Source organism: Mya arenaria, chromosome 5 (genome assembly GCF_026914265.1).
Source record: "Mya arenaria isolate MELC-2E11 chromosome 5, ASM2691426v1".
In the NCBI taxonomy this organism is placed as follows: Eukaryota; Metazoa; Mollusca; class Bivalvia; order Myida; family Myidae; genus Mya; species Mya arenaria.
Window position 1 is genome coordinate 30,043,209 of NC_069126.1, and position 72,089 is coordinate 30,115,297.

Sequence of the window (72,089 nt, forward strand, 5' to 3'; positions counted from 1 at the left end):
CCATTGCAACGCCTTTACAATCACAATTTCTTTTTATTTGCCCATTAATTCATGGAGGCAAATGTGTTTTGGAACAGTAGTGATACATTTTGTCCCTATATTCTGAAGCCATTATCATGCAATAATGTTCCCCTCGCGAGCGTTATTAATGAGTACACAGGACCGCAACAAATAAACCCCATACCAGTCAACAGCGCAAACAGGCCAACGTGATCTTCCGTAGTTTCATAAGAAGGACATTAAATTTCAAGCATTAACGGTCTTTGGCCTTGCTTTTAAAGTTCAAAAATCAAACTGCCTTTTCTTCGACGTTCAACTGATCTAGCAATTATGTGAAAATTCTCCATGAAATCATAATGTTGGCCCATGAACTTGTAAATATTTAAAGAGATCACCATATTCTCCATGTACCCCTCGCATTTATCATTTTAATGTTCTCCACGGCTCGTCTTGCGCTAAAATTAATGTCTTCCATCAAAACACATTGTAGGGCGCGTTTAATCGCCAACTTGAAACATATTGTATATGGAGTGTCTTTAATGGGGGTTCTCTGCCCATACGGCAAGCCCCCATTTTGGGCTTGGGTGGCTAATGTGTTTTGCGGGCCTCCTCTGATGGTGGTTACGACCTCCGTCGTCAAGTAAAGCCGGAAAACATTTGTTGATTTCTCTTTAATCCGTAAAAGGGCGCACTTACGGTGAATAAGATCCAGAGTCCGTTGACGATTACTTAAGCAACTTGTTTACTAGTGAAGATTGCCTTACCACAAAACACAAGTTCATTTAAATATATGTTCATATGTATTCAGATTGCGAGTTTTCACACTGTTAAAATTATTTGTTTCAGAATATTGGCTGATTTGGGCATCAATTTCTTTAATTAAGTCAAATTAGATCATTCAAAATAGGCCAGAACTTAAAAGTTTTGTATACTTGCAGAAAATTTCATTTTTCTTAAAGCGTTTGTAACGCGTTTAGCAACAAAACATCAAATTTCGAAGGAAGATATGATAAACAGCGATAATTTGTCTGAAGTCTAAAAACCACTGATTTCCAGACATTAACGCAAAAATTGGCTCATTATTAAGATAATTTTGTTGTTGTTTGTATAAATCTGGAACAGGTGTGTAATTAAAAAGGTTGGAGTAAAGGTCAGGGAAAGTGAACATTTTTTAATGTATTCAAATACATTATCATTACATTATATAAGTATGTTTACCATTATATAACGATTATATTTTTGCCATCCCTGACCGATACAGTCACTGATGAGTAATGATAACTGAGAAAACAGAAGATGTACATATTGTATTGACAGTACGATAATGATAACGCGACACTACTAAGATTTAACGCGACAGTACGATAATGATAACGCGACACTACGATAATTTAACGCGACACTACGATAATGATAACGCGACACTACGATGATTTAACGCGACACTACGATAATGATAACGCGACACTACGATGATTTAACGCGACACTACGATAATGATAACGCGACACTACGATGATTTAACGCGACACTACGATAACGATAACGTTTAAGTAACGACAGCACGATACTACGATAACGAAACCGCGATTTCACGATATAAAGATGGTAAAAAGCGACAGTACGATGTCAGTACATTATCGTCATCGTATGGTCGTATTATGGCGTTTTCGTTATCGTACTAGCACTGTTGCGTTATCGTCGTCGTGCTGACGCGTTTTCTATATCGTAGTTCCATAATTTTGCGTTTTCATCATCGTACTATCGCGTTTCGTGTTTTAGATCAACACATTCACTGGCAATGATCCTAAGGGAGTTTCGTGCTGTTGTGGGCTGTATGGCGTGATTTCGACAGAAATTATTCAATGTTGTTTTCGCAATCCTGAAAGTTAAAACACGAATGCAAACTTAAATTGAATACTTTTGGAGGAGCTTATCCGAACAACACTGAAACTATTGTCCATCCTTCGCTGTGTTTCCCATATCTTCCGGCCAATACCGTGTTTTATAATTGACCCATTAAAACCTCTATGAGTTCCACGAAGAAACCTACAAGCTTATCAATGGAGAATATGCATACGTAAAACAAAGCGACCAAAGTATATCAATTCATCTATATTCATTTTAGCAGCATCGTTCATTTCTATTTAATTAAACAATATCGTTCATATCTATTCATTTAAATATCATCGTACATTAATATACCTTTAAACAGCATCGTACATTTCTATTCATTTAAACAGCAACGTTCATTTCTATTCATTTAAACAGCATCGTTCATTTCTATTCATTTAACAGCATTGTTCATTTCTATTCATTTAAACAGCAAAGTGCAATTTTATATCACCTAATATATTCATGCATCTCCCGCCAGACTGAAGTCATCTGATCTATGTCTTAATAATGTGCTCTTCTCTTTAGCATTGTAATACGAGATTACCTTAATTGTATATATCGGAAATGTGAAGCATGATAATAAATTATATAACTTTACATTATAATTAGTTTTATTTTAAGTATTGCGTCTTTTTGACACCGGTTTCTACAGGTTTTCCGTTATTAATCAGTTTGGCATTTCATCGACTTTCGGGGCGTCGCTTGACCTCGGGCCATATCTCTGAGGTTCTCGATCTGCCAAGATTATCATCATCGTTTTTGCATTGATCGCTTATGTTGGTGATGATGTAACAGGTGTTCGCTTGATATATCCTGATGATGATTGTTGTTGTTGTTGTTGTTGATGCTACTGCTACTGTTGTTGTTGTTGTTGTTGTTGTTGTTATTGTTATTGTTGTCGTTGTTGAAACAGAGGTCAGCATCGTGATCTTGTCAACAGTTATAAAAGTACTTACATCGAGGGATAAAATCGAAAATAGTTTATGTGACATTAAATAAAGAAATGTAAAGAAAATGTACATTTTTACCCTGCTGGTCCCGTTATGCGAACAAACTTGTTTGTTTCCACTGACCCGACAGACTCTTCCCCCCCCCAATCCTACACTTTTTTGCCTTATTTTATTTATTTATTTATTTATTTATTTATTTATTTATTTATTTATTTATTTATTTATTTATTTATTTATTTATTTATTTATTTATTTATTTATTTATTTATTTATTTATTTATTTATTTTATTTATTTATTTATTTATTTATTTATTTATTTATTTATCTATTTTTATTTATTTATTTATCTATTTTTATTTATTTATTTTTTATATATTTTTTTCGGGGGGGGGGGGGGGGAAGGGAATATTAGTGGAAAGGAAATATAGAACTGTTTTTGGCGTTTTTTTGTAGTTAAATAATCAGAAAACTTAATTGCATTACAATCTTTGTTACATATATGAATCATTTTTACATTACTTATATATTGCTTATATACTGTAAGTTACATGTCAGATATAACATGAGCCATGATTTGAAATACAATTTATCTTATCTGATCTTATCTTATCTTATCTTATCTTATGTCACTATCTTTGTGTTGCTTGATGTGTCTTACATTACTGGAAAGTAACTATGTTACACCTGTTGATCGCCCTCAGGTTAAATGTACTTTTCATTTTTAAAGTTCGAATGTTTAATCTTACATAAGCCTGCATATTTTTATATATGTACCTTAACGCTTTTCAGGCATCTACAGTTTTTACTTAAATATATGGTTAATTTATTATTTGATTTATTACACTTATAATCGTACACAAGTGTATGTATTTAAGAGAAATGAATCATGATCAAATTAATCACGAGCTTGAGAACAAGAATGTGTTAAATAAATTCTGCATACGGTGCAATGATTGTTCAATAATATCGAATGTCTGACGTCGTTCGATTAACATTTGTTAATGAATATATTTTGATGCATTCATGCTAAGTCTGTTGTGTTTTGTTTGTGCTTAGTTTGCTATGTTTTTGTTTGTGCTTAGTATGATGTGTTTTGTTTGTGCTTAGTATGATGTGTTTTGTTTGTGCTTAGTCTGTTGTGTTTTGTTTGTGCTTAGTCTGTTGTGTTTTGTTTGTGCTGTTTGTGCTTAGTATGATGTGTTTTGTTTGTGCTGGCTGTGCTTAGTATGATGTGTTTTGTTTGTGCTTAGTTTGCTATGTTTTGTTTGTGCTTAGTATGATGTGTTTTGTTTGTGCTTAGTGTGATGTGTTTTGTTTGTGCTTAGTATGATGTGTTTTGTTTGTGCTTTGTCCGTTGTGTTTTGGTTGTGCTTAGTATGATGTGTTTTGTTTGTGCTTTGTTTGTTGTGTTTTGTTTGTGCTTAGTATGATGTGTTTTGTTTGTGCTTAGTATGATGTGTTTTGTTTGTGCTTTGTCTGTTGTGTTTTGTTTGTGCTTAGTATGATGTATTTTGTTTGTGCTTTGTCTGTTGTGTTTTGTTTGTGCTTAGTATGATGTGTTTTGTTTGTGCTTAGTATGATGGTTATTTTCTGTGTGCTTTGTCTGTTGTGTTTTGGCTGTGCTTAGTTTGCTATGTTTGTTTGTGCTTTTTTTGTTGTGTTTTGTTTGTGCTTAGAATTATGTGTTTTGTTTGTGCTTTGTCTGCTGTGTTTTATGTTAGCTGTTTGTGCTTTTTATGTTGTGCGTTGCTTGTGCTTTTTCTGTTGTATTTTGTTTGTTCTGAGTAGGCTACATCTTGTTTGCGGTGAGTATATTGTGTTTTGTGTTCTTAGTCTGTTGCGTTTAGTTGGTGCTTAGTAAATTGTGCTTGTTTGTGCTCAATATGTAGTATTTTATGCTTAGTCGGTAGTGTTTTGTTTGTGCTTTGTCTGTTTTGTTTTGTACATTGTTTGTATTCCGATGAATGTTTGTTTAGCTTTGACATTGACCCTTCGAACAGGGTCATCGTAAATTGTTTGTCTACTGGGGTTTTCCTTTTAGTTTACATAGTACCATTTTAATGCTCAAAATTAATCTCAACGAATATCATCTTAATTTTCTTTACTGGTGAATTATGTTATTAACATGGCCAGGAAATTGCCAGATAATATTCAAAATTCATCGAAGCATAAGTTTTTTTTCCTTACTGATAAATAATATAACTAACATTGCCAAGAAATTGACAGATAATATTCAAAAATAATCTAAACAAATGTCATCTAAACTTTCCTTGCAAATGAATCATGTAGTTTACAAGGACAAGAAATTGCCAGATAATATTAAATGTTCATCGAAGCAAATGCCATCGAAACTCTCTTTACCGCTAAATAATGTAAATAACATGGCCAAGAAATTGCCAGATAATATTCAAAATTCATCGAAGCAAATGTTATCTTAACTTTCTTCACCGATGAATTCTGTAATAAAATGGCCAAGAAATTGCCGGATTATATTCAGAATTCGTCGTAGCAAATGTCATCTAAACTTTCTTCACTGGTGAATTAAGTAATAAACATTGCCGAAAAATTGCCAGCTGATATTCAAAATTCATCGAAGCAAATGTCATCTTAACTTTCTTCACTGGTGAATTAAGTAATTAACATTGCCGAAAAATTGCACGATGATATTCAAAATTCATCGAAGCAAATGTCATCTAAACTTTCTTCACTGGTGAATTAAGTAATTAACATTGCCGAAAAATTGCCAGATGATATTCAAAATTCATCGAAGCAAATGTTATCTAAACTTTCTTCACCGATGAATTGTGTTATAAAATGGCCAAGAAATTGCCAGATAATATTAAGAATACATCTAAGCGTATGTCATCTAAACTTTCTTCTCCAATTAATCCTAAAATTAACATGGCCAAGAAATTGCCAGATAATATTCAAATGTCTTCAAAACTTTCCTTTTTGACCGCACCAAATACGATCCATTGAACTCCTACGATAGAATGAAACACTACAGGTGCATTCAACTTAATTAAGAAATACAAAGAAAGATGTTTAACTATCAGACGGATTTATTTCCTGGATCTCGGAGCCTTATTTAAATGTCTGTCTTTGAAGCTAAGTCTTCTTGCTTGGATTGTGTAATAGAGACATGATTTAGTAGAATACACGTCCACCATAATGATAGGCCATACCCAAAGTGGTCCCGCGAAACATGTAATTTTCTAACAATCTTAATTGTCCGTTTGTCTTATTTATTGCGACTGAATTAAAACTCTGGAATTGATTTGTACTGGTTCATTCTCCGAGGAGATTTGAAGTTCACGTCTATATTAACAAATAGCACTTTCGCAGCACTAAAAACTGACAAAAGGGTAGCATAACAAACATCGTTGATTGCCATGCCAACAGTGTAATTGACAATGTATTTCAAGTTGAATGGTAGAATTCGCGTTTTTAAACAATTCAGAGTTTCTATTATACCATACCAAAAGTATCATTTAAGACGGTTCCTATTTTCAATCCTAATTATCCGATAACTTGTTTTCGAAACCACAGTGTATGCATTTGGAATGAATTCCTGCTTTGGTGTCATCTTACCTTTAAAAACTTTAGTTATATTTGACCTGATTTTTTTTCTTTTGTTTTCCCCAGATTTATCAAATGGGTCACTCCTTTCAATGATGTTGCATATAATAACTATGAATTACTGCAGTTCAAAAATGTAAGAAAACATCGAAAGACCGAAATAACTAAATAGTCACTAATTTTAAATGTCATATGACACCAAAGCAGGAGTTTATTTCCATCAAACTACTGTGTTTTCGAAAACAAGATATTAGTATCTAAAAGAAAAATATGTTAGCACCATTTACGTATAGTGCAATGTATGTCTTAGATTATTTTTGTATAATTATACCGCGGAAATTACAAGGACAAGCCAAGAAGCATACGATTTCACCAAGACACTGGTAAAAGATAGAAGCGGCAAGACAAAACAAACATCTAACAAGATACATAATGTTACTTTGTACAATGTAATCAAATCTGTTTTCCATATTACGATCATGCTGCATATTTTTATTTCCTTAAACTATAGTTTCAACTGGAAACAACATACTTCATTCTTTGTACTGGTATTCTTGGCATTTGATACCAGAAAATGATACATTCTTTGTGGTTTCCATGATTAATAGACTTAAATACAAGTTTTTATTTGAACACATATTGAGAATGGTCCGGAGTGGACAAAGTAGACTTTGGTGTCTATATTTCATATATGAAATCACTTATTTAGTATTCGTTTTTTCCGGGGCTCGTTTTTTTTAGGATTGCTGGAAAGCTTTAGGTACCAAGAGTTGACGCTAAACATAAAAACGATTTGGTGTCGCCTAATTGTACATTCCTTTAGAAACAGGCTTGTCCTTGGAAATATAATTGTCTTCCCTTTTAAAGAAATCAAGAAACTAACTAGATGTTTTCATTGAGTTTAAGAGAAACAGGCGACAATCCCAGCATTTATCGGTTAAGTTATTTTGATACGTGTGTGGTTTGTTTGTTGTGTTGTTCAGGTGACACTCTTACTCAAAATCAATACAAACACATGTATAACAAACATAACTTTTGACTGATAAATCTTTCACTACTTACTAAATAATGCATTTATGGAATATCTTAACTACTGATAACAAGATTGTAACCGTGATTTGAATAGCAGAAAGCGCAAAAAAATATTAAATGATTGGTGAATGCTAAAAGATTTACTGCAGTCTTCTATATAGTATCATAAGGTAGAGATAGCGTGTTTTATGCTCATTTCTTTTAAATTAAACCCGGTATCCTTCATAAGAACCATTGTTTTTGACATTTATTCATCATTTTTGAAATATTAAAACAATATTATTAATTGTGGTAAATCTTATTTTGGAGTAAGAGTGCATCTTTAAGAGTGTATGTCGTGTCTCTAGTTCATTGTCGTTTAAGACCTTGCCTTGTACCACTCAACAGGGTTTATTTTTAGAATTTGATTACTGTGCTTGTCCCTGTAGTTTTCAGTGTGTATTAAAAGATGCACTCTTGCCCCCAAATAAGAATTACCACAATTAATACAATAGTTTTAATATACATATATATAGTTCTTATGAAGGGTACCGAGGTTTATTTGAAAGAAATGTGCAGAAAACACGATATTTCTACCTTATGAGATGATAGATCGCACTATATCTTTTAGCACTCACCAATCATTTAATAGTTTTGCGCTATTAAATACACGCTTACAATCTTGTTATCAGTAGTTAATATTTTCCATAAATGCATTATTTAGTAAGTAGTTAAAGGCTTATCAGTAAAACTATATGTTTGTTATACATTTGCTTGTATTGATTATGAATAAGGGTGTCACTTTAAATAGATACTCTTGTACACACATTCAAACAATCTTATGTTTCAGTTTTAGATGTTTTTATTTTTATAGTAATTTTGTAAATATCATATTGAAGTATCTTTCTAGGTTTTTACCATATACCCTAAACATAACAATTTGGAATATTTTGTGCATTTTTAGAAATACGTCCTAATCTTTCATGTTGTAAAATTTAACATCTTCCTTCTATTTTTCTCCGTGTAATTAAAGACCGAAATAAACACAAACAGTAAATAAATGCGCCCACTTTCCCTTAAGACACTGTATTTGGAAGAAAATTGTATTAATATTGGCTCTTATATTTCTTAAAAAATAATGGCTGTGAACTTGGTGCTTTATGTGCAAATATGTGCAAATATGTATATGTATTATAAATAGTGAGATATGACAAAAAAATAAACAATAAATCTACATTCTGCAGACATACACCAGCATATTTGTAGACATTTTGTCATATTTGTTAAAAAAAAACCCACTTCATTCCGTGTGGTTTAACGCAATAAAATATGAAATACCGGAGCTCATTTTCCAACACGAAGCATTTTGTTTCCTTAAGATGCACGCTATAATTTGTTTTAAAAGTTTCATATAGGAGACATTGAAACAATTATACTTTGATTTTAATTGTACATGTCCTGTGTGTACATTTCTTAAAGGTAATCCATTCATTATTAATAAAAAATAAATTCAGCTTGTCAAGTTTTATTTTCAAGTCACAAAATATCAAATTTGAATATTTTCATATTTTATACCTAGAGCCTTTTTATATATATATAAACATTTTATTAGTTAAGAAACAAATTAATTCAATTGCTATTTAATCATTGTATAATTTTATTATCTCCCTTTAATATATCCTATTATAATAGTAGCGTCATTATGGTGTTGTTCAAAAATGTCATTCATGCAAAAATAATAAAATTGGTGATGAATATAAATTAAACATGAAAATAATATCGATGCTTATATCTTAAATGCACTAACACATCTTTGCATCCTTATGATGGATGGCTTATCCTAAGGTACACAAATTCCAGATGCCCTAGTTGTTCATTATTTTCACATAAACCCACTCTTTGTGTAACACAATTTTAGCACACTTATTCACAACAATGGCTAACAACAATAAATGACAACATGCAATGCCACAAAAGTAAATTGTGGAAGGGGTTTATGGTTTTTCATGTGGATTTAATATTATGCTAAGTGACACACACTTTGTTTGAAATTGACATTAATACGGTGTAAGAAAATGTTGGCCTTTAGACACTAGAAAAAAACGAACCTCCGGGAAATCATTTTAAATTCAAAAATGTTTAATGAAGCACACTAAATTACATAAACATACTTCAATAGCCGGCCTGCGCCAGTAATCAGTGTGTGTATACCACGTGATACATTGCGTCATAAATGCTCCCCCGGAAGACAATATTTTGCTTCGAATGAAGACTTTAAACAAAGGTAAGTTAACAAGTTCTTCACCGTTTTAGATGAAACCTAGTGCAGTCTACGCCGCTTACAGAACCCCGCCTTCGGTCTTTTACATGAGTTTGGTTGAGAGTTTAGTTTCTTAAAACACTTCGAATAATCTTTTTCACAAAACCGCCATCTAATGGAGCACTGTCGAAACATTTTTTTTGGAAAAGGTTTGTCGAAATGTTTGAGAAAAACTAATCATCTTAGCAAACTTCTGTAATAAAACAAAGACGGGGCTCTTTAAGCAGCATAGACATATATTTGTTTCATTTGAAATGATGAAGAAAAATATTAGTTATCTGTGTTTAAGTATTCATTCAAAGAATAATATTGCCTTCCAACGTAGCATTTATGACGAAATTTACCACGTGAAGGTATATATACACACACTTATAATGGATGACACGTGATAAATACTGTATAAACTTCTGTAACTTCTTAATCATCAATAGCATCATCATCATCATCATCATAAACTCATTCGTCTGAATTGTCATTGTTGTCTTATGTGCTTCTCAATGTGTGACTGACGTTTTATATTTGTGCCATAAGAAACTGTTGTACCGTTATTGAGGACCTATACACCGATACCATCAGCCTAAAAGTGTTTCATTGTTCATTGTTTCGTTTTAGTAATACTCTTCCATACAACTAGTTTTTACATAATTGGACTGCATTCTTTTTTATTCATTTAGCCTGTAAATTCAATGCTCCCGAAATGACGTCACTCATATTAATTCCATTTTCAACCTTTGCATTTGAAAAACGTCACTTCCTGTAACAGATGCGGGTTGGTTCACTAGATGACGATGAATATCACCTTCTATTATTTGTCACGTGAAAGTCTCTCTAGATCTACCAATAATAACCTGAGCCTATCCCATGCATTGCAGCATACCATAACACAGTACATGAATAGCTGTTGTGCTTGCACCAGATGCATGATAAGCTTTCTAGGCGAACGGTTTTACCCTCATATGACAAACAGGGGACAAGACATTTATCACCTACATGTACATTAATTACCGACTCAAAGTTTCATTCAGCTCCCATTTGAGTGACACGGCGCTTGTAAGAAGGGGATTTAATCCGATTCTAAATCTTGAAAGATCTTTCTTCATTTGTTTTTATCAAATTACCAGTATTTGTTCTTGGTCAATAAAGAGTGTACTGTTACCTTATCCGGATTTCTTATTTGCAATGTTGCATCACTCCAACAAGTGTTGCTGGACTGATATGAGTCAGATCTCAGGTTGAGGAATCACGTGACTTCAACGGGGTTCTCACATTGTTCACCACGGGTCAAAACCGATGTAATCAAACAAGTAAGTGACCTTGGCTCCGCTAGATACATGCTCAAGTTAATTGTCATTTTCACTCGTTTTTTTGTTGTTTTTTTTAATCCATGTCACTTGTGTGTCAATGTTGACTGCCTTACACGGTCAACGTTCAAATGTGTACAATCAAACCAAACGACGTGTTAGAAGCTCGACCGTTTCTCATCGTAAAACAGACATACTTATGAATTATTACAAATACACAAACAACCCAATTTAGTCTTTTACATTTTATTTCTACAAAAGAAAAGTCAGCAACCAAGGTAACATTATTTTTTTCATATTTCTCGTTTCTGACAATAGCACAATATCAAGGGTTGACCCAAAAGTAGTGACAACATTAACTAAATTTCTTATTCTGAAATTAACTTTCGGATCACCCCTCATAAAACAAAGTAACGAACACAAATCTTAATACATAAAAGTCAATACAATTTACAACCGACATATGATACAACATTTATAAATGTTTCAATCTCCATAATTCTCTATATTTCTACTTGCAAGATGTGGTAGTGTGTTTAAGACACATCTTACGACGCTCTCAATGAATAGCAGGAGTAAGATGCATCAGGATTATTCTGCAAATGGCATGCTTATTGTATTATTGGTGGAGAAAGGATGGCATTTATAAACAGAATTCCCACTATATCGACCAGATTCCCAAAGATTTTTCAGGTATATTTTTTTCTAAAAAGTTAAACAAATGACATGCCATTTCTTGACCACATACAAAACAACAATAGCCACACCCAAAGGAGAACTCCTAATCTGCAACTAATCGTAATATATGTCAATGTTGAGAAGTAATCGGTTGCTGAAAAAGACCATAAAATATTTTGAGTTAAACAAATGTTTGACTTATATAGTAAAACGGAAACACGGCTATTGCTTGTGGAAAAAAATACAGGTGGCAGTTGTACACAATAATTGCAAATTGTTTATGATAAAAAAAAAAATTAATATTTTAAATGGACGAGTAGTAGAAGTTTTATCTGTGATTGCCAATATAATTAATGGGTCCTGTAAGTAAACCAATTCGAGCTCAGTTAGTAAAATAAGTAGAACCGGAAGTGATGTAATTGTAAGTGTACATAAATGATGACGTCATTTGTAAACTCAAACGTTATTATTGCAGTAGATGAACAGTATGTGTAAGCTCCAGACAAAAAAGATGATGGCCGTTCTTTTTCCTAGAAATTTGAAAATATTTCGACGTACATATCTTTAGTGTGACGTATACTTGTTATGTCATAATACCCCAATAAAAAAGCGATTAACTCACAATACAGAATTTCTTCAGATAAATGTAATAACTCTTATCTTAATTGACTGAACCATTAAAAAGAATGAAACATATATTTCATATCAAAAACAGGAATAAACTTTAACACGTGTGTTCTTGAAAATGCAAAGAATAATAACAAATTTACGCCCGTGTCATGTGAAATTTAAAATGCTCACATGAGTAGAGATTAAATGTAATAAAATAATAATAACTTATTCTATTTTTATTGAAAACATTTCATATTTTATTAGGCTACATACATGTACCCAGAAGCTGAACAGTTCTCGTTCGGGTATAAAAAGCACGTGCATACAAATTTCACACGTGCATGTAAGTATAATATAATTTATATCTCAGATATACAACAAAATCTCATACTTAAATAGATAACAGAAACTATTTTGAACACAAAATTATTTATAACCAATAGATCATAAGTTTGACTAGAAAAGCCTCTTATGTCCGCACGTCTGTGAAGTATTTCAGGTCAAATTACAAAATATATATATGAACGATTTGTTTATATATCCATAGTTATTAATTTATTTATACATGTACTCTAGCATGACAATACTTTTCCACACCAGAATAGTTTAAGGAATTGTTCATTAGTTAAGCTATGATTTTTTTAATGCCAAAGGAAAATCGGGATATTACATATTCTTTAATCAATTCGATAGCCATCTATAGATGAATGCGCTTGATTACAGCAAGTTTGCTATCCCTTTTCTATATGATTGTTTTCACATTCATAGTAAAGTACAATGGTTTTACACTTATACTTATCTGTAGCCAGTGCTTTCATAAACATACACTGGGCCCAAAATAGAAGACATAAGTCTAAGCATATTGCTCAGTATTTTTTTGCTGACTTCACCCTGTGGTCGAAGATAAATTCTTTATATAAGAAAGAAAATATATCAATATTGACCGAAGAAATATTTCACAGACGGACAGGCATTTTTGGGCCCTCTGTCCTGGCTTTACCCTGGGCTCGGAGCGGCCTATCGGGGTGGGGCGGAGCTTACATGGCAACTGATCGGGTAAAACCTAGCATCATCCTTTCTAAACTAAATATAAACTGGTTTAAACAACTTGACCAGGCTTTTAATATTGATAAAAGACGTTATCGGAATACAAAATAAAAAAATAAAAAAACGACAACAGAATGCTACGACTGTTGAATTTTATCATAGTTGTATAACACATGTCAATGTATAATTGTGAATCATACAATATACACAAACAAAGTAAGTTCAGTGTTCATTTTCCTTTTGCTGATAGTAAGTAAGTTATACCCATATAGTCGACATAAAATTAATTTACATTTTTTGTGCAAAAGTGTGTACATTAGCAAATAGTACCCTGTAAACAATTGTCAACGAAAACCCTCAAAGGATGATATTTTTCAACAACGTTGTTTTTAGCAAATGAACATTTTTCACTATCATTACAATTTTATTTTTGTACCCTGTCCTACCAGCTAGTATCTACCCTTTTACAACCAAGCCTTTCGCCCTGCCCCATAATTCCCTCTAATTTCTCGTCTAACCAGGTAACTAACCCTACTACTTAACTACTTCTCGTTATAAAACTGACCAGGTATACATGCACCACCTCCTTTGTGGTATATTATCATGTTTAGTGTATTTTGTTGTCAATTGTACATAACTATTGCAATCATAATCGTCCCTGATTTTTGTAATCAATCATCCATTACTGTGCATCTTCAAACACAGAATGCCATCTCAGAAAAGAATTACTCAGTTAAATCACATACTTTACATGTGTCAATATTATGCACACTAATATGCAAAAGAGGGTCACTTTATCGGTAGACCACTTCTGAACGTCTTCTTGCATGTTCGTATTGGATTGAAACCCCAAACTTCACAAACATAACTCCCGTTGTTTTTTCAACCAATCAACGCCGCGGCCCTGTTTGTATTTCCCCATTCTGTTTAGAACAGCTACAGAACATCACATATCCCTCTACGAAGAATCGTCACTATCTATACTTTTATCGTCATCGTCACCTTTCACATCTGAACTTTTACTCGCACTGTCACCACTTTTAGGTTTAACACAAGCGTCATTTAAGTCCTTTATCGACTGGCGTTCCTTTTTCATTTTCATTCTGCGATTTTGAAACCAGATTTTAATCTGTCTCTCTGTTAGACAAAGTGAGTGGGCCACTTCGATTCGTCGCTTCCTTGTGAGGTAATGATTAAACTGGAACTCCTTTTCGAGTTCCAAAGTCTGGTATCGACTGTAAGTTTGTCGCCCCCTTCTTCGCTGTGCCGAATTTGGACCTGGAATGAGAGAAGAAATAATTTTCATACCTTGAGTGAAACATTAAACAATCAGCATGATGGTATGCCAACAAGTAAAAAGAGTATTCAATACTCCGGAGAGTTTTGTTAAGTTCTAAAGATGGTTGCATGACATTTGAAAAGAACAAACTGACATGCAGTTCAGGCACAATAAGAAACTTAGCAAAGTGTGTCTCGTTGAACTGTAAATGTGTTCATTAATCATGTTTGTTTGATATTTGTGTGCCAAGTTCACAAAACATTTAAGCAACCGTTTTATAGTTCAAGGTGCTCATAAATTTATATTTGAATTCGAATTCAAACTATCTTTTCCAGTGTCTGTGGCTCGATATCCCAATGACCTGCCAATATACTTCGAGTTTCGCAAATATCGAGCCAAGCGGGAATTTTTACATAGGTTACAAAAAATCGGTCCTTTACATCAAGTTCGAGCCAAAGAGGAAATCGAGCCAAGCGATATCGAGCCAACGGGTTTCGACTGTATCTTGTTCAGTGCCTGTGGCCTTAGCATTGTGCCTTAAAACAAGCTCGTTGTTAATTGTTTCGCTCCTGTGGTTGTCCTTGTAGATTACATTGTTTTATTGAACACATATGTGTGAAAGAAACGTACTTAATTGTTACTTAAAAATATTTTCATTATTTATGAATGCATATTAGGTTTAATGTTGATCATGCTAAACATGTTTGCCATTTTACAAGTTGCAATTTATAGTAAAACAACAATGGTTGTGCATCAAAAGCATGAAAATAAGCAAAAACTTATTCTACATATTGCATGTATTTAAATACAATTTTTGATAATGGAAGGGATTTTAAATCATCTTTAACAAAAAATAAGAATTTTTCACAAAATTGAAATTGTTCAATTCGTTTTTTATGAATACTGGCCCCAATTAAGTTGACTTCTTTTATTCGGAGAGATAACCACCCATGTTTGTAAAAATCCTTCCTTTGATCTTAATTATGGGTATAATTTGTACACAAATTCCATTTTAATACACATATGCAGCTCACAATGAAATAAAATAATTACCATATCATGAAAATATCATAGCAATTATATTGTATATAATTATAAACCACACCGGGGCCTCCAATTTCTAGTTTGTACCTTATCAGATAAACGCGGTATGGAATAGCTTTGATTATTGTGCTGATTCTTCAAGCATATTGACAGAGGATCACCGAATAATAGCGTATCAATCCAACACACGCGAACTTAAACCCAAGATCAATGAAAGAACAAACAATACAAATTTAAAGTTAAAAGGTAACATATTTAAACAAACGGCTATGACTCCTACCAAATTGGAAAGATTAAAAACAGAGATCAATAACGTGTTAGCATGATTTATGGTCTACTCTGTTTTGACGGTTCAGGGTTTTGTAATAAATTTTGTACAATTTTTGCACGGAGAGGGTCAAGTTCATAGGGCTGATAAATGAAGGTGACGATCTTTTGATAAATTTGGGTTAACCTGCATGTTATAACTTCCGACAGATATTAATAAGCATAGGTTTAAATTTCAAACACGATAAAAGCAGAAATGAACAAGCAATTTATTATTCAAATGTTTGCAAGTAAGCTTAAGACAACATAATTATTTCGTTTTCTTCGATTCTGTATTATTAGAACACGATGATATAATGGATATTAAAATGTTCATAAGCTAAAAAACAACCTTGTTATAAAGCAAATTGTATTATTCGATCTCACAGATCTATTGCACATTCAAAGATTTTAAAAGAGAACTTTTTGTACCAAAGATATGCTTATGTCCTATTATTTTAACGCTCAATTTAAGCTTAAGCGCAAAATATCGCTAATTTTATGAGTCTGTCCATATAAAATGCACTTTCATGACAATAAAATACACATTCTATTACATCGATGAATTGGTTTCTTATATTGATATGACCGATTATAAACATCTAACTGGTAATCTTCTTTCGAGTATCGATAAAAATAACCATTTTTCCAATTAAATGAAACGAATATCCTTTAAGTCTTGAATAACCGAAAATGTTTGTTTGAATAAATATAAGATAACGGAATGCATTTCATTCGATTTCATTTAAATCGATATCCCGTTACAGTTGTTCAAACTTATAATGATAATCAGAGTCTGCTATTTGTAATAAAAGGAACCGTATGATCACAAGATGGTTGACAAACTTTTTTCCAAAATAATATTATGCTTTAATGTCCACTTTTTTCAAGCAATGTATGATGAGTCTGATAAGATACACAGTAAAAACAACCCCGAACAAGTCTAATATTAGTTGTGCAATATACAAGATAACAAAATCTACTTCTTTTCTAATGCATACACAAGGAAGATTGATACAAAAATATTTTAGTTTTAGTTTTAATGCATTATGATTTTTAACCCATTTGACATTAATGATTTAATAAAAAAAAATATATGATCTAGGTACAAATGAAACATTATAAGCCTTTATAAATGTAATGTTTTAATTAATAGCTATGTGGCCACAAATTCACCACTTAAAGAGCGCCAAAATATTGCTAATATATTTTTATCTGTTCCTAAACTACATGCATTTTTTATCATAAACGCCAAAACATCGCTTATATATTTTTTTATCTGTATCTAAATAACATGCATTTTTTGTTTTGATCATTAAACCGAAATGAGTTTAACACGATTTTGCATTAAAATGAATATTTTTGCATCAACCTACATTGTGCACATTTAAGGGTCCAGTGGCCATAACTTAAAGGTATTCTTGTTGCATGACTTTAAAATTTACTTACTATCATGATAAGAGTAAAAGAAAGTGGTAATAAATATAAAAACTCTATTTCACTCTGATGCATAAATAGCTATAAAAGTAAAAGTTACACTGTAAGGTCTCTTTTGGTACATGGCTTTAAAATTTACTCACTTTCATGAAGGGGTAATAGAGGGTGGTAATAAAAAATATCACACTTTGATGCATAAATAGCTATAGGTCAAAGGTACACTATAAGGTCTCTTTTGATACATGACTTTGAAATGTATTCACTATCATGAAAAGGGTAATAGAGAGTGGTAATGTTTCATAAGTCTATTGTGTTCAAAGTAAACTTTTCAGCTTAAGTCAAGTGTGTTATGGCTGCCGTAAGTTGTTAACATAAGACCCAGTGATCTTGGTTATATGATCAACCCTTTGGACAGATCATGTTTGGACATATGATCCGGGTTTAAAACCTGCTTGAAATAATTGACCACATGTCCATGGGAAGTCGACCATATTGGGAAGGCCAGAGAACACCGGGCCTTTTCATCGCTTCAGTGCTCAAGGTAAGTTAATACATTACATAGGGGTCTCTATGTCATGCCTTCCATGCCATTAGTATTTAGGTAAAACCAGTTGTGATGCTCGGAGGACCAAGTACAAATAAATGCCTGATTTTGTAATATTGAGTTAAGATAGTTTTGCATTCAGTGAGGATAAGTCACATGCATGAAACCATTCCGAAGACACCTTGGTGGCCGTTCATAACATTGACCACAATGAAATGCAGTGACGGGGATTTGACATTTTTGGACACCGTGTCATATTAAGCACGCAATGTCCAGAGAAAGAATGGAAATACGAATTTGTACTATGGCCTGTGTCATGAAATCTTTTACGAGGATTCAAAATAAATGTTCTAACGAGAGAGTTGAAATCGAGAATGTTCTAAATAAGAATCAAACAGAAAGCAGACATATAAAGCTTTTACGAGAAAAACAAAATGAATGTTTTAACGAGAGAGTTAAAATCGAGCATGTTCTAAGTAAGAATAAAAATGGAAGCAGACTGATAAATAGATATTTGCAGAAGCACCTCGCCTAAACTGTTCAAGCAACATGTTATTTGACCTACATATCAATAACACGTGCTTGTTTTGCTCATTGCACCAGCTCAGTTATGATATTGATTCAATGAATAATTGACTAGAATAAGTTCAAGAATGAAAAAACCCTGACGTTTTCACGCCGAATTTACTCTGTCGTAGTTGCATGTGGATGACAATCTATGCATTGTCAATGCATGATAAGAAATAGCTATCTTGTCAACGTCATCACTACAAACTGATAAAAGCTCTCCATCAATATTTTATACCTCGAACTCTTTAGCTTGAATTTAATGTACATTTCCAAACCAATGTTCGAATACAAAAGCTGCCGTGTAAGCTACATTGGCCATGTCAACCCTAGTTTGTATGAGGTTATTTTTCCTTCATTTCATTCTAGTGAAAAACAGTGAAGCGTAAGAAACCCGTTTCTACCTAATTGCTTCCTTACATTACTTAGAATTCCCCGAAGCCTTTTCTTTTCTGTCACTGTTTTGAGTTCCATTTATTGTTTTGAATTTGCTTTGAAGATTTCCCCCTGAATCATTCATACTTTTCCAGCATATAGGAAACCATATTGATTTCATATCACGTGATTTATTTCATATGTCAATGTAATTGACGCGTTGTAAATTATTTACGAGCTTGTGTGATTAAGGTTTATTCCGAGATGGTTCATTCACGAATTGTATTGGACGCACGTAATCGTAAACTAACTGGAAATGTTACACTAAAGTTAACTAGGAATGCTAGTATTATTTTATTATGTTAACTTAAGAAATGCTATTATTTTTTATGTATGTCAACTTAAGAAATGTTAGTATTGTTGTATTTATGTTAACTGAAGAAATGCTAGTATTTTTGTATTTATGTTAACTTAAGAAATGTTAGTTTTGTTTAATGTATGTTAACTTCAGAAATGCTAGAAGTGTTTTATTTATGTTAACTTAAGAAATGCTAGAATTGTTTTATTTATGTTAACTAACGAAATGCTAGTATCGTTTTATGTTAACTAAATGCCAAGTATTGTTTAACTTATGTTAACTAACGAAATGCTAGTATCGTTTTATGTTAACTAAATGCCAAGTATTGTTTAACTTATGTTAACTAACGAAATGCTAGTATCGTTTTATGTTAACTAAATGCCAATTCTTGCGACCGTACAAAATGAAAACCTTCCTTCAACATGGCTTCCAAATAATAGTATTTCTCAAGTATCCGATGGATTGCAAGTAAAATTTATATTAAATGGGGAAAATGTAACCTACAAGGGACAGTTCAGTAGCAATTCATGACAAATTGAACATTATGGACAAGGAACAAAGCCATGTTATTACTAAAGAGCATAAGAGTGTCTTATTCATCGTCGTTGTGTTTGTTGTTTTCTAATTCAAACCGTAGAATTCCATCTTCAAATTTTACTATATATATACTTGGGGTGGTCTAGAAAAAAACGTTTAGTACATTTTTAAGTAATGAACATAACACCAATAACACCGTCCACCTGTCTGCAAACACATTTGTCACTTAATGTACATAGCTCCATATGCTCAATCACGGGACCTTTTACATGAATAATAATTAAGACATTTAAGTAACGAAATAACGATTATGGGCGACATTTTCAAGTTGGCCTGTTCTGTTGCTTTTGTAATTCACCGCCGCTGTACTCCACTTCTCTACACGACTTTTGCCTTAGGTAAACATTAGCGTGTAATGAATGGGTTATATCAACGGCGTGTGAATGTTTATCACTTGTGGAACACCTGTGCGTGTAGTCGGATGAAATAGACACAGGAAATAAGCACATTGGTGTCAAATTTAGATGCATTCTCTCTGATGTCATATCAAGTAGTGTATTACAGTGAGGAACGCTGTAATTATGTGTAAGATAAGATAGCACACATTATAATGATGAGGAATGTGTTTGTGTATATTTAGAAACGTCAAAAACTAATTGCCTACTAGGGTAGGCCTTAAGACCAGACAAAAAAATGGCCTTTTTTTTAATGTGATATTTTTATCATGGTTTCTTTCAGAGAATTATTTCCATAATGATCACGTGACGCAAAAATAAGTTTATCTGGTGGTAAATATGCATTTAGAATCATAAAAATGTTCCAGTTTTGACAAACTGCAGACATGCGCATGTAGATAATCTTGTTTGTTTTCTGCATCGAATTCAATGCGAATAAAAGCTAGTTACATCTCGGTAGGAGAACAATAAATCTGATTACATGTTTTTAACGAAAATATTTGTTTTACTCTCTCTGTTTTTACTAAAATGAAACCGAGGTGCATGAAGGACAGAAAGCGGTTTTATTGCAGACTGAAATTTTCCAACAGTGACATGATATCAAATGTAGGATATTTTCTAAACTTGCTTCTTTTGCAGATTAAACTATGTTTGAGTGAGAATAAAAACAGAAAAAATCATTGTAATTCATCATTTTACTACAGTTCTGTCTAAAATCATGTCCTGGCTGAGTTCGTTCATTCGTTTGTTATGCAAAAACCCAAAAAGCAAATTTATTGTACAACATTTTGCCCAACAGATCAACAAGCAGACTTTGACGTAGTGTTGTGTGCAAAGATGTATATTTTCAGTCAATATAATTGTCATGTGGACAAGCGGATGTGACAACGTCGTGTTTCCAGGGCCGATCGGCCATCAGGCGCCCCGAAACGACCGTCTGTCACGCGAGCCATGGCCGCTGACGGAACAGACACTTGATGATCAGGGGGCCTCAAAGCGCTTTGTGACATATATCCTTTTTATAACTTTAGCGTCGGTACTGTTGGCCGCTGACGGAACCCTTGGTGATATGAGGTGTTGCCGTGGGCAATGGTCTGCTGGATATAGTTTCAGTTATTAGTGATCTTGTTTCTGTTATGATGCCCACACAAATGTCAAGGAAACGTACATTGTTTTTTCCCTATATAGTTAAGCATTCAGTGTTTTTCCGGCCTTTTTTGAGGGCCGAAATTAAGCATAATTTTCCTCTTGAAAATGTATATATTATTTCCCTACCCGGGTAAAATCATCCCCCTTAAAAGGAAAAGAAAAGCATTGACCTCGAAACATAGCAAATGTAGCAATATTCAACCAGTCATGGATATGTCGATAGGTTTGTTGAATGAAAGGTTTGGAAACAAGTTGAACATAATATGAACCTTGTTACTATTTTCCCCTTTTTGCCAAAACAACGCCATTTTTCCCTACCACAGGGCCCCGCCACCATCCAAAAACGCCTGCATTACACTGAAATGTCCTTGTCGGTACGTTCAAACTCCTTGCATTTAGTTAAAAGTCAAAATACCCTGTAATTTTAATTCTAATGTTTTATCGCATATTCATAATAAATATCATATTCAGAAATTTCATTTACCATCAACTTTTGATTTCTTTATTTTTGGCCAATCAATAAACACTAAGGATCACGTTAAACGGACTATAAATGCCCCCAACCATCTATCTCGAGTTTCTCTTGTGTGGCTTCGTGCCTTGGATAATTCACCGAAAATGGTCCCTTTGTGTATAATAGCATTTATCAGTTTGGCAAATCCCTGTATGCTTAAGTTCAACTCCTCGGGATGGAAGGTTAATTGTAACTAAATTATATTCTGCGGTATTTGTGGTCAATATTATCCTAAACATTAACATTGGTGATCTCGAGGTCTCGACTATTAGGTGGTCTCTTCGTGGCGGTGTCTTTGGACAGAACAGACAAGAACAGACCATTAGGGCGAAGGAGAACATTGATTTAATCGACCATTCTATATGTTTCCGTTGTCTACTGGTAGGTCTTGTTTATTCTTTATGAGTGTACTGTCTTTTTCTTCTTTAGTTATATTTTACTGTATGTTAATGCTGGTCTAATTCTTAGTCAACTTTTTGCTTTTTTCCCTTCTCATGTCTATTTGTAATCAGTTATTTTCCGTATTGTTTTGCATGGCTATTGCTTGGTCTTTATTCTTTCTCGTGTCAATTTCTTAGTCAGGTTTTGTCTTTATTTTTTCTCATGTCTACTTATTATACAATTGTTTTCTATATTCGTTTTCATGTCTATTTCTAAGTTTACTACTTATGCTTAAAGATTTCTTCATTTTATCTGCTTACGTGTCAATGTTTATTTTGAAGTCATGTTTACTATAGATGTATGCACCTGTCTTAGTCAACCTCTTTATCTTAGTAAATCTATTAGTCTTAGTCAATCTATTAGTCTTAGTCTATTTTAAGTCTTAGTCAAACTCTTAGTCTAAGTCAAGACAATATATTAGCCTTAGTCAATCTCTTAATCGTGTTCATTCTAGGTCTCAGTCAATTTCTGAGTCTTGTCCAATCTCTTAGTCTTGTTCAGTCTAAGTCTCATTCATCATCTTAGCTTTAGTATATTTCTTAGTCTTAGTCAATAGAGCAAAGGCAATAACAGGGACAAGTCCAGCACTAAATGTTACTGCGCTATTGTTCAATGGCATATGGATCAGTGGGCAACGCACATCAGAGGACCAGCCAGAGACAACCATTCAACAAATACAGTCCACATAAAGGTTGTTCTTTTTTCCAACGTGTGTATATCTATGTCTGAGTCAAAAGAGTATGATTCATGTTGTCTGCGTCTTGTCTAGAGGGCAGATATATACGTTGATATTATATGACTTAAAAACACTGAATGTTTTATAAAACTATTCATATGCAAAACACATATGTTCATAGATGCCTTTTTCTTTTTGTGTTTTAACGATGAGTTGTTTATTTCTTAAGTTTAATAAACATTCTGTACTGTTCTATATCATTTATATTTTACACTTTTCCCTTTCTTAGTCATATTTATTTTTAATCCTTTTCCATCTTCACTATGTTTAGACAACATCGAACAATCCCAACATTTTGCCATATTATCATTATTTTTTGCGAATAGTTCATTTCATGAGTTTTCCAAAAAAATAAATATTAAGAGAGATATATTGATCGTCGGCGGCTTCTGGATCCGAACAATATCCGCTTTGCGTGTTGGGATATACTACTAATTTTCAGCAGCTCATACGAACTGACGTTAGCCGGCTCAAGTTTTGCTGGCGAATTTATGTTTCTGCGATTTGGTCGATGAAAATTGCATTGATCTAGGGATTCCAGTTTCTGTAAGCCATGAACACAAAATATAGGAGATCATTTTGTTGGCGATCATAAAATGACCATAAAACTCATTTGTCTGGGCAAAGTGTTAAGCCACGCATAGTACCAGAATATATTAACCAATCACTTTTGCAAAGCATACTTAATTGGTCATCATGTATAAATGGAGATATATGTTTATATACAAAGAACAAAAATCATGATTCTTCGGGTGTTCCTCATTTTGTCTGTGGCCATTGTAAAAGTCTGCAGTTGTACTATGACCAACTCCAGTTGTTGTTGTTGTTGCTTTATTCATTGGTTTGTCCCTGCAGGTACATTCGATTCACATTACAGGGTGATGAATCATGTGACTTAAAGGGGTTCTCACATGGTTAAACACGGGTCACAACACACGTTTAAGTGACGTTTATTTCTAAAATACTTTTTTGACGCAAAATATATGGAAAATGTTCTTACCCTGTATAAACTATGATGTTTTCTGCTTATACACGTGTTGAATATTTAAGATATGTTCCGTCAGGTTGAAATTTTGGCCAAGGATATCATCATGGAAATACAAGCAAATCTAACATATTTCTCACGTGTAGAAGCAGAAAATAACATAGTATTTTATAGTCTAAGAAATATATTCATATCTTTTCTGTCAAAAAAAGGTATTCAGAAATAAACGTCACTTGTTTGCATCGGTTGTGACCTGTGGTGACCCATGTGAGAACCCCTTTATGTCACGTGATTCCTCACACTGATTAGCTATGAAATAATGTTTGCTTCCAATTCCAATGCAAAGATATATATGGTAGGTTAATCATGATGTTTTTGTTTCGTCTATACTTAAGCTGTGTCAATTATATAATATAATATATTTAAGTTTAGAAGCGTGATGTGTTTATTTATAATTGTATGCATTTCCACGATGTAAACTTGTATAAGTCGAATAAACTGTCTGTTCTGTTATGTTCTGTTCTTAATATAATTAATGTAGGTCAGGAAACAGAAACCGGAAACGAATACTTTTTAGTTCGGACTTTCTGCGTTGAATATTCTACATAAAATCGTCGCTATTTTGTCAGAGTACATTTTTACGTCGTTCCCCCGCATGTAACTACCCAAACAATATCGCAAAAGGATGATGAAATGACATAAAGAATGTTTTTGTCCGTTGGCAAAAATAAAGTTTGGTGCAAAACAAGTAGGTAAGGTCATGCAACCGAAACCGGAAACCAGGGGTAGATCCAGAACTTGACGTACGAAGTGTCTAACTTGGGGACGAAACCTTTTACTTGCATACCGTAGAACCGTATTTTATTACTTTTTTCATTCTTTATTGGAATAAATAGGAACATTTGACGCCCCCCCCCCCCCCGATCCGCTAGTGGACACAAACATTTGTTCGGTCTTTCTGTGTTGAATGGACAATGCTTTCTGTTTATGCACCAGTCAATTGTAACCACGGCCCCCCCGGTCCGGGGAATAGCGGAGACTTTGACTTTATGTCCACCCTGCGGGGACGAACAGATGGTAAAATCCCCGCCAAATGCCCCCGCACCCAAGGGACCCTAGGTAAGGCCCATCCCCCGCCATATTTAAAGCGAAGACAAAACCACCACATTCACCCGGCACTGCGGGGTCACCTGAAAGGTAAAAACACGGCCCATTTCCCCGGCTATCCCCGGTATACCCCCGGACCTGGGGGGGGGGGGTCACAATTGACTGGTGCATTACAAGTGACAATGATATTAGTGCAGGTTTGAATTACAGAAAGGTTGCCACCAAACTTATTATAAGTCACTATGGTTACGGTAGATGGGCTCTTTCTAAAATCAGGTATATTAAGAAATATACACTTCTCATGAAACAATTTCCGATTTATTGTATAGCAATTTTAATGCACATAACTATTGTAACAGATTTGTCCCAATTATGTATATATCTCAGCCCATACATGTATACTGTTTTGTTTGCATAATATATTTATTATAATGGGAAAATAAACAAAATAATTAAACAGTCATATATAAATCTATTAACGAATAATATTATATCAAGAAAATACATGCAGCCTTATACACCGCGAGTTATTTTAAGAAGAAGGTTACGCACTAAGATCAAATACCTACTCATGTGTAAACTGAATGTAAACAATGATGACATTCGGTCTGAAATTCAATAAAACACACGAATAAACATCTATCTCAATTGTTTGTTTATTTACTATATGATTTTGCATGCCCCACGCAAAATGATTAAAATACTATACTTCTTAATGACTCGATGGTTTACAAAAGGGCGACTTGAAACCTTTGCTAAGTAGCAACTCGCACGCAATATGGTTTAAGACTTTTGTGTATGGCAAATGACATTACACACGTAATAATGTCGCGACCTCGTCGTGTTTTCACATAGAAAGGTTATACCCCCAGATCATAATCGCTCTGTATTCAATAGTGGGTTTATGCACCCTGCGCACACTTAAATATACTCAATTTCAAAGGTGAAAAGCAATACCCATTAAAAACAACTTTGTTTTCACTTTTAAGATCGGATCAGACCCCGATGAAATTATCTGTTTAATCTTTTCTTTCAGAAATGTTGATTTATGGCCAGTTAAATTTAATATTATCAATAAAACATTATTCATAACTCGCTGTAAAACTTCAGGAATTATCAAGGTATGATAGCCGAGCAAATGTTCTTTAATAATGTTATTGTATTATCTGACAATTATTGAACAAAACCCTTCAAGGGTTACGCACCAAATGACATGATGCTACAATTATCTTGACTGTCCATATTTTGTGTGAGCATGTTTTTGAGCTAGTTTTAAAATCAATGATTTTCGATTTTTTATATGTTGATCTTTATGTTAAGATTGTTTTGAAAGCGACTTTAAACTATAATATAGAAATAAGATCATTAAATCTTGCAGAGCATACGAATGGAATGTATATTATATGAAGAAACAAAAATACTGAATTGAGTTGAATCTAAATGTTTTCAAACTTTTATATCAGAACTGTACATTATACACAATAGCATACTAAATATCATACATAATTATATTCTTAATATCAAACTCAATACTATTCTAAATATCATACTAAATACTATTCTAAATATCATACACAATGCAATGGCCCGATATTATTTCAGATATCACAAGAGAATCTTTAAGGTGTTCTTTAGTCATAATCTCTGCTGGATTGTGTATTCAGCTTACATATATCTGTCAATTTGTTTAATTTGGCAAGACTCACAGCTGGACTATTGAATATACCAAACTCATTTTTCATCCGAGTAGCTTATCTTGAATATTTGCTGTCAATTAAATGAACATTTGGTGTCATAACTTTAATATGTCAATAAACTGTTTACCGTAAAGTGTTGAAAATCAACACTGATTTTTTTTTAAATACGGGGTACATTTTCATGATTTATGTTGTTTTTTGTCTGACATATTCTAGCTGTTGCATGAATAAAGCTTGGACATCACGTTTAAAACATTTCGTTATTTACGACACATCTGAAACTCTCTCATACGCGTACCCTTGTCCGAGCTGTGTCAAAAACGCACATAAAACATTTTTATGGCCCTTACAATGCTTGAGGCCCCTACGATACAAATATAGGTTGCATAATACGGAATAATTAGATCGAAAGCCCCTGTTATTAGTTGACAATTAAGGTGAATCTATTCAAGAAATCCGCTCATTAGATTGTATTTTCCCATCATTAATTTGTGAGATTTTATGTTGTATTTACCACATAAATGGAGAGAATCCCCCGCGTAAATGATTAAGACATTATTTTCTCATTGTTAGAAAATGAAGTTTATTGTAGATATGGTTTCATTTTACTAGAACTCGTTAAGGTGTCTAATACACAAGTATTTCACGTTATGTTACGGTATCGGATATGCAAATGTTTAAATTCTTGATGTCTGGTCATCCCATATTATCATGGTATTTTTCGAAAGGGGTCTGTCTGTAGAAATTAAAAAGTAAAAGTTTTACCGAAAATCTTGATTCAAACGCGTTTTACGTCTTTCCAAAATTGCAGAAAGGTCTGTTTTCGTTTGATTTCTGGTGAATACAGAGAAAATGTACAAACTGTAATATATTTATGTGTTTATATTATTGTAATAACGATTAACTGTATATGTTCCAAGTCAACAATACATGCTATGTTCTGTTCTGTTCTTTATGATGTACTTTCGGTTAAAATTTTGAAGTGTAAGTAATCAGACATTAACTACTTATAAAATAATAACCAAAATTATATGGGGGTCACCAGTCATCTAATTTTAACATTAAAGGTCTTTATAGAGCTATGAGACCCCACCTTATTTAGGGGTCGGGTTCCTTTAATGAACTTTCACGATATATAGTTTAATCATGTACATAACATGTATGTGCTCCACTGTTTTTAATATAGCTGTATTATTGCTAGAAAATGCTTCATTTATTCGAATTTAATATAATTCTAAAACGAATTAATCACAATGCTAAAGAACAGTTATAAAACCCTTATAAAAGCGACGTTTGTGCACTTTGAATTTCATGGCATATTTGCGGTATTAAACTATATGGAATTAATTATTAATAACAATAACAACACACGATCATTAGAGATCATTGCCGCTTTGTCTATAAAAGGCATTTATTTTAATACCTCCTTTCTGTTTCAAACATTTATAGGATATTTAATACTTTAATGTTTAAAAAAAAAATACTAATATTCTATAAATGTGTGTCATAGAGTCGGTCGGTGGCCTATCTGAAAGAATGTACTGTTCACTGATTAGCCTATATCTTTTTATATTAAAGGTGCTTAAAAGATAAAAGTAGAGCAAATTTATGTTTTTTGTTTGATGCTTGTACCGATGATTTTATTCGGGAAACAAAGGCGGACTTTACATAAAATATACAATTTGTTAAAATTGATAATGAATATTCATTGATTTTTTGTTCAAATTGGTGTTGAAAAAAACACATTTGAAAATTACGGTATCTTATACTGAAATACGCATTCTTGTATGTGTTATTAGAATTGAATTCTATAAATCCACTGGTATTGCTTTATTTTTAAAAAGCATGTATGAAAGGTATAAGTATTACCGATTTTGTTTTTGCGATGTTTGTACAAATGCCCCAGCGGCTAAGCATTTTTAAGACTGTTAGTTTGTTTTCTTATTTGTTAATTTAATAAAAATAGGACTTTTCATTACGTTGGATTCAAATTATGTATATTTTAATAAGTATAAAGTTAATTCAACACAACTTCATTCGCTTTACACTGATTCAAATTGTACGTATAACGATTTTTATAACGTCAATAAAAATATATATTTTGTTTCTTTTGAGAGTCAAAAAACATCATGGGTGTCTTCAGACAATTATATTATTTTACTGTTTGTTTTATTTTAAGTTTGTATAAAATTAAAAACCAACCGTTTCTCAAGTCGTATATTGATGAAAAAAGGAATAAAATAATATTTTTCAGGAATTAATACATTTTACAGCACTTAAAACAGTAAACGCATACGCTCCTTTAAGTGTGTTTTTGTATGAGACGCTAGAGATTTTATTAGAAATCTTGCGAAACGAATAATTAGTTAAAAAAACAAAAATACACATAAATATATAAATATCTAGGGCATTCATATCTTATATTTAATGCAACAAACAGTTTGTGATACTACAGCAACAATATTAGTAAAATTAGTGATGTAAAAACAATTTTACGAGTTAAAAACACGCGGTATGCTTGATTAAAAACGAGATAGTTAAAGGAATACTCTATGGTGCATTTAATCGATTATCTCAGTCGAATGAAAGCGTACTTGAATAACACACATTAAACCGAGAGTCCTGAAAATAACTGCATGTACATTCTGAAGTTATTTGTCACATTTACTTTCGGTAAAACAGGTTATTTTATCGAAGATATTTTATCCTAACTACTGCTACGACTACAACTTCTACTACTACTACTACTACTACTACTACTACTACTACTACTACTACTACTACTACTACTACTACTACTTCTACTACTACTACTACTACTACTACTACTACTAATGCTACTACTACTACTACTACTACTACTACTACTACTACTACTACTACTACTACTACTACTACTACTACTACTACTACTTCTACTACTACTAAAATGATTATATAATTATCATGATTATAGTATTAATTTCATCCCCACTACTACTATTATTATTATTATTATTATTATTATTATTATTATTATTATTATTATTATTATAAAAAAAATACTTATAATAATACAAATCAAATGGAATAATTATTTAGGCGATTGAAATATCTTAAATGCCCTGAACCTTTTTGAAAATAAAAAATCTTTCTGATGTACATTGTGTTTGTTAAAAACGAATATCCTCTGAAAACATCAGCCAAAAAGTAGTCCAAATTTATCAAATATCATGTCTGTGTGATTTCTGTGCTTACAGCCAAATCTTTGAAATGGATATTTCTCATCGCATGACTAACTACAAAAAATGTCAAACACAAAAAAAGTTAAACAATTATTTTTGTGTTGATTTTGAAAAATGTGACAAATAAATGCGCTGTTTAAAGCTAAACAAATATAACAGACCATTTTATTTTATTTTAAACTGACCCCATTTTAATTGATAACTTATTGAGACATATTCAATTTATTAATCGGTACCTAAACATTATTTTAAAACTAACATTTCAATGATTCTTTGGCTAAAAATGTTTCACTTCGTATGAATTTTGTTTCATTAAATTCATTGTTTGTACTGAATTTTGTCTTTTGCTCAGTTAGCTAACTTTATTATTATAATTATTATTATTATTATTATTATCATTATTATTATTATTATTATTATTATTATTATTATTATTATTATTATTATTATATTAAGTATTATTTTTATTATTAGTAGTATTTTTATTATTTCTATTTTTATTATTAATATTAATATTATTATTACATCTTTTTATTCACCAGTAAAACAATTCTCTCATATTCTGAATATTCATAAACGGATTTATTTTCCTATTCCATGAACGCTTAAACAAAAATAATTTAAAACATGCAAAAGCGCCGAATATTTTTTTTCGGAAATAATAAAAGTCCATGTTAAAATTGATCACACCCCGGTTTACCCATCAATACGTCTTTGTCAAAAGTCAAAAGTACCTTTTTATTCCCAATTTAATGGACTACTGTCATTTTTTTCCTCAATCAAAGTTTATATATTAATCCTTCAAATTTGTAATTAAAATGTCTCCGTAATTTTACATGTCATCGACATGTTAAAATTTAATGTCGACAGGCCATAAATTTGAAACTGAAAACTGACCACCGTAATATATGTCTATCAACTATGCATTTTTTTGCCTTTGGGATTTCGAAAAATAAAACAACACAAGAAATACGCTATGATAAACTAAAGCAATCGACCGGCATATTATAAACATACTGAACACATTTTTATGCCCTTAGAATTTGAAAAAAAAATCATTAAAATATAATAAAATTGTTAACGAAATTGACCGCTATTAATATAAATGCAATTTTCATTCACACTGTATATGAAACAAATCACAAAAAAATATACTTAAAGATAAAGCAATATTTACAGAAACGCAGCACAAATTTATATCCAATGTGTTAGAAAATAGTTCTTGTGTCAAAACACCAAAATAGTTTTACATGAAATTCCCGCACATCTGAATTTCTGAAAGAAACTAAACATGATGTCTGAATCGGCTAAACACAAAACAGTCCCTGTGTTTTCTCCAACCATTAATGCTATTTTTATTGTTTATTGCTTATTTATGAGCGAGTACTAAATTAGCGATTATTCCCTCAAAATGGGTACACATAAAATCCACAAATTTCACATAAAACATGCGGATTAAATAGAGGGCCGGGTTTTACACTCGGGTCCAGTTACCCGTGCTCAATTCCACCCGTATTGTTCAAAAATATGGTCGGCACGAGACCTTTAATAATGTCGGGAAATTAGTAATCTTGAAGTCTTAATAAAACTAATAAAACCCGTATAAAAGAGATAGAGATTTTATTATTAGCTTCAACATTTTCACCCTGTTTCCGATAGTTATGGAATTCCCTGGTATTTGGACGTGTTTCATTTATATTTCTACACACATAAATGCTATAAACTGGAATACTGGTTATTTTATTATTTTTTTATTCACGGGAAACGCATAATTCTATCTACCGGACTGATAGAAAACTATTTTTTTCAGTCTCATACAAGAATATTTATTTTTTTATTTTGTGGCATCCTTGATTCATATCTATTTTGAAGTAAACATTAATTTTTATGGTGTTACTCAATATCTTTGAAAACAACGTAATCTTGTAAATAGAAGGTATTGAAGATTTAATGTATAATTTATGTAAATGATCGCACAATTTATCTATATACGTGGCGAAATGTTTGTTACCGAATCCATAAGATTTATCACTTATTCATGTATATTCACACCTGTTAAAAATGTTAAGACCGACATTTAACTGAGTATTTGAAACCTTCCCTTGAGGTAAATTAATTTAATGTTTTTATTTTTGCAGATGTTAGCGAAACCACTTAACTAACAAAAAGTCAAAATGGCCGCCTTTATGATTATAATGTACATTATATTGAAAGCCCCGCTGGTTGTTGGCAAATTTAAAGTGATTCTGATCTAAATGCGTGAATTCCTTATAGATTTACCGCACACATTATTCTAGCCACACAATATGTATGCCATTTCAGCCATCTGCAATTTCTAAGCTCTTAACATTAATAACAAAAGCTTAAAATTACATTTGTTACTATAATTCTTTGAAAGTTCAAATTTTGCCCACACACAGACTCAATAACAGGCAGTTGGACGGACAGACGGACGCAAAGATCACCTACCTACGATTCCCATCCACGGGTAGTATGGTGTCGAGGATTCCGCCGGACTCTGCGGTTCTTTCAAATCTTTCGAAAGCACGGAACAGTTTCCGTTTTGTGCGTCCAAACTTGACGAGTACGGACTGCCGCTATTGTGCGTGGAATCTGGCGAATTTGAAGTTCCGTTCCACGACCCCTCGGCCGTCGAACAGTTCGGAAAGTTCCGGTGCGGCGCCTGTCCGTGATCTTCCCCCGGCGGGTAGCTGGGGACGCGGCCGCCGAGGCCGCCGTGGAGCGCCCCGTGGGTTCCGTGTTCCCTCGCGTAAACGGAGCTCGAGTCATGGTTCTGGTGTGCGGGATAATTGTTCGCAAGACGCTGATGTTCACTATTATACGTACTATTATGATATCCCATTTGTTCCGCGAATCTGGATGCAAATAGTCCGTAATTTCCACCTCCGTATCCTACATTAGCACCAACATGGTGATTTTCACTAGAATACTGAGCAAAAAGCGATGCTGGGTAGTACGAGTTCATTTTTCTGTTATAAATTTACTATATGTTTTAATATCTGGCTACATGACCTATTCCGATGGTAGTAAAACCCGTGATTTGTGGTTCTCCTGCCTTTGCTGGATTGTATAAATCATTTGCATACAAGTCAGTAGCGAAACGCGCCGTCCAATCAGCGCGGAGTATCGACTTCGCTTGTTTCACTACGCGCGAATCAAATCGTATCGCACAAGTAGTTTTCTTCGTTGGAGGAAAATAATTCAGCGGACGTAGATTTTTATAGCGCAGAGCGTAAATTTATATAGAAATGAAAACTGTTTTATACTTGTAGCTGTAAATTTACGCATTTATTTGCAGTGAAGATTGGTTTTATTTCCTCTTGATCAAGAAAATTGTCTTTATAACTGATTAATCAATTTCATTGTAACTAAAAGAACGGGAAACCTCTCTCAACATTCCGGTGCTTGCTGCCGATGTAAACTTTGAATTCGATGTTAATTTTCTCATAAAGCTAAGCACCGACTGTCTGGTTTCTTTTAGGAATAGCACCTTATGTTGCAAAGGAATGTAAATTGTTTAATAAGTCATTACAATAAAATAAACTTTTAAAATAAGTAAGGGAGAGTTTAAACATTTTTATTAGTTATGGCTCTTTGTCTTTGAGAGGATATATTATATATAAATACATTAAGAAAACTGAAATTATCTATTGCATAATCATTGAGTTTATATACTCATCATAAATTACCTAAAATAATTTATTTTATTTTTATAATGATAAAACCTATTCTTCATTTTTTAGCACTGATCAATTGAGTATAATAACAGTAAAAATAAAAGTCAAATAATTATTATCTAAAGTGTAATTCAGACGGGCGATTCGATTGATTATTAAAATAGAGTGTATGACATTTTATTGAAATAAAACTACAGTATTTAAATTTTTAAAATGATATTACTGCTACTGCTACAGCTGCTTCTACTGCTGGTGCTATGCTGCTACTGTTACTTCTACTGCTGCTGCTGTTGATTTTCGTATATGTGATTTTAATTTATTTTGTAGATAAAGGTTATTCTTTTTTCTTTCTTTCACTAATGAATAAATTAATTAACACAGAATATATCAGATAATATATCGCTCAATATGGTACAAACTATATCGCACGATGGATCACATTATATTACACGCAATATATTACATATTATAACACATGATATACCTATATTCAGTTTGTAATTAAAAATGATAATAAGTATGTGCCATATATGTGTTTTTCATGATATTCAGACATCCACACACATATATATGATCACCACAAGGTTAAAAATTTGATTTATCATTCCAAATATGTGTCAACTCATTCACGATAATTAGACTGACCGCCTTAATGACCAGATCATAAACGCCGCCACATCAAAGGCAACTGGAAATACCTACAGATGTTAATTAAAAATAAAACCAAACTAAACTCACAATCCTCCCATACTTAATCAGGCATTAGTTATAACAAAGTATGAAGTATTTACGACATATAAATGGTTACCGTATTACCAGAGAAGTGTATAATTATTATCTCTAACAGAATTTGTACAAAACAATTTGTTCTATCTTCGCAGTAAGCGAAGGTGTAATTTATGTTTACATATTTTTTGCTTTATAATGTATCATACTTTTGTTTTTTTATATATACTTTGCACATAATAAACATGCAACCCATTCCAGGAATATGATTTACTTTGAACTAACCTAATAAAATGCGTGTCACGTCGTTAAATTGAGCAACAATTGTAAAACAACAGAGGCTCAGGGTTGTGTTAACATTTTATCAGGCAATATTAGACTACCCTCGACATGTCGCTGAAATTTGCCAGCTTTATGTGAATTGATATAATACATCAAAATCAGACATACAGACCTAAATACTGCCGACAGACCAGTTTTGCGAACTTTAATTATACATTTTATTGGCTTGAGTTTATCGCTCATATTACAATTTATATGTGAACAGGCCCTTTATTATGAAACTAACCTAAATCCGCGTTCGGAGAACTTGAAAAAAACGGAAAAGTGACGTGTATTTCATCAATTTTACTGGGGTAATAAAAACAAAAATAGGCAGAGTAAACAATCATCGTTACAATTTGATATTGACACAAATCATCATCACCTATAATTGTATCAATAAAAAACAACAACAACATACTTCAAATGTTTCTACAGTCACGTGATTCTCCTCGGTATGTATTTTTTGTTTTGCTTTATACTGTACAGCAATGTTATTCTGCTGCTAATACTGCTACTGCTACAGCTACTTCTGCTGCTATTACTGCTACTGCTACAACTGGTTCTATTGCTATTACTGCTACTGCTACAGCTGCCTCTGCTGCTACTTCTACTACTTCAGCTGTTTCTGCTGCTCTTACTGCCACTGCTACATCTGCTTCTGCTGCTTTTACTGCTACTTCTACTGCTACAGCTGCTTCTGCTGCTATATCTGCTCCTTCTGCCGCTACTGTTTCAACTACTGCCTATCGCATATGGTTATTATATATCGTATATTTCATATCTAGTTACACCATTTCTGTATATCTCGAACCATTAACGAGCCACATTTCTAATGCACGATTTTTCTTGACGTTAGTCAGACCTGCCCTAGTTTTAATATCAAACATTAGACAGATTCCAGGGAAACTATATGATTGATGCCAACACACATATAGTGCCAATCCAAACCTACAACACGTAAACAAAGGTTACATTTATGGCCTAAAAATTAGCCAGCTATCCCTAACATTTCAGTACTTGGTCGTAAAAGATGGCGACACTCGCGCCAACGGGCATTGATAGTTCGTTTCGATGCTTATCAGATCTTTGCAGGGCGGGAATACCCGGATGACGGGTATGATAAACTAGTGTTATATGTATTTATACAGACTCAGATAAAATTGTATGTTCGTCATCATCATTATCATCATCATCATCATCATCATCATCATCATCATCATCATCATCATCATCATCATCATCATCATCATCATCATCATCACCACCATCATCATCATCATCATCATCATCATCATCATCATCATCATCGTCATCGCCACCACCACCACCACCACCACCACCACCACCACCACCAAAACCACCACCACCAAAACCACTTCCACCTCAATCACCATCACCATCATCATCATCATCATCAGCAGCAGCAGCAGCAGCAGCAGCACCAACAGCAGTAGCAGCACGGAAATAAAACAACAGAATATTGCAAAGAACGTTATTATTATGTATTTACGGCAATGCAGTTACATACCTTGTCTTCAACTACATCCTCTCTAACAGTTGATGCGTATTCCAGGCACTCGTCATGTTGGCCATCGCCCTAAGCAGGTCTAGAATTAAAATTCAACGAATATATCGTTTATCTAGAACATGCTTGTGCTGAAGTCTTGATTTTAAGTAAGATCATACAGGTTTATGCGTTTTACGTTGTAATTTTAGCTGAAAACATGCCCGTAATGCGATTTGACGGTCTGTAGGATGTGTTGCCAAATAACTGAATCAAATCAGCAGATGAACATTTAAGCGCTTTGTTTTTCCGAAGAAATATGCGTGGAAATATTGCCATATCCTCGTCGTCGGTCTCGTGCAAAATCCTTTGCCTTGGTACTAACTTAAAAACGTTCAAGATATTCAAATGGAACTTGGTATACATGTTGCCATGACAAAACACACAACAACGGCAACAGCAACAACACCACAACCACCACCACCAACATCAAAACTTACTGCAACAGCAGTAGAAGCAACAACATCAGCAGCGGCAGCCGCAGCAACAACAACAACAACAACTACATTAAGAAGTGTTGGCTTCTTTTCAAAATAAACGAAACGGGTACTAGTAAAACCGCTCGTCCGAAGACCACAAAAGATTTCTCGAAACAAAATACACCTTTACTTTTAATGAAGAAAATATATTGAGGTCATTACTCTCATTAACTATATATATCATATTAAGATATTCTACGACCATCTCTTGTAAAGATTGAAACCCCTTTTAGTACTCAAAAATGAACGCAAACCTAAATCCCGTCTCCGCGATACAATTTATAAACAGTTTTGTTTCTATCCAGATAAAAGGAAGCCAATTTCACCAAGGTCAACGTATATCATAAGGCCACTTCAAAAGCACCCAATGGAAGAATCCTATCTATTTCAAGCCCATCTCCAAAATTGCCTGGCGACACCATCTAAGTTCAACAGAGCACCACAAAGTATCATCATTTCTTCTAACATTATTACCATTTTCTTAATTTGTTAGTTATCTCGAAAGTCTAGCCCGCTCTTATTTGCAGAAAGATAAGACCTAATCTTTTATTACGCGAAGCTCTTTGCGAAAAGAAATCCCAAAAGCCCAGATAAAACTTATTGGTCGCCTACCCGCCCATTTTTGCGGGGGATATATTAAACAATTTCAGTCTAAAGATTCGCTTTCCTATCTTCTGACGTCCATCAATGACCTAACAAAACTCACTAGTCAAATAGCCGAAACATCTTCTAAGTGTTCCTAGATTTATAAGCGTTTTAACAACACTGAGTCCTCTAAGAAGATATACCTACAACAAATTCTGGTTCGGGTCACCCGACCCTACCTACGAAAGTGAGGCAGGCTCAACCGTTTTTATAGTCGTTGGTTAAAACAAAAAAGAAAATGATTTTAAATATTTTACTGTGCGTTTTGATATGTTTAAAGATGCACTCTCACTCCCAAATAAGATTTACCACATTTGATGATATTGTTTTAATATTCAAAAAAAGATGAATACATGTCGAAAACAATGGTTCTTAAAAAGGATTCCGAGTTCAATTTGAAATAATTGAGCATAAAACACGGTATTTCTACCTTATGATACTTCAGTAGACCACAGTAAATCTTTTAGCATTCACCAATCATTTAATATTTTTGAGCTTTCTGTTATCAAATACACGGTTACAATCTTGTTATCAGTAATTAATATTTTCCATAAATGCGTTATTTTAGTAAGTAGTTAAAGGTTTATCAGTCAAAATTGATGTTTGTTATACATGTGTTTGTATTGATTTTGAATAAGAGTGTCACTTTAAAAGGCTTAAATCTTTATACAGATTATAACTTTAACTTCATTCCCCAATGATGCAAATATCTTTTTTATATAAAGCCTGATGACACAATAACTAAAAAAGCCTACCCCAAGGCGTAACCATAACCACACATTATTTGGCCTTATTAGGAATCTCGGGGACCAGAAAATCGATGCACCTAATACAAAATATACTAGAAAAGAAGTGTTGGATCAATAGAGTTAGTGGTATGGCGAATTGGATCTCCAGTGCGGAGCAGGAGGCTAGGAGCAGAGATTTTCTATGTAGAGTTCCCTGGCCTTCACCGCGTCTCCCATCATGATTCTACGTAAATTGGACGTTGTAGATTTATAGAGAGGAGGCTCAGGGGTTATTGTGATGATTGTTATCTGTAAAAGGATTTTTCTGTCTGTCTTTCGATGTCGGTGGTAATAAGTCTGTTCATAGAAAGAGCGAGAAAGAGATCTTGTTCGACTAAATACCGCAATTAGTTCTTCAGCTTGGGATTTCTTCAATCGCATGTTGTTATATTTTTTTGTCTGAAATAGATAGTGTGTTTAACAATACGTTTTTGAAGAGGTACAACACAAGGGCCATATATGTCACATATTTTAACAAAATCATGCAATAGTCTTATTTTAGCGGTCAAACTTCGTAAGCCATCGAAACGCTTAATACAAAGACTTAGTTGTATAAAAAGGCAAAACATGAATTAATGATGAATATTATAGATTATACAAACGAAGCCATTGAAATAAGACTCCTCCGTCAAATCGTAAGATAAATATGAAACTTGCTTAAAATTATTTCTATTCCACATTAACCACTTTGGCGTCCGTCCGCTCGTGCACGGACCATCCGGTCGCCATTTTCAGCACGTGGCTCGGCCTGTCAGCGGGAGTACATTATCTACCTCCCTGGGGGTTAAAACTGCACACAGTCCCCATTTCTCAGTTTTTTGACATCCTTTGGAGAATGTAAGAAGAAGAAAAAAAACTTTATGACATATCATATTGCAAAATGCCAGCCATCATATTAATGAGAGTGTCATTCGCTTTAGGAAAATTACAAGTATTATATTGTGATATAAGTTAGCAGAAATTTATAATGATCCTCTAGTCTGACTTTGGGCTCATAATACACAATAAAAACACCCAAGTTGTCGTCTTGTGTAAAAGAAGTAAAATATTACCACGTAACACAACAATCTCAAAAAATAAGTCATACCGATTGTCTATTCGTTTTTCCTCTGTATGAAGAAAATTTGTCTTCTTTTAACTGAAACGCCATAAAATGAAGTAATTTTAGTCGTATTTGGAAATGAGTCGCCCCTCAAAGCACTGCAGGGTTTATTACATCTACCACGTAAAGGGAAATGATATATCTATCAAGAAAAAACAAGGTATATAAATTATGATTCCCGACAGCTTAATTTGGCGTGACCCACTTAGGAAGTGGGATGAAAATAAAGAATTGTTTTCAACAGATGTGTTTGGTGTGCGGCAAATTGCCGAATAATACATTAATAAGTATAAGGACGATAGTCAATCTATTTTCCTATTTGGCAAAGGTGATTCATTATAGAGTATTTGGTAAATCTCATACCTTGCGTATATGTTTGAGTTCAATTTGGCTATCTACAGAAAATAGAGCAGACACAAGCCAGCGTAGACCACTGTGTGTGTTGGCTGTTGGTGCATTCGTAGGCAATGAAAGTGCAAGACAAATGTTTTATATAGTCTCTTATAATTCTTTAAAAGAATGGCTGTGTGCTTTATGTTTTATGTGTAGATGTGTATTATGCTGTACACAGATGAAACTAAAATAAACTCAAAAACTTCGTCAGAATCGATTTAGGTGTAATTAAAGAACAGAAAATTTGAATATTCTGATTGTCGTTTGCCCTTTCAAAGATACGAACACCAAGTATATATGAGACTGATTATTGCTGACTCTACTTTAATAAGAAAGCCTTGTTGGAAATATAGTTGACTGATGTATGCCCTATAAAACTATTTTGATGCATTCGTTTTTAAAAAAAAATATCCTCGATTGTCGTTGGCCACGCAAAAATGCAAAACCAGTTGTTCATAATATTTCCCAATTAAGGTGTTGAAACGAAACTAAACAGGGAGAATCACTGATCGAACCAATTACAGCCTGATTGTGTCATGACGCAGTGGGAGCTACAGAAAGATGCCCAGTACTCTCAACTTAAACCAACATCTTGTTTAAAGGCATAAGGTTCAAGGCCAAACAAACACCAAATAAAGGATCCCAATCGGAACACCACGGCCATTTTCCATCGAAAACAATTTCGAATGTATATGGACGGTCTGCAGTGTTAGAATTATTTACATTTAACTACGCTGAAAATAGATCGCGTAGGTATTTCAATTTAGGATTTAAACCTAATCATGTTTCTTTTGATTTTATGCCTGAAATGGAGGTCAGTGACAATTGCGGTTAGTTTTAGTTTTTTTGTTTAAAAAAGCGCGCTAAAATGTGTGCAATCGTAAAGTCCTTTTTGGAATGACGCCGTTAAATTTTAGTGTCCACGCATATACGTTTGATTTCAAACTTTAGAGCAAGGTATAATTACAAAAAGTGAAAAATATCAAATTGATATTTGCACTGATAGAAAAAGTGAAATATAATTTATATTTCACTGATAAATATCCAACCCTGTGCAGCATGTGAAACTACTCGAGGGTTAGTAAGATAGGATACAAATACTCTTGCAAATCTGTTGCACCTGGTCTTGGAAGTTGTGCATATTGATCTAACTGTCTCATGACATATTCCCACCAGATATATCCATCAAGCCTATTTAACGTTACGTCTTCAAACATTTACATGTATTAACTTATTTTGCTGCGTGGTTTTTGTTTTGAATAATGATATGTGTTTTGCCGTTTGATATTCTAAATCTAAACATGCCTTTTTAATTGAAAGACCTCGTTACTATTCCTGTCAGCTGTACATATCTAACTCGTCATGAATCTTTCCTTGCAGATTATAAAAATGTATATTTGCCATGTTTGAATTTGTTCAACGAAAAAAACTAAACAAAAAATGCGTTCTTGTACTTGTTATTTCTTTACTTACCTTTTTATGAAATATGTTAGGCTTTATCGAATCGTTGGCTTTTTATGTACATGCATAGTTGTTTCCCAAAACAAAGTTAGATATTGCTGTATCAAATATGTTATGAAAACGCTTGGGGGCCGAGAAAGGTAGTTCGAGGACTTAAACTCATTATCGTATATATGTTTAAGATATTCTTGCATAATAATGTTAATGAAAAAACTATATGAATAAATATGTGCTTAGCAGAACCTACACCATCCAGTGAACAATATACACTATCACTGCTGTGGTGCAGTGGGTATACAGTGACGTCATTAAACTGTGTATGACGTTGACGTCACTTCCTTTCTTTGACTGTTTTTATGTCTACTGACGAAAGCGCAACGCCGAAGCGTTTAGATATAAAGGTTTGTTTTATATAAAAAAAAAATACCATGTTGGTCGCCTGTTGTATTTATATGTAATGTGTTAGTCCAAACTGCACTGCAGTAAGTTGCATCATCACAATGTATGTACAGTCGAAACGCGTTATGTCGAACTCTATTATCTCGATGTTCTAGTTATATCGATTTTTTTCGAATATTCTATGTTAAGTTTGACATGTTTTGTAGTTCGGTTATTTCGAATGTCCGTTATCTCGAAGTATTTCCCGAGGTCTCAACGATTTCGACATAGCGAGTTTTCACTGTTTATCATTTAGCAATATCAAATTTGGCTGTTGCAGTACAGTGAATAGAAATGTTAAGTATATTGCCAAAGGTATCGAATGAAAGTTACCAAAAGTCATGTCCTTATATCTCGGACGTTGACCGTACACAATACATCTAAACGCAAACCAAACACACCTGGTGCCCTTTCAGACTAAAACCCGCCGAATTGCAACGGTAACGTAAACGCTTTTAACCGTACGACGTTTATGAAGCGAAGTAGGACAATGGAGTTGATGTATTCCGATTTACAAGGCAAGACGACGATGTATATTATGTCGGCCATATATCTTGGTTACTGTCGTGTGCTAATAAAACATGGCGGCTCGATATTGTTGGCCTAGAGACCTCCCGCAAGCCGCTTTTGCTCGACATCCGACGGCCGGGTCCGTTTGGCGTCGGCATTGATAGTAATCGTGGTGCTTTTATGCGATATTAACGAAAATTGCGCAGATTCTCCATGGTAGAAAATTGTTGTGTGTAATTATGACAAATTTGTACATTTTTGTACAAAGAACTTGAAGAGTTATGACTTTTGCATGAAATTCTCGCGGCTTACATGCGTTTGCAAATATTGCTTCGATAATTGATTGCCCAAGGTCTGGATGTTAGAAGCAAGAATTCTAAATAAGACAATTGTGTATCGTGTTTCACAGACCTATCTAAGGCGGTGATAAGGTATTGATGAAGCTACTTTATTGCATGTGTGGTCTATTTGCAATATTTGAACGTATTAAGTCCTTCGTTTAGTGTCTTTTGGGCTCTACTTTGCGCCCCTGGGGTGGTGTTTAAGCTTATTTATACTTGCACTTGGGCGTTGCCCATTCGGCGAGGGCTCCGATAAGATTGTTAGTCACAGAGAGAATGTAACCCTGGTTAGAGCTACCATGATTCTTTAACGTGCACCAGTGTATAGCACTGTCATACGTGACCCCGATTTTTCGTCCCTCCCGGAAGACGATTAGTATTTCTTAGTGGTGTGGTGGGGAATCAAGCATGCGATCCCTAGGTGCTGGTTTTTTTTTTAGAGTTTAAACACTGTTTTGTAGCAATACTGAGCCGCCTTTATGGTAACTTCACTAGTTAGGTCATCACTAAGGAGTAAAAATGAATGTGCTTCTAAACCAAGGGTGGGAGTGATCAAGATGTATAGGTGTTCGTCTCTGACAAAAGAGGTTATGGGCTCGTGCCCCACCAAGGGTACTTTCTCAGGGCCTCTCACAATGGACAACAATACTGGTTTCTACCGAGGAACCGGACTCAAGAGTCATTCTTTAAGCCACCACGTTCGAGCTAAAATAATTTAGTATAAAATAAACCAATTAAAGCTGAACTATAAGAACTAAAGTCGAATCCCGTTGGCTCGAACTCGCTTGGCTAGAATTCCTGGTTGGCTCGAGATGGATGTTAAGAACCGATTGCTTTATACTGAAGCCAAATATTCCCGCTTGGCATGATTTTTTCGTGGTTCGATTGTATTGAAAGAAAACAACATGTATCCTCATTATCTACATTGATTGATAAAATCGACAGTGGATTGATTTTAACGTTTTTTGTACGAAACATCTTTTAAACGACTTCGATATTTTCCATAAAGCTGTACTCTCACAGATTGACCGTTTTGACAAGATTTCTTACCGTTTGTCTTAGATTGAACCATTTTTTGCGTAAATGTCTAGAAACCAGTGTATAAGAGTGCTGACAAAAGATCTACAGCCAATTGTATAAAAGTTGGTTAGATTTAACCGCTGGTTAAAGTTGTCCTGCTGTTAACTTTAACCAAGTTGGCCATTTTATCCAAACCGTTTATCCGTTTGTATAAAGGCAGAAAATGCGGCGGCTAAGTTAACCAACTTGGACAACTTTAACCTAACCAAAACTTCCTAAAAATACCCACAATGCACTGATCAACATGGTCGGTTAAATTTTGTCCAAAAGTTAGCCGAATCACGCGCTGGTTAGGATAACTTAATTTTTATACAACCGGTTTTCGGATAACTTGACCAAACCAGGGAGATAACCAAAAGATATCGCCAGTCAACTGTAACCACGCCCCCCCCCCCCCGGTCCGGGGGTATACCGGGATAGCCGGGGAAATGGGCCGTGTTTTTACCTTTCAGGAGGCCCCGCAGTGCCGGGTGAATGCGGTGGTTTTGTCTTTCCGCCAAATATAGCGGGGAATGGGCCTTACCTAAAGTCCCTGAGTGCGGGGGCATTTGGCAGGGGTTTCACCACCAGTTCGTCCCCGCAGGGCGGGGATTTTACCCGGGCTTGGCTGGACCGAAAGTCAAAGTTCCCGCTATTCCCCGGACCTGGGGGGGGGGGGGGAGTGGTTATAATTTACTGGTGCATTACATAGTTGAATTAAGAGTACCTATGCCTGAGCATGCCAGACACTTTAAACACCTTGGAAATAAAAGCCACACGGGGGAATTTGTTATTCAAAGAATGTTTTATGTTCACCATGAAAGACTTTGATTACAAAATTTATACAACGAACATGCACATACATGGGACATTTTGGTGATCAATTATGTTAATAGCCTATAGTATTTGAATAATGGCGGTTCTAAATCACTGTAATGGGTAAGAGTCTACTTTGTAAGCTTTCCTTGTGATTGATGCTAAATTATAAGTTAAAATAAAGTTCAAATTTGCGATGACGAGGCCTGATCTATTACTGTCTCTTCGAAAAAAATGGTTTATCATTAAAACAGGTATTCGAAATATAAATTTCCAAAAGTATGTCATTTTTACCGCCATGAAGGCTCAGAATGCTGTCATCCATTCCTTTGTATACTGTGTGAGCATTTTACTTCTTTACTTTTATTTTGTTATTTCTATTTTAAATGCTAGTACTTGACTTGAGTATGTTTTGCATGAGCATCTTGCACTGGATTAATTTAGAATAAAGGTCTGTAAGATGTTGTTATTCACATCGAAAACTTAATGTTAATGAATCCTATACAAATCTTCACTGTTAATGTTTGAAACGTTTTTCCATTTTTGTATAGTGTCCATCCTCATTATTTGGTCGCATTTGCATTGCTAAAAGCACTCCGTATGTACATGTTTGTTTGACAGCTTGAGTGCAATAGTCTCACTCATCTACCTTTTCGTACATTCGACTTGCACAGCATCGTTGGATAGCCCCGGGACTCGATTACGTTCTGTGCTTCATCATCGTTTGATACCCGGTACATGATTACCAACAGTCACAATTCATATCATCGTTCGATTCACCCGGTACTCGATTACGTACAGTCACCTTGAACATAATCCTTTGATAGTCCCCGTGTTCAATAAGCCTTAAGGTTCATCAAAAGCTTCATTTGTCGTTTCAAAGGGATGTGTACTGTTGGTGCCGACTTCAGTTGCTCTTCAAACAGTATAGTATAGCATCCATTCTGTATTCAATTTGCTTATCTCTTGTTCTTCTTGTCCAGCACTCAACGTAGGTCTAAACGCACTTACACGTTTTCTTTTTCATGTTTCATAGCTCGTTAATTTTGCCCTCCAAATTTCCTGATATACGTCGACGTTAACGTCGCCTGAGTGACCCTGAGAAAAGAGCGGTGAAACAAATCAACACTCGCTCGGTTCAACAGGGTAAACATGACGACGTCTGTGTTTGGTGTATTCCAATGTTCCAGAATATTCAGTACAGCATATGAGTAGAAGGTTCTTACACCAAAACAGGTTTTGTTTGTGTAAGACATTTCATGGAGGTGTATGGACAACTAGGTTTGTCCCTTGTAGTTTCAATTGATGTCGATTTTGAATGGTTAAATATTCAAAGATATGGTCTAATCTCTCAACATTTTAGTTGGTCCTTAGCTAAGAGCATTTCATCTCTTCAGTTTTGTCATTAAGCTTGTCTATTTGATTTTAGCAAAGTCGCAGTATCCTTCACTTAGTTTTGTCTGTAGATATACAATGTATGTCAGTTACCACCGTATCTTCTTAGGAAATAATGCGACTTGTTCTTTTGTTGATAATGACACCATCTCTCAAACTGTACTCATGTTCAAATTCCGTGAAAATAGTTTTTTTGTCTTCTCAACGATGGCTTATTGCACCATTTGTAGATATTTACCGTTACCTAAAAAAAATATGCATCTCTCTGGCACTGAGTTTGAGCTTCAGAATTCATATATTATTTGGACACAATCTGTGAAAATGTAAGTAAAACTTGCATGTTTAAACATACATTGCAAATTCATCGTCTCTGCATTATCAATAGTAATTTTACTATGATATTCAGATAAGGATTTTGAGTCGTGAGTCTGAATCGCAGACCCATGACGTTACTTAACATGGTCCAGAGGAAAAATGATCCGAGTCATCCATATTTCCTGGAATGTTTATGTGTTTTTAGGGTTTTGGCCGGTTTTGAAAGCGGCAGGGAAAAAAAGAGACAGGGTGCTAAGGAAGAAAAATGCATATTGTATCCGTCTTTGAGCAGCTTAGATATTACACATTTGACGAACAATGTCAAATATAAGGTTTGAACAGGTATAATGTCTGTACGTATTTAAAATTTCAACAAATACAATATTATTTTTGATTATCTAAAGCAGGTAGAAGAGTGCATATTCTGATCACACTGAGGACTGAAGGGTGCAGCAACAGAGGACAGGGTTCAGTACCTTTCCATAACTATTTTCCATTAGTTATAACTCTATTTTGAGTCGGTTAGTATTTGAACTGAATGGAACATAATGAAAGCTAGGACTCTTGATACATTTCCAGTGCGAGTACTCGATATATGACGCACCCAGATCTGTATCAAACATAATTTATTATAGTGTTATAAGAAAGTCTTATATAACAGACTAAATTATTCATATAATTTAGCATTACAATGGCATGTGTTTTTCATTTGCTTTGCATTTAAAAAAATATAGTGCAACATTTTAATTAGGTATAACATAAAATTGTCCAAATGGAATCCAGAACAATGCGAAGCACTAAGCATTAACCGGCACCAACTTCTCAGTCGGTCGAGCGAAGCCCAGTCTCAAATGTACCCTGATGCGAATCTTGACATAGAGTTGTTTATAGGCCCAGAGACAAAGACACAGGCTTGGGCACCCGGTAAAATGAACCCAACCAAGCCAAATGGGTTCAAAGAACGATGCTTTGCTACAACAGCCAAAGCCCATACATCACGTTTGGGCTTTTAAATTTCAACACATTATAATCGTAAATCAGTATGAAGCCCTGTAGGTAAATGGTACTTCTATCAGGTACCTTTAAATTGTAACTTATAAATTATCGCAGGCAAACTTTTGAGGTGCGAAATCATTATTTGTGATAAAAGAATAATTATGTTTTTGGTGCTACAGATAAGGACGTTTAAAAATGTGATGAAAATATAAATCATTGAAATGTCGCTGATTCATGGGTTAAGCCAAACGGCAGTTCATCTAGTATACATTTTTAATTTGTAAATGTGTATACATTTATGTTTATATACGTATCCCGTTGTTACAATAGAATGTAAAAGTGTCATTAAAGAGTTGTATAGACAGTAAAAGTATGTGATTTTATTCCGTCAAATATTTGTGCTTTTTATACGATTTTTGTGCAGTTTTAATGCGCTTGCTTCTTGATTGAGGAAGAGTAATGTTGCCCTAGTCTGTAGGCGTTATCAAGACATTTTTTCGTCATTGCTGCATTTTGTTGGGCAAGTGCTTCATCATTTGTATTATTTCATTTTAAAATGCTAGTTTGCGGCATGTCAAAAGACCGTCCTGGAACAAACATTAGTTGTAAAGTAGGAACAAGACATATACATGACTGGACTTAGGCGTCAAGCTCATTTAAAGGGTCTTCGCAATTATACACTACTACAATGCAAACTACAGGGCCAATACTTATTTGAAATGTTACAGAAACAAGCTCAGTAGCCAAAAGTTTAAACATAAACCCCGTTAATGGTACTGGGTAAACGCCAAAGACAATGAACAAGACACACACAACGTACCACCAACACACACATACCACACACGTGTCAAAATGTCTTTATATACAAACATGTACGGGTCACCGCCTGAGAACGGTCAGCTAAATGAGATTTCCTATTTTAACTTCACTTTTTTGTTCATGTATACATAACATAAATATTTGTGTCTTACAATAAAATACTTTGACGTTTTGAAAAAGGTGGTGGCGTTCATCGAGCTAATGTTTACCAATATGTTCATAGTACAAACAACATACCTTTCCGCGTCCCAATCACTAAGGATCAAACAAAAACATAATCATGGTCATCAAATCAATTTGTGGGCATGTAAATTTCATATGGGTGTAGGCAGTCATTAAAACTTGTATTCATGTTGTTCCTTGTAGGAAGGGATACTTGTAAGGCAACTCATACCTCACATGAAGTTTCCATGATTAAATATTTTAATGAGATAACTTTGCATGATATTTATATAGTGGAGTATTGTATGTAACCCTATGTTTTGTGTCACCCATCCATATGCAGTCTTGGTTCGTGTGTCTCGAAGGATCTTAAGCGTAACAAAGAAGCCTATTTCATTAAGAAAATTTTCTGACTTAATAGTGATTTACTTATTTAGATTTTTTTTAACGTGATTATCATAGATAATTGTCTATTAAAGTTAAAAAACTCTTAAGAATGTAAATAGCACACAAAAGATACTAAAACAAAACTAGTGTGCCTTTCATGGACTTAAGATTGTTCAAGAAAGTTGGGCCTGGAATATGATACGTTAAGGTTTGCGTAATTTAAATTGTAAATAAGACATGTTAATGTTCAACGATCGGCTATGCGCTGTACGGGACTTTTTTTCAACGTTTGACATTAAGATACATCGCGAGTTTTATGCAAATTAGAACGCTATGTCTGAAAAAAGGAAGTCTGACCTTCAAAGCTATGTTAATCAGAATATAAAGCACGAATTCGTTTGATTATTCCATGGTTTTCCATCATTCAACCAACACTCTTTGCATTTGTGTTCACGACGTAACTTTCCCCACCCTTTTATAAAATAACGTTTGATTGAGTACATAGCCTGCTAAACATATGGTCGCGACTGAATAATACACGCACATTTAGAAATTCAAGCTCTCTAAAACTAAAAGCAAGTATATTTGGGTATAACTGACCATATCTTGGGTAAAATTACCAAAAAACTAAACAAATGCCCGCCAAGTCATATTCTAAATACTTGTACTTCTCTACTGCAGTCCGCCATTTTGAATAAACAGTTCGGCAGAATCGATACAAAATGTAAACATTGCGCGCGACTCAGCATGAGTCTCGGCGATAGCAGGTTATTTACATTTTTACGGACTATCACAAATTTAACATGCCGTCTCTTTTCCCATTTACCTCACATAATAGGCAATTGAAAAAGCTATTTAAATTCGCAATGGCTAACATTTGCGCAGTGGGAGGGTAGGGGAAAACTTAGTCGGAGGGCTGGTGTTAGTTTCAGCCCTGAATAATGTTTAAAGCGGACTATTTTTTTCGCTAAATATTTCTTTAGATAAAAAATGCGATTTTCTTTGATTGCATGCTTTTTTTAAATAACTATGATGGGAAAAGTATAAATATTATTCGATTAAAATGATCATAATTTTATGCATGTTGACTATTAAAGATAACTGATAAATAAATAAACAAATAAAGAAAAATAATTCGTATCAAATTAATAATTAAACCAAATAAATCATTACAGCTTTACAAATACAACTGAATTAATTTATAGAAATAAAATAAATAATATAAACAGAATAATAGAAAAAATAAAATTATTTAATAAAATACACAAACTGAATAAAATAAATGAAATAAACAAATCGAGTATTGTGTTTTAAGTATAATTAATACATTACATAAATTAATAAGGAAATACAATTATTCAGAGAGAAATATATTAAATAATTTTATCAATTTAATATTATTTTTTGTTATTTGTGTTATTAAAACTTAATTTAAGAGGTAAATATTAAATAAAACGCAATAAGGTTATACGTTTTCTAAAGTTATAAATAATTAAAGACTTGTTTTATTGAATTTCCATTCACATAAAACATTATACCCTAAAGACAAGTGTAAACTTTTAGGAAACTGCCTCAGATCTTCACAGATGTTCCCACATTGCGTGCCGATTATACATTTATGGGGCCACAAATGTAACCTTACTCCAAATAAAAATATTTCGGAAAAGCTTATCCGAAACTATGATCATTCTTAAGTGTGAATTTTACATTTGTGTAATTATCCGAATGTTTATTGTCGGATCTCCATCGTTTCTGTTATTTATTACTGAAAGAAAGCTAGTTACTAAACTGGGGTCAAAGCGTTCAGAAGGTACAAAATCCCAGATTAAATGGCGTTTTTATTTTATTTTTACTTTATTTTTACGAGGGAAAAGATAGTTTGCGTTATATTTACCGCGTTGCCGATGATTTTACTTATAGTTTACGATATGGAGTAGTAATGGTTAAGGAATAAAACATAATTGAGACATTCTCTACCGTAAATTGCCACTCAAATTGTATAGTTCCAGTAAATAGAGCATAAGGTATTAGACCCACAATCACTTTTCTAGTCAGATTGTTCAATTAGCCATTCTATTATGCGATGATATCGAAATGACTTATAAAATATTGTTTTACTTTAAAAATGTGGTTTCATAGCTGATAAAAAGGCGACATATATTAATTTAAAAAAAAAATCATTGCAAAACAATGTAAATATTCGTAGATTTGCGGTGAGTTGAAATAAAATTGTAATCAAATGTTAAATAGACAATTCAGCATTATTTGAGAAATAAAAATGAGGATATAAAGTTAATCTTTATGTTCATACATGAAATTTTATTTCGAGACAAATCCTTTCAATCGATAACCAAATACATCACGCCTCCAACATAAATGACGCAACGCCATTGGTCCAGGACTGGTCACGCGGTTATATCGTACCAAAATGGCGTCTATTTTCCGATTCCGATGAATATTCCGATAAATAAATGAAACATTCAAAGATGTAAACAGGTTGTCGGCGTGATATTTACGTTACTGGGTTAGCAGGTGACCCGATATGGGAAATACGGGGCGCAGGAAACCATACACCACTGCCCCGTATATCCCATATCGGGTCACCTACTAACCCCGTAACTTATAATATATGGGGGTTACCGGGCATTTTGATTTTGATTATGGATGAAACACCTTAAGCAAAACACCCGCACGTGTATACTTAGGGTGAAATTGTGAGCAGAGTGGGTACGTCATATTTTCATTATGGGTAATTATTACTTATTAATGTGGGAATGTTATGTAACGTGCGTATTCCGTGGTAAGTTCTTGCCCAGATTTCGTTCTCGAAAGCAATCTAAAAATCACACAGATGAGATCATTGCTGTTTTTCATTTTCGGCGCTATTCTTGAAGGCAGGTGCATTTGCGTTATATTTTAACAGTGAAATTTATTTTATGCCCTGTTATTTTTGTTGAAAAAAAAAGTTTGTTTTTTTCATTTTTTTCCCACAGATGGTATTCATCTTCTATTACTTTAATGTTACATTTGTCATATTTTACTTTCTCAACAATTAAAACACCTTTTGTCTCAAAACGATATTGTTAAGACTCATGTAACAACACGTCCAGGAAAATATTCTCAGAAAACCTATACCGCTGTATTATCTATAACGGCAAAACTATAATATTATGAAAACCTGAGTATGATTTATGCGAGGATAGTGTTATTTTACATGTCAATTTCTTTCTGATCTGGCTTTTCTAAAAGCCATGAAACATCAGGAAAAATTCAGAATTTGATTTGTTTAATGCTTCTCATCCGTCAAGGAAAAGATCTCATTTTCCTTTTACTTATCTTTTCATAGAAACCAATCTTTGTCGGGTCATAAAAGTTTCACAGAGAATTAAAATCTCGGGGTCAGAGACATTAGTTACGTCCCGTCATGTCGGGGAACGACATATCAAGCTTAGCCCGCTGCGAGATACACAACGCGGCCCGCATTTTCTGACTAGAACCGAGACACGGTCCGGATTTTAAGACTAGAAAGATTGGCATTTATTGCCGAAATGGCGCTGTTTCATGCCCGAAAAATCTGTATCTTGAATGTGTACGTTTGCTTCAGTAAATGCGAGGAAAACGTGGTTATTTAGCAACAAAAACAGGGGTTTGAAATGTTCAGTATGCAGAGATTTCAGGGTTTTTATTTAGTGAGTAGATGGAAAAGGGTATTTAAAACATTTGTTCAAAAAGTATAAAAGTCTTAATTTCAGTTTTGACAGATTTTGTCGTAATACTGCTAAGGAAATGGTTTGAAAATTCTGAAAAATTAAACATCTGTGTTCGTAGTAATAAATCCCTAGGTGTTAGAACATATGTATTTAAATTGTAATATATTTTATTGAAATACGGGGTAGGAGTAGTTATTAAAATCTAGGGATGGTTTACTGGATAACCTATGTCTACTGTAAAACAGAAAAAAATGAAATAGCATTATGAACGTTATATTTATAATAATTTTAGAGATATTCGAAGCATATGTGGTTTTTAAACTGTAGGGATACAAATGTTTACCTAATAACCTTTGCTATGTATTTCAATATAATAAATTCAAATACTTTTTAAGTACTAGATAAAAAATGAAGATAACAGCTGAAGTCATAGTGAAAATGTCGTAAATATGTTATAATATTTATTTTGACATTTGATTAATTCAAGTAATGTCTGGAAGGTATCTTAGTTGAATCATAATATTTTAGCTTTTATTATTTCACAAAATATTACAAAGAATGTATCCTTTAATTTAGATAGGATCGTTGTCTATATAAATAATTAAATATGTATACTTTTTGTTTCTTAAACTAAAAAGGACATAAAAAATAATGCAACCGGGAGCTTATAAGAATAATACTTGCTATTATGTGTGTTTTTGAACTTATTATATTATTAAAATAAATACTGATTAAAACAATATTAGAATCATAGAAATGTTCGTGCACTTTTATTATTTAAACACTCCTCTTGTCTAAAAATCGCCACAAAATTGTGAGAATTTCATGAATGAAACAAATATTTGTCATACAAATTCCCATCATGACCATGAATACGTTGAATACACAATCGAACAAAAACGAGGAGAAAAATATAGCGTGTAAAAAACAATTTTGACGAATGTTTTGATATGTGATATTCTTGTAAGGGTTTTTATACTGAAGGGCCAACAGGTACAGAGTCAATGGCGATTTAATTGAACATAATTAGCTCAACTTTCCTCTCAACAAAGGTACAGTGATTATAAAGAAATAATTTGTGTGTTTTTCGTCTTCACTATTGAGCGCTGTACAAATCAGGTTGTGAGTTTCTTCATTCAAATATTGAATGTTGTTTTTATTTATTTTTTACAATGATATTGCGACTCAAATGTGTGGTGTTTATTTCATTTAGATGTAGTTATGATTTTTGTTGTTGTTTTATTTAAAACTCATATTATAAATAAAATATTGTCAGTAGAACAGCATTGATAATTATGTCTGAATAAATTGAATGAAAGATAAAAATAAAACTTTGTTTCAATTTTCTAAATTCGTTGCCATGGAGTTGTTCGTTTCGTTGGTTTTATGAAAAATATTTCCTAAAAGTATTTACTTTATTATTTGCTTACAAAAATGCTGATTTTTGTTTACTTCTGGCAATAAATGGAAAAAAAATATAGTTTTTTTTTGCTAACAATCAGTGCTTTGAAATGGTTATTCCATGGCAAATTTGTTTGTAAACAATTGCAATTGATAAGATTTAAATGGACGTGCACGTTTCGGACACTAAGTTGTCGAATTAGGGTGTTGAATGCGAAATATGTCGGCAAAATGTACAACGCACGCGAACAAAAATATCTTTGTATTCACGAACTATTTTTTCTGAGTGGTCAAAATTGACGAATCACCTGCAAAAAGATAAAAATCCGCTTGGCTCTTTTGATCTCTTTCTTGGGGTTACATTTTTTCTTTAGCAAATAGGCATTATCCTAGCTGGAAAACTTGTATTGAACAAGTGTTAATGTGCTGCGCAGGGGTTGGTCGAAATTTATTTGCAACAACGCGATTTCCACGAGTGGTTATTATTTTTTGCACTGTGTGTGTTCAGCTTCTAGCATTATTACAGAGTTAGGCAAATATATTTTTTTCTTAATATGTAAACTTAAGAACACGGAAACTAGAAATAAAATCCTGATAACTTTTTGGGAATTGAAATACAATTTTAAATACAATATATTGCTTGACATATGAAACCAACATGTTCTTGTATATTTTAGGAGAGAAAAAATAACAGAAATATACCTCATTTTTTTCAGAAACTTAATCTTTTTCAGGGCATCGTGCTTGAAAAAGATACTCACAGACTTGCTGGAATAAAGTCAAAAGCGGCTTCTTTGTAATAGACTCACAAAATTTCATCTTATATGTCTGGAACATATTTCAGAATTAAAATGACACATGCAATAAATAAACAGCTACAGAGAATTCCGATTTACAGAAAGTGACATATGGAAGGCTAAAAATAAAACTGACGTAACTAGATATATCAATACCTGGTATTTAGAACAGTTTTGCTATTAACGAAAGTTATCCGTATCGGAGAGTACGTATCAAATTTAATGAATATATCCGAACTTAGATAAAAGCCAACTTGTCCAGTCAATTATAAGAGTATTTGGATTGACGGGAGCTAAAGTTTTTATACCCTGAGATAATCATGGGCTCTGATAAAATAGGAATAAAACCAAGTAATTGGGTATAAATGCCATAGGCTCTCACAAACAGCATAAAAATCAAATGAAAGTCAATTTGAACAAATTAGAAGAAACACACTGCGAATACTCCTGCAAATATCGTGTGTCGGAGCAAATAAAAATAAATGCTTATATCGCTGTGGCAAATCTATATGTGAAAAATAGAGGGCAATTATTTTCGTACTTCTGGTAAATGTTAAATATTATATTTGTGTATGGCATTAGATTTTTTTTCAAAAAATCGAAAAAAAAAAACAAACCCGGATCTGTGTATTTATTTTAAGAAATGGTAGGTTTTCATGACTTTTTCGTGACGAAATATTTTCTGCACACATTTTTATGCGAGAAGATATCGCATAATTTATTTCTTTACACACATCGCAAAACTGTAAATATCATGAAGAAAATGCAAGGAGAATAAAGATAGGAACAGAAACAAATGAATTTAACTAAAACTAGATATTAAAGGATATATTTACATATCACGGATGAATGTAGGGTAATATTTTTCTGTTTGTATAGGTCTATATATATATTATTATATGATATATTACAATAAAATAAATATTTTAAGCAAATAACTAAATAAACAAATGCATAACTTCATGAATTAATAAAGGCATACTTGCTTGTTCGAATGTATAAATGTTTAAGTAAATGAAATGAAACTAAATAAATTAATTAATAAGATAAATAAATAAATAACAAATAAATTATGAATTAACATGAAAAACAAGTTACAATAAATACATGAATAAATAAAAACATGTTTTCATAATTATTATTATTATTATTATTATTATTATTATTATTATTATTATTATTATTATTATTATTTTATTGTTATTAGTTAAATGATTTAATTATAATTAACATTTACATGAACATTATCAATATTATAATTATTATTATTACCATTATTATTATTATTATTATTATTATTATTATTATTATTATTATTATTATTATTGTTATTATTAAAATCTGGTATTCAATGTTAACTATATTGATAAACAATATTATTATTAAAAATAAGAAGTGAATTATAGAAATACAAGGTGAAATATATTCTCATCCGAATTTAATTTACCACACTTTACTAACGAAATCATTTTATTATAATTTTCTTTAAGTATTTTAATGGTTTATATTTCAAATACTCTTCCAAAGTTAAAGAGCTATATTTGTATGTTTATTTATCAATATATCATAAATGCTACTAGTTCATCTATTGTTAATTAATTAATAATATAATTCCTTACTAATTTAAATCATCCATTTACCAATGCATTTATTTACATAATTATTGACCTATTTAGTTATTCATTATTTTTTTATTCATGTGTTTGTTAATTTATATCTATTAATAAATGTATTTATTTATTTAATCATTCATTTGTATATTTTTTTCTGTTTATTTTTCATTGCTTAATTCATGTATTTTGCAATTGATAAAATTTGTCTATTTATATATCGTCTATTTATATATTTAATAAGTTAATTAATATTTTTATACATATATCCATTTATATATAATTCTTCATGCTTGTTATGAATACATGTATTTGACCTTAAAATTCACACATAAACATTCTTGATTTTCAATCATGTTCAATCTTTATCAATATAATTACGCTATTTCTCTTATTTCGATCTATTTGAAAATCGCCTTAAAAACTGTTTTAACAAAGAGGGAAATTCAATTCATTCCCTGCAGGTTAGCGCATAAGAATGCCCGCCTTCACTCGTTTTATTGATTTAAAAGGAAATTTCTCAAAGTATTTAGAGTATATACATGTTACCGAGAAAACAAACTCAGGAATAACGCGAGAAACATCTCAGAACAAAGAACTTCACATCGACACAGTTAAAATCCAAAGACAGCAAATTCCAACACATTACATTAAAACACCACCACAGCAACACATTTCCAGTACAAACCTAAACACACGGACAGACAAAACAACAAACACGACTGCTAGGATTTCACATATTTAATGAATTCAAATCAACATATGTTCCATTCAAATTCGGCAGGACTAAGATAATGTGCAAAGATGTTTAATGTCTCAGACTAGAAATTATTACAATAATTGCACCATTTCTAAATAACACTGAAGAATATTCTGAAAAACTAACTAACATCAATTTAAAAGCCCATACACTTAAGTGCTTTTTGAAAACGGTCTGAAATTCCCAAAGAAATGTCTGAAAACAATACTGCTTTATTGAAAGTCTATCTTATGACTGGTATAGCTTTGTATTGAACCAGCCCCCGTCATTAAAAACGCGTAAAATTTCCACCAGCCGACGTAAATGGTCGTTCTAATGATAGAAACGAAGTCACGTGAATCTATAAACCATGTTAGCCCGAGATTTCAAAGGTCACATAATTTCATTTGTTTGTCTGCGGTAGAGTTAAACGAATTATATGTTGCCGCCCTTTATTTGATGATTGAACATTCATGTTAAGTTGTTCTTAATTCAAACAAATGTTCCGTGATTCAGTAATTCGTTAAAATAAAACCGTCAACGTAACACTACCCTATAAAGTCGATCCTTATATACATATTAACATAAACTGTATTCATTTAAAATTCTTAACAGAAAACCTTGCAGCCATAATAACCGCTGTCCTATTTTAAACAATTTAGCGTGTATGTATATAGTGCGTACAAGTTAATGAATTTTATGTGGTAATGTAGTTTTCCCCATCTGAGGGAAGCGTATTCGAAAAATATACGAAATGTTATGGTTAAAGATCTTGCCCCAGGAGCAGACCAGGTGTGCTTGCTTAATATTCAAGCTGATACATCTAAAACAGAAATGAAAATATCACATCAATGGGCCGCCATTATAAATAGGTTTGTACCGAGTGATCGCAAAAACCGCGATGCAGTCAAGGGGAGGTTAGCGCGTCTGAGTCTGTGTGTGGCCAGAATGACCACAATGTAAATATGGACTGACCACGAGTAAGTTAAGAACACTCTTCAGAGATGAAACAGCGATTTTGTTTGTTTAAAGCTTAATGACTGACAACAGCATTTAATCTTGATTATCAACTGAAACTTCTGAGAAGCAGTAGTGAACATAGAGATACAACGACGAACGCAAATATAGCTACGGCGACGATGATTGTCGTATAAACAATGATAACAAAACGATAATATGCCGCTGCACCGGCATTACAATGATGATGATGATGATGATGATGATGATGATGATGATGGTGGTGGTGGTGATGATGATGATGATGATGATGATGATGATGATGATCATCATCATCATCATGGCGGTGGTGGTGGCGGTGGCGCTGATGATGTTGATGATGATTGCGGTGGTGTTGATGGTGGTGGAGGTGGTGGTGATGGTGGTTGACGATGTCATGATGATGATGATGATGATGATGATGATGATGATCTTGGCGGTGGTGGTGGCGTTGGTGCTGCTGATGATGTTGATAATGATGGCGGTGGTGGTGTTGGTGGTGGTGGTGGTGGAGGTGGTGGTGATGGTGGTATGACGATGATGATGACGATGATGATGATGATAACGATCATCATGATGATAAGCATAATCATGATGATAAGCATGATGATGATGATAAGCATGATGATGATGATGATGATGATGATGATGAGTGATTTAAGTTTAATGACGGTTATGATCATGGTGTTAATAGACTAAATGTAAGCGAATCTGAAACATTTGAAAACATGACAACAGCCACTCTAAAACTGTTATGGGACACCAGGTTTCCCCTGTTTACATAAGAGGTCAATACTTTCGTAGCAGAGCCGAGCGGAAACCGGAAATGGCGCGGATCCATCATGGCGGATAGCTCCTGTTATTGTTGCGATAGACACGTTACAATACACTATAGAAATGATTATTATTTATGATTAAAGTTTCCCAGTCCATATATTATTTTAGCGCCTATTTTGATTAATAGAGTAACCGAACCCATGGAAAATATGAAAGTCGCATTATTTATGGATCCCACATGAGCAGGGCTTCTCTGAAAATGTGATGGCATTCAAGTAATTAAAGAGTTCTTGGAAAAAGATAGGAACAGTCGTAGGGAAACATGCTACCTTTGTTATTTATAATGATTTCATTATTTATTAGTATAGGATGGCAAAAGATGCTCGTAAATAAATGGTAGGAGACAATGGGATAAAGTGGAATAATTGAGGACTACTTTCTTGTGTGATATTTGTAAAGAAATCATGGAATTTCAAAGGCATCGGCATCTCTATAATTTGATTGTTAAAAAGATTTACTGGACGAAACATTTGTTGCAGAGAGTAATCTTGATTATTTTAACATCCACTGCTAAATTTGTGCACGATGCATTCAAGTTCAATTTCAACTCTAAATTATTCATATATTTTTTTTAAGCTTATTGATTTCTGTAAGTCGTAAAAACATCGGATGTCAATTAATACCCTTCTTGCTGAAGAGTCAAACGCAGCTTGATCTTAATTTTAACGAAAATTTATATTGCAGTTTAAGTTGGAAAAAGTGAAGTTAAAAGCCCATCTCATCTTGTATTTCTAAAGTAGTCCTAAACACGCACAAAAAGGTCAAAACCAGTAATTATTACCAACAATGAAGGTCGTGCATTATGGTCGCAAAATATCAAATTCAAAAGCAAAACACTAGGATGTTTAGTGAAGTATTAGTGATTGGGTTACCCTAAAGTTCTACACAGACAATGTTTCAAAGTCTCTCTTTAACCCCGCTGATTTTATTATGTTAAGGCACGCTATCCGTATTTGCTTCCAGCTAAAGTGTAAATCGTTTTACATTTATCGGTTGAACATATACGCTGTAAAAGCCTTTAATTTCTTTTAAAATATTATACATCATAACTTCAAGATTATTTCTCTTATATTGAGCGATATGCTGGATTAAACTTAAGTTTCTTATCCCTGAACCATCTCATGCATACAAGAGCAACATGGACACAAATAATTATATGAATTACTATGAAAAAGTTCCTAAACTTTCACTAGTCAACGGTTACATAAATACCTTATCATCTGCGTTCAATGAATGAAAAAAGATATACTTATCACATCCTTGCCTCGTTTTTTTTTTTATAAATCCAAATATCACAACTTTTTTTACAAACTTAATACCCAAAACACCAACCACATTTTGCGTGAACTAGACCCACTAATATCACCCGGAAAAGGAGATAAACTTGTACCCCGTTCCCAAAGTTAAGAATGCCTCAGGTTATTGTGTTCTTCGGCATGTTTTATAACTTTTAATTTTATTTCTCTCTGGCAGTTTTATGACCGAGATAACGATATGGTCGCAAGGAGGGAATGAGCGGTCGCTGTCTAGGTTTTTGTTGATCAGACACCCCTAATAAAGTTGGCCTATCGATATCTTGCGCACGTTCTGCTTTGTTATATCACGTTGCTGACAAATTATGTAAAATCATATGATTTCGCGATACTTCCGGTTTATGTGTTATCAGTACGTTTTTTTTCCAGAATTACGAGCATCACTTGCAGTATGTTTCAGAGAGCTTTTTTTCATTTCACTTTCAACCGGAACAGTTTTTTCCCGTTTATTTGATTTTTGTCACGTTTTTCTCGTTCGAGATAATGCACAAATACATAAAATGAGTTTCTGCTATCTCATATTCAATCAGAATAACACCCATATTTAAAAGAAAAGATCAATGCATTTACTTTAAATTTAAATTTTTAAAGTTATTCATATTTTCCATTTTTCATAACAATGTAAGTGTATACCTTCTAAATAGGAGATAAAAAATGTAAGATGAGTGGAGTTGGGGATTTTGGACAATTTGTTGGTAACTATGGTTGTCGCGGTCGTCTTCATTGAAGTAAAACTTAAATGACGGTTGATCTAAAAGGGACTTGGCACCAGATGGTCCCCAAATCGGCAAATACAGTATTTCCTCCAAACAAGCCTAGAATTGTCAATACGAACTAGCAAGAGATGATACATCAGTAAGTAAGATTCAATGCTTTGTACACAACGATATCAATCTATGAGTTTTTGACATTTTTTTTTATTTCTTGCAATGGTATCATCTGGTATCTAGTCCCTTTAATGCTGCTTTTATTTTTTTCTTATAAAAAATCAGAATCTAGTCAAGCCCATGTTTTAAAATTATTCCGGAGCGTCATATTAAACAACAACTTTGGTTATTAATAAAATGAAAATAGAAACCTATAAATGAATTTAAAAAAATAGTGTTGAATATATGCATCATAAATTGTATTTCTAAGCACAATGTCAATATTGCCACGGCAGTACCAGTGTTAAATATACATAATTACTCTGAAAACGTCACTTGTCGTGATTTTTGAAATCTAAAATTAGAAACAGATATTTTAGTCAAAATGTAGGTATAAGTTCGAGCATGCATTAATGATTCAAACCTAACTTAATGATCCTCAAGTACCCAAATATATATTTCAAACGGCCTTAGTCAAGACATTAAGAACCTCTTCATGTGGAAATATAAGGGCTATAAACATGCCGATTTGGATATGATATAGAGATCCCAGCCACAATGCCACTATAAATTCTTAACTAAGTAAACATCATAAAAGTTAAGTCTTAGTCGAGCTATCGCAAGAAAGTTTGCATTTGCAAAGCTTTATGGGTTTTCGCTGGCATTTTAAGCGTGTTTTAACATGTAGTATTTTCGTGTTTTTTTGCGCAAATTTTGCGATAAGCAAAGTAGATCACTGGCGTTCAAGATTCGCCAACCCTTTTTCTATTTATGATTTTAAGTTTGAAAACCAATGACTTAAACATTTTAAGTCAATAGACGTCGTCCTTTTTATGCTATTGTTTTTGTTGAATAGTGGTGGTGGTGGTGGTGGTGATGATGATGATGATGATGATGATGATGATGATGATGATGATGATGATGATGGGGGTGATGATGATGATGATGATGATGATGATGATGATGATGATGATGATGATGATGATGATTATGATAATGATGATGGTTACGACGACAACGACGATGACGACAGTGACAATGACGATGGTGATGGCAATGATCACGTGATGATGATGATGATGATGATGATGATGATGATGATGATGATGATGATGATGATGATGAGATTTATACTGTCTCTGATGAAGACTATGTATACTGTGTCATTACAAAACACACCCACGTTTTGAAATAATCAAGCATGGTATCATTGTATGTAGAATGCTTTTGCTTACATGTCTTCAAAGAATAAAACAAAACATATACCTTACCCATGTGCGTGTTAACATCCAATTCCGTATATTCCAACGTGTCTATTAGTACTCATGAGAGTCACATGAAAGCCAATTGTGACCATTAGTTTCAATTAGCACTGTTCGTGTTAAATGTGTATTAACAAGTGAAAGTAACAACACGATTAATGTATCTTTTCACCTGAGAAAACCTATGGTAATTATATCTTAAAATAATGGCCATATTTCATTCTAAGTATTACAAACGGACATTTTATTTACCTAAAGGCAATGACATTTATCGCAAAGGAGCTCGAAAACTTGGTCAATAGGCCTATTGATACGTTGAAAACCATTGATGAAGTATCAGTTTAGATGGTAAATGCTCATTTAATACTATATTGCAATTACTAAAACTTTGATGAAATGTGTACAAGTTTATGAGTGGTTAAAATAAGACGGTTTACTGATTAGATGGTATAATAAAGACAATTGAACACTTTTCTAACAATGGGTCGTCGTATCGATACGCTGTGATAAAGATAATTTTATTGTCGAGTAATTTTGTGATGCATATGTACTTAAGCGACATGGGGGATATTTATGTTTGCCCCAGGGACATAAGCGGCAATATCTAAGAGACTGTCAAGGACATTCACAAACAAGAATGGCCGTCATGTATACATCGCGCTGTTTAATAACATGATTTATGTTTGTATTTGAACGTACAAAGATAACGATTTGAAGGTTGTAAACATTTTTATGGCTCTTGATACAAATTATGCATTCGGTGAGACTTGTACATTGTAAAATTAACTTCTATACTTTGAATTTAAATATCATGTATACACTGGAGACTTTTTTCATAAAAGAATATGAATATAAGTCAGAAAATCGCAAAGCTATTGAAGTGTCGTAAATTGCTTAACAATTAAGCTGCTTAAAGTCAGCAAGCTTAACGTACGGAATTCGACATTAAACATTCAAAACATTGACATTGTGCTGGCACGACATTGGACTTTAAAATTGAATGTCATTCTGGCTCGACATTGGACTTTAAAATTGAATGTCATTCTGGCTCGACATTGGACTTTAAAATTGAATGTCATTCTGGCACGACATTTGACATTAAACTTTTAAAAGAAATGTTATTTTTGCACGACATTCGACATTTGGACTTCAAAAATGAATGTTATTCTGGCACGACTTTGGACATTGGACTTCAAAAATGAATGTCATTCTGGCACGACATTGGACATCGGAGTTCAAAAATGAATGACATTCTGGCACGACATTTGACATCGGACTTCAAAAATGAATGTAATTCTTGTACGAAATTGGACAACGGACTTAAAAAATGAATGTCATTCTGGCACGACATTGGATATCGGACTTCAAAAATGAATGTCATTCTGGCACGACATTGGACATCAGACTTCACAGCTGAATGTCATTCTGGCATGCCATTGAACATTGTGCTTCAAAAATAATATCATTCTGGCTTGACATTGGATACGGACTTCACAAATGAATGTCATTCTGGCATGCCATTGAACACTGTGCTTTAAAAATAATATCATTCTGGCATAACATTTGACACCGGACTTCAAAATTGAGCGGCATTCTGGCACTACATTGGACTTCAAAAATGAATTTTAATCTGGCACGCCATTGAACATTCCAAATGGATGTCGTGCTGTCGCGAAATTGGGCATTCAAAAATTGAATGTCGTGCAGTCGTGCTGGCACGACACTGGACCTTCAAAAGATGGATTCGTACTGGAACGACATTGGATATCATTTTTTCAATGTCCAACGTTATGCTAAACAATCACGATGTAAAGCACGACATTCACGTTTCGCGACCCTTTCAAGCTAGAAAAGCGTCGCTGTTGCCTTTTTTTCTTTCATTCGCACTGTACTTTTCATTTCGATATAAGAGTAAAGCAGTCAATTTCGGTCACAAATAATGTACTGGAAGGAGTCTGCTTTTTGGCAAATCTAATTAAAATTCTAAAAATCTACTATATCGTTTCGAATAGTGTTTAGCTTAGTTATAACCTAAGCTAATAGCCTTTTTAACCTGGACACAAACAATTGTAGATTATGAGAAAAGTGGATTAAATATTCTTACCTTATTAACGTTTCGAAGACATCAGTTGAATCCGTTTCGTCCGAAGCTACTTCCGTTTCCTTTCAATCAAGGACAAATAATAACTCTTCCCAAAATCAACCCTCCTAATCATTTCTACAATTGTAATTTCGAAATTTATGTAATAATAGCAGCATTTGTTCCAATTATTTCGATGATTATTTTAGTTTTTTTCCAGTCCCTGCTTGACCAAAGCCAGTTCAGTTTGCGCTCTGGGCCACAAATGCGGAGGACGCGTTTATAGGAGACAGACTTGGCCTCTTAAGAGTACTTGAATAAAAATTTACAATGCTTCGCCGTACCAAATCGAGAGAGAACCCCCCTCTTGAATGGCTATATGATTTACTATTAAAATCTTGTTCAGGTTTTATGGCCACTTCAAGATGGGATGACATACTATGCAAGTTGGAACATTGGTTTGAGATCGCTTGTAAGTCATAACCGTGGTGTAGAAGTGTTTAGTTTTAAACTTTATCTATTTTACAACAATTGTGAAGGAAGTTTTATTAACTTCTGCTATATCACTGCCGTTGGCACGATGTTGCGCAAGAGTGTGGTCTTGTGTTGTGGGGGATGACCTGGAGGATTCCCACTTGTCTGGGTTGGGGACCAATAAAAAAATTAACATACGACCAGACCATCTCCGTGGCCTTGTGGTTAAGGCTTCCGCCTACGGAGCGGGAGGTCGTGGGTTCGAACCCGGGCCGCGTCATACCGAAAGACGTTAAAAGCTCGTACAAGTAGCTCCCTTGCCTGGCGCTCGGCATTTAAAGGTTAGTGCTTGGAAAGGTGGTGTACTCAGTACTGGTTCAACCCAGGAAAGTTGTATCCCGTGTATCGGTGCTTTACACCGAGCACGTTAAAGAACCAAGAGGTCTCTTCGCAAAGAGCTAGGGTATCGCATCCGGATCTTTTGTATCTCACTCTGTTTCTTCAAGTCTTCCAATGTTTGGATTTGACTGCGAATTGCGGTCACTTCTATCTCATGTCACTTATGGCACAATTTAAGTCGTGATGGCGTCACGGCGAGGTCAAGCTATAATGCAGCCAATGGGCGCGGGCAGACCTTGATAAACTCAAATAAACAAACAGGCCGATAATCGACACCGGGACGACTTGGTGAGACACTGCCCTAATCGGACAAGCAATGTTTGGGATTTTAACTTCCAAAAAACCTTGAAATTTGCATACAATTCTTATACGATATATATGATTCACGACATTTAAAGCTGCACTCTCACATATTGAACGTTTTGACAACTTTTTTTTATTTATTGTATTGAACGAGCCATTTTTTGCGAAAATCCATGAAAACCAGTTATATAAGACTGCTGACAAAAAATTAGATCGCAGATTTCTATATTTAAGTTCAGAAATTGATGTTTTACGCATTTTTCTTAAACCGTTAGTAACGGTTTAAGCCATAAAACATTAATTTTCGAACGGAAATATGAAAATATACGATCTGATTTTTTTGTCAGTCATCATATATCATTTGTTTGGAGATGATTACGCAAAAATTTGCTCTTTCCAAAACAAAAAATAAAAAAAGGTGTAAAAATGGTATATCAGTGAGAGTGCAGCTTTAAGAAATACAACCAGTAATGTTCAGCACTGCGTTTTGATTCGACTCGCGTGGAGTGTTGTAGAATCCGAATCCATGAAGTCCACTTTGCGCAATCGAATACAACTTCCCGGATTAAAACACAGTACCGAACACTAGTATATGGAACAGTCACATCTTGAAAGACATTCTTATTATGTAAACTTTTTGATACATTAGAGAGCAACATCCATACAGATGAATTTTGCCTTAACACATACTCTCACGATTGTGTTAGGACTGCATAATCCAAGTTTCATGAAATTCTTAAAACAAACTTGTTCAGGTTCATGGATCAAACAGATGAAAGTAACGTTGCTCAACTAAACAACTACTATTTCTGATTTAATGTAAAAAAATGTATTGACACTGCCACGAATAAGATGAAATGTGCGCATGTTCTTACATCATGAACTCACTATTTGTCTGTAATTTATTTTGTATAACTAGGGTGACGACATAATTTCTATCGGTTTTGTTATTTTCTCTCCCAAAGTTACGACGAAATGGCCCCGAACGAACTCATGTTAGTTGTTTTCATTCGTCAAAGGGAAATAGCACTGTTGTAAAACATCGTATCCATAAACATTGTGCGTGTACATCATCTCACCTAATTGATACAGTCAAACCCCGTTGGCTCGAATTCCCAGGGACTGGCGAAAACACCTCGAGCCTCGGAAAATTCGAGCCAAGCGGCAATGCTTACCTTCAGTTGATAAAAATCGGTACTTTACATCAAGTTCGAGCCAACGAGGAGTTCGAGCCATGCGCGTTCGAGCCAATGGTGTTTCGGGGTACTATTCATTAGTTGCGAATGGCTCCGTACGGACACACGCCATTAGTGAAACTCTCGAAATATATGAAACTTACGTCACTCAATATCTTTATAGCTATACACTCTTCATAAATACATCGTAAACTTCCATTACAAGTAACAAAGAAATTGCTACGAGCATTTATTTCAAAAGAAGGGCATCAACTCTGGCCCAAATTTGACCAAAAATATTTGAGTCAATTCTGGATACTTATCTCAATTCATTTTATCGTATATGTTTCTCGCTGCTTAAAAGTGCAATAGCTTTGTTCATACAAATCAGTCGTTGACACGTTGCTCAAACATAATGAGATGCACTCCATTGTTTTATGCATAACTAATGGCCCTATTTACATAAAACACAACCATCTAATAATCCGTGAGTGAATCTTCTCTACATGAAGGTAATCATGTAAATTTTTGAATCCAACTTTGCTGTTATGTGGTTAAATAAGATGAGATTTAAATTTAGATTCACTTGAGAAGGTATAAGAACGGCGGTAAAGCTGTGACAAATGTGATATTTTTTTTTATCTCGGGACCACGATTCAGTTTTGTCGCGTTCATGAGTTACTGACTCGTTCCCACGACTTACTGAGTACGTCGTGGCCATCTCGCTACCATGACGTAGTTATTTGCAAGTCGTGACCATGCCTTAGTCGTGGCAGCAAGAAAGTAAGTCGTTTCTACGAGATAAATAAAAAAAATCACACATGTCAGCTCTACGCCACCTTTCGTGTATGTAATTTGGCAAACGGGGGTGTTTTAACCGTATCCAGACTAATCTAATTATTGTACAACAACCCTAAATGCATACCTCTATGGAGGAAACATGAACATGGTTCTAAAAGGACAAATAGAGCGATTATTATGGTTATCATTGGTGGATGTATATGGCTAGTTTACTTACCCGATTTGGATGACATTTGCGATAAACATCAAAGTGATACTTCCGACACTTATGCATATTTCATTATTTCCATTTTTCCATTCACAAGTTCTGTAGAAATGGATTAATATGGACAAACAATGGCTTTTGTAAGAATTCAAAGGGCAAAAATAGTATCGTTACTGTTACAATCTTGACGAAACTTGCGATAACACCACCATTGGTCAAGTTGGTCATAAGTGGTGTTTCCTACTTCTTTTAGACGAAAATTAGACATTTACACACACTTTTAAGGTATACATACTAAAATCTCTTAAATCATCTTCTCATCACATAAAAAAAAGATTGCGTACGGAAAGACTTCCGACAGTTTTTTTCCACAAAATATGTTAGTAAGCTCGCCAATGGCTCGCGAATAAACACGTTTCCTGAACTCCTTGATTAAAAGTGTTTATTTTATAAGAACTACATAACATATTGACGGTTTGATATTTCGGATAAATACAATGACTGCACAAATGTGTTATTCATTTTATAAATTGCCGGTTTGTACGAAAACTATACCATACTGATCGATTTTTCTGCGTTATGTTCAAAACAAACTCTACACAAGGCCAACCCTTCATCGATGCCATACTCGCATGTACGCACGCATGTCCAACAATTCTTTCACATACAAAATTTTAACCCCATCAATGGCACGATCAAGTCTAAAAGTCTTTGTCTAACCATAACATAAGGCGTCAAGGCAAGACAACATCACCTTCAGACACCTTAAACATGTTCAGCAAGCTGTTCTAAGGTCTAGCCAAGTGGTTCACTCGACAACATCGCCTCCACCGGCATAGTCAAGCTGTTTACTCGAAAACATCACCTCCAGATTCTTTAAACTTTTTCAGGAAGCTTTACCCAGGCCTAGCCAAGTGGGTCACTCAACAACATCACCTCAACAGGCATAGCCAAGCTGTCCATTCGACAACATCCAATCCAGACTAAGACTTCTCAAACTTGTTCAGCAGATCTGTACCAATGCCTAGCCAAGCTGTCCATTCGACAACATCCAATCCAGACTAAGACTTCTCAAACTTGTTCAGCAGATCTGTACCAATGCCTAGCCAAGCTGTCCATTCGACAACATCCAATCCAGACTAAGACTTCTCAAACTTGTTCAGCAGATCTGTACCAATGCCTAACCAAGCTGTCCATTCGACAACATCCAATCCAGACTAAGACTTCTCAAACTTGTTCAGCAGATCTGTACCAATGCCTAGCCAAGCTGTCCATTCGACAACATCCAATCCAGACTAAGACTTCTCAAACTTGTTCAGCAGTTCTGTACCAATGCCTAGCCAAGCTGTCCATTCGACAACATCCAATCCAGACTAAGACTTCTCAAACTTGTTCAGCAGATCTGTACCAAGGCATAGCCAAGCTGTCCACTCAACAACATCCAATCCAGACTAAGACTTCTCAAACTTGTTCAGCAGATCTGTACCAATGCATAGCCAAACTGTTCACTTAACAACATCCAATCCAGACTAAGACTTCTCAAACTTGTTCAGCAGATCTGTACCAAGGCCTAGTCAAGCTGTCCACTCAACAACATCCAATCCAGACTAAGACTTCTCAAACTTGTTCAGCAGATCTGTACCAATGCCTAGCCAAGCTGTTCACTCAACAACATCCAATCCAGACTAAGACTTCTCAAACTTGTTCAGCAGATCTGTACCAAGGCCTAGTCAAGCTGTCCACTCAACAACATCCAATCCAGACTAAGACTTCTCAAACTTGTTCAGCAGATCTGTACCAAGGCCTAGTCAAGCTGTCCACTCAACAAACATCCAATCCAGACTAAGACTTCTCAAACTTGTTCAGCAGATCTGTACCAAGGCCTAGTCAAGCTGTCCACTCAACAACATCCAATCCAGACTAAGACTTCTCAAACTTGTTCAGCAGATCTGTACCAATGCCTAGCCAAGCTGTTCACTCAACAACATCCAATCCAGACTAAGACTTCTCAAACTTGTTCAGCAGATCTGTACCAAGGCCTAGTCAAGCTGTCCACTCAACAACATCCAATCCAGACTAAGACTTCTCAAACTTGTTCAGCAGATCTGTACCAAGGCCTAGTCAAGCTGTCCACTCAACAAACATCCAATCCAGACTAAGACTTCTCAAACTTGTTCAGCAGATCTGTACCAATGCCTAACCAAGCTGTCCACCCAACAAACATCCAATCCAGACTAAGACTTCTCAAACTTGTTCAGCAGATCTGTACTAAGGCCTAGTCAAGCTGTCCACTCGACACTATCGCCTCCAGACACCTTAAATAAATTCAGCAGACCTGTACCAAGTCCAAATCAAGCTGTTCACGTGACAGCATCCCCTCCACGCTCCTTAAATTCAGCAAACCTGTTTTCAGGCCTAGTTAAGCTGTTCACTCGCCAACATCGCCTCCTCAAACGTGCTCAGCAGACCTGTACACAGGCCACTCGAAAACATCACCTCCAGACTCTAAAATCTTTTCAGCACAGTTGTACCCAGGCTAAGCCAAGCTGTTCACTCGACAACATCCCCTCCACATGCATAGTCAAGTTGTTTACTCGAACACATCATCTCCAGACTCGTGTTCAGACCTGTACCAAGGCCGAGCCAAGGTATTCACTCGACAGTAGCACATCCTGACTCATCAAACTTGTCTAACAGACCTGTACCAATGCCTAGTCAAGCTGTGCACTCGAAAACATACCCTCCAGACTCCTCAAACCAATTCACAAGAGCTGTACTCAGGCCTAGTCAAGCTGTTCACTCGATAACATCGCCCCAAACTCCTCAAACTGTCCAGCAGACCTGTACCAGGGCCTACCTAAGCTGTTCACTCGATAACATCACCTACAGACACCTAGAACTTGTTCAGCAGTGCTGTACACAGGCCTACCCAAGCTGTTCACTCGACAACATCGCCTCCAGACTCTTCAAACTGTTCAGCAGACCTGTACCAAGGCCTAGCCTAGCTGTTCACTCGAAACATCACCTGCAGACACCTAGAACTTGTTCAGCAGATCAGAAAAAAAGCTCTTCTGTTTCACACATATCGTCCTAACCTGTTACGATATAGCCTGAGGTAAAGGCAAACTAAAAATAATGAAATAAAACTGCAGGAAAAGCCCAGCAGTAAAACAATTAAATATAAATACTGTTTGGAGGCAAAGGTCATTACGTCGACGCTGTCCTACTTGACTTGTCCAAATTGTTTGCAAGAATTTTACACCCTCGTCACCTTCAGAAACTGGATATCCATGGAATACGTGGTACAACGCACTCCAAGATTTAAGACATCATGAATCCACTTACGTTACGCAACATACATAATCTTTACTAGAATATATATTTTTATTTTCGATAAGAAATATTCAGGACAATTAGAATCCCAAGTGCACAACTTCAGGTACTGATAACCATTCCTGTACACTTACATGACCCTTACCCATATACTTTTATTGTCAGTCTATACTAATTTCATCTAGATCGTTTGTGTCGAAAGCTGACAACTGATATCTGTTTCTCATGAAAGGTAGAAACCAGAAGTGGTGTCCATTTTCAGAAGCTATGAGAAGGTTCCTCAGGTTAGACCGAACCAAGAATCTCATCGGTGAGTGGCGGGCCCCTAATCTTGGTTCTTTAACGTTTTACAACAAATGGAATTATCAAAATGCACAATTTCATCATTTTAAAGATCTTCTGCATTTACAGAAATCGTTTTAGAATGAAATATATTACTAGTAGTTAAGAACTTAAACGCCAGAATGAAGAATTGGGATTTGCTTATTAAAATCAGTTTATATATTTTTTTCTTATTAACACTGTGACGACATTCGGTCAAAACATTAATGTTTGGTAGTGGAAAAAGTGGATTTTGTCATGTTTTGACCATTAAGGGTCAGTAACTAATACTAATTAATGCACTGTGGCGTTCCAATGGAAAAGTTATGCACATTTCTGCTGTCAGAATATTTGATAAAGATTGGGTAAGTAACGGTAGAGGAAAAGAAAGGCCCTATTGAAAATAGTCATCAGTATTGAAAAGAGATACTCTACTTAAAGATATGACATGGATATTTAGGTCATTTTTTGACAATTCAAGGGCCACAACTCTCGAATGAATTGTGCAATTTAGTTTACGATCCAACTTGGACGATATGTTGTGCCCATAGACATTTTGACCATGTTTGGGAAATATTGGATAAACAATGCTCAAGTTAAGAGAGGGGATGTGAAAGTGTGAGGCGCAAATGCTGACGATCCAGGAGCGTCCAACACACTTATGGTATTAAATAACTCTAGTTAAGATTGGCATATGGTGGCCAAAACTTGGCATGAAGTAAGATTTTAAATATAAATTTTAGGGGATTCGCGTTTGAGGCCCCTACGGTTAAGGTAAATGTCACTGTTACTAAAAATAGAAAAATGGTTTGTTCATAACAACTTAAATGTGACAAAACTTGGTATGTATGAATAGTTACTGCAGGCCATTCATTGGATTGCGTTCGGGTATCGTGGGT

At 34.1% G+C, this 72,089-nt stretch overlaps 1 protein-coding gene across 1 annotated transcript; it reads right to left on the reverse strand.

Annotated features, from left to right (window-relative positions):
- Positions 1–11,288: 11,288 nt before the first annotated feature.
- Positions 11,289–33,198, reverse strand: LOC128233532 (homeobox protein Hox-A7-like). The gene is made up of 2 exons (XM_052947241.1): positions 32,620–33,198; positions 11,289–14,673 (listed from the first exon to the last, which is right to left on the reverse strand). The coding sequence occupies exons 1-2, from the start codon at positions 33,134–33,136 to the stop codon at positions 14,354–14,356; spliced, it is 837 nt and encodes a 278-aa protein (XP_052803201.1). The 5' UTR covers positions 33,137–33,198; the 3' UTR covers positions 11,289–14,353.
- Positions 33,199–72,089: the final 38,891 nt, after the last annotated feature.

Excerpts from the sequence above, each read along its gene's own strand:
- LOC128233532 (XM_052947241.1), bottom strand. The coding sequence starts at position 33,136 with ATGAACTCGTACTACCCAGCATCGCTTTTTGCTCAGTATTCTAGTGAA. Across the intron at positions 14,674-32,619 it reads CCCGTGGATGGGAATCGTAG|GTCCAAATTCGGCACAGCGA; the intron begins GTAGGTGATCTT and ends CTCTCATTCCAG.